The sequence below is a fragment of the Aethalodelphis obliquidens genome, unplaced genomic scaffold, assembly GCF_003676395.1.
Source record: "Aethalodelphis obliquidens isolate GAN/ISIS:26980383/991018 unplaced genomic scaffold, ASM367639v1 scaffold18, whole genome shotgun sequence".
NCBI lineage: Eukaryota > Metazoa > Chordata > Mammalia > Artiodactyla > Delphinidae > Aethalodelphis > Aethalodelphis obliquidens.
Genome location: NW_020837962.1, coordinates 23,853,335 through 23,917,206, shown reverse-complemented (window position 1 = coordinate 23,917,206; position 63,872 = coordinate 23,853,335). Strand labels below are relative to the sequence as shown.

Here is a 63,872-nt window from a genome sequence, read left to right as displayed (position 1 = left end):
GGAAGGAAAAGGGCCGTGGGGCGAGGAGAGAGTGACTGGCCGTTTCCTCTGAGAGGCGAAGTCTTTGGAAGGAGGGTAAAGGAAAGCAGTGGACTTCCTTGGGTGGAGGGAGTGACACTGACTAGTGGACAAGCGGGGGGTTGGGGACATGGCTGTCTTAGACCTCCCCGGCCCACCTCCTACTCTCTGTAAGGAGCCTTTGTCGGCTTGCCAAGCCTTTAGCTCGAGTCCCATGAATGGCCTTCTCAGGGCTGTTTCTCAAGGGCTCTTCAGTTTCTGGACCTCCAAACAGGGCCCAGAGTACAGGCCAGACCGAGCAGCCATTCAGGGGTTGAGGCGGGAAACCAGGCCATCCTTGACTCCTTTTTGTGAAGTATTGCCCTCAGGCCTTGGAGCAGCTGAAAAGATGTGTGGACTCTGTCCTTCACCAGAAAGAATCAAGTCCGGCTCGGCTCGTGGCAGCCTCAGAGGATGGTGTCGAGTTTTCCTTCACACATCCCTCCCTTTGCTGTCCTTCCTTCCTCAGTGGTGTTGTCATCCCACTGCCGCTCACTGGCTTCCAGCTCTCACCCTTGAACCTGGGCAATCCAGCCCGTTCCTGCCCCACCCCCATCAGCAAAGGTGTGGAGGTGAGGGAGTTTTCTCTTGCAGAACAGCGTTGGCCTCTCACAACACAAGAGCACTTCACGGTGGGTGGGAGAACAGGGAGGAGCAGAGCCGTGGAAGAGGCCGCAGCCTCCCTGTCATAGTGATGAGGGCAGGTGGGAACAGAGGCCACTGTATTCGGACCCCTGATCCCCCACCGGCCCATGGACAAGGAAAGGCAGGACACATGGCTTCTTACAGCCTAAATAAATAAAAGGAGCTAGTTCTCGGCTTTGCCACGTGCCTGCCATTTACATAGTAGCTATGCGGTCTTCCCAAACTCCAGATAAGATGCCCTGGTTAGAAAAACGAATTACCAAGTGCAACCAGAAAGCAGTCTTTCATAGGTCATTATCAGGGCCTAGTCAGTACCACGCCTGATTGGTAGCAGCTCTCAGAATCATTTAGTTTCTCTTGTGGGGGAAGCTTTTTCTACTGCTTCCTGCTGCCCTGTCATTTTGAGCTAACCCCCAAAGGGAGTGTTAAATTGATGTCATCTTTCCAATTTCTTCCCAGAGGCATTTTCCTTTCTGGTTAACAATGGAGACATTTGCACAATAATGGGGGTGGGGAGAAGAGTGTCCAAACAAGAGTTCTGTGAAAACCCCTAACTGGGATGAAGTCATTTATTTATGTGCTGGCCTCAGTCCTCAACCTTCTGATGGCACAAAGAAGATGAATCACACAGGTGACATGACAAATAAAGAAAAATAAAGTCAAAGCAATCCCAAACCAAGAAGAAACCCATTGCCTTCAGTCAACAAGAAAATTCAGTTTGAAAATTGTGGAACTGTAGAATTACCGCCAAACAAAAAATTGAAGAGAATTTTGATAATCTTTGAACTGGGACACATGCATTTCATTGTACAATCTGTATTTGTGAATGTTTGAAAATGTCCATAATAAAAATTACTTTAAATTGCGGTAGGAATTGGATCAAAGAGCTCATACATGACATGGTAATACCTAGGCACAGACCATTTTACCCCTAAATTTAATTAGCAAGTCCGGCAAGGCCCACTCCAATAACTTACAGCTGAAAGCATGTTTGAAAGTCAATCTGGCTTTTTTAGTCACACGTGGACAAAGGGGTCTCTGTGATCAGCCCACCTCTGGCATCATGTAACTCAGACAAAGTTTTTCCTAAATGCGGGGACTTTTGAATTTTAAAACAAATTACGCATCCACTTAAATGCAGGGATTGACATTTACGCTTAGTTGCTTAAGTGAAGACTCCTACTTCATAAAATACTTAATTAAATGGGAAAAGCATTCTACATTCTTGATCTTTGTTAATCATATCTGGGAGAAGCCTGGACGTTTAGATCACGATTTCATTAGGGCATTCTTACAGTTCCCCTGGTGGCAGCATAATCTAATTTTAACAAAATTTAATTACAAGTGCAGTGAGGGTTTATGTGGACTGGAGTTGAGTCTGAGATATCCTGGCTGCTGGAAGTAGCCCCACCAGCCCCTCCACCTCAGACCCTCCATTTAGCCATGCCCAACCCGAAGAGTTATACGGCCCAGGGCAATTGTACAAATGGCTACCTGCATATTATGTGTCTAAATATTAACAGTTATAAATCTAGTAACGGCTAAGTAAAATATGTTCTAGCATTCTACCTTGACACATACGACTTTGTAGCAATCTGTAAGGCCAGGTTCAAATTTCGAATCCTTAACCCCTCAGAGTTCTGCACCAGGGAATGTGCTGGTGGAGGAGAGGCGGTCCCCGGCTCCTGGGCTCCTGCCCACAGCCCACACCTTTTCTCCTAGAACCCTGTCTTTATCTTGTAGCACAAGGAGTCTCCTTGTTCATGTGTCGTCTCCTTAGCCCACACACTCAACTCTGTCCATCCCAGTCCAACACCAAAAAGCTACCCTTTGGCCAACCCTGGGGCCTAGAGGTGCACAACTCCTGGCCTGGGCTGTCCTCATGAGGAACTTGAGGCCATGAAGACAGAGAATTCCAGAAAACCAGATACTACATGATACAGAGATTGAAGCAAGCGTTCTAGGTAGCCATGTCCCCTTGATTGATTTGCAAGCGTTAAGGGGCCTGGGGAAGAGCTTTGCCTTGCTTTGTCCTGCTGGCAAGTGTAGGAATGGGGAGATGGATGGCACAGACACAGCCTTGAGACCAGGAGCTGAGCCCACATTGACTCTGCATCACCATCTCATATCTAGTTCTGAATTGTGGGAGTAGAGGTCCAGGTGGAGGCAACTGTAAAATCATCAGACAGGGAGGGATACACATGAAAGGAAGGTGTGTGTCTTGGGGGAGGAGCTCTCATTTAAAATAAGTCTATAAACTAAAATTCCATACACATGAAATAATCTAATGCTAGGAAAGGCAATAAAATAAAAAATCAGAATGTAAATTCACTCTATGAAGATCTGTGTATCAGTTAGCTATTGCTGTGTAATAAATCATCCCCAAATTCAGTTGCTTTGAACAATTTTATAAGCTATTCCAACAAAGACTTTCGATATTATTAAGATCTATCTATCAAATAGATATACCTATTTGCACTAGAAAGGGAATAAGAATTTATGGATTACAATCAAGGTTCAGACATGTAGAGACACAGCAGATAGACTTGAAGGATGAAACAGTTGAAGCCAGATTGCAGGAAGTGGCACTGGGGTCAAGAGGGGAAAAGAAAATTTCCATTATTAAGGAAAGTTATTGGTCATTCTCAGTGTTTGGGCTGGGAGAGGGGAGCAGAAATGTTAGGTTTAGGGTGAAAACTACAACTGGTGGGGTTCCTCTGCATCATAGTAAGGAGGGAGGTGTAGACTAAAACGGGGAAATACGTTTCACTAAGGGACCATGTACTTCTGCACACAAGCACACACAGACGCGCACACGCACGCACGCATGCACTCACATGAAACGAAAGAGGGTTCCTTCCATTCAGCCAGAGAGGTGAGCCCCAGAGCTCAGGGAGTGGCTGGTGGCTCTGAGAACACGACCCACCGAAAGCCTCTTCAATATCAGGGCATCTGGGGATGGAGATTCAGGTAGCAGGGGCAGCAGCAGCAGTAGCATCAGAGAGAACAGGTGCCCAAGACACATCCGTGCAGAAACAGCCACATGGACCAGTGGGGAATGAGAGATAACTGCAATTGCAGAAGCAGAGGTTAGAAAGAATTAAACATGAAACAAATAAGACTACCCACTGCCAATGCCGGTGACCACTAGAGAAATACAAGAAAAGGTATGGACTGAGATCTTGCCATTTGGCTGTGTAGCCAATGAGTCTACAGACTTTAGGACAAACTGTTGAAGCCTCATTCCCTGGGGCCTGCAGCTGGTAAGGTGAGAGAACATTCAAGTAATACAAGAGACTGATCTGGAAGGACGCACACAGTTCTTTGAGCACTGACTTGTAGATCTAAATCTGCAAAATCAATGTGTCAATCAGCCTTCCAGATGTCCTTGTATTCAAATCGCTGTGAGATTCCACACACATTGAATGGGCTGATCTGTGAAACCAATAGAATATTGCACAAATAATGGCGTGTGATTTTAACAGCTAGGTCATACAAGACACCATAACTTCTGAGCTGCTTTTTTGGATCATTCACTCTTGGGAGGCCAGTGGCCATGTTGTGAGGACACTCAAGCTGTTCTATGGAGAGATGCAAGTGGTGCAGAAATGAGGTGTCTTGATACCTGTCTTGCCAGTTAGCCATCTCCGAAGCAGGTTCTCCAGCCCTAGTCAAGCCTTCAGCTGCCTGCACCCATCTTGACTTCAACCTAATTAGAGACCTCAAACCATACCCACCCCTTTAAGCTGCACCCAGATTTCTGACCCACAGCAACTGCATGGGATAATAAATGTTTATTGTTTTTTAATTACCTACACTATAGGGTCATTTGTTATGTCCCAAGCAATAACTAATACAGGTTTTAGTGGCAGAGGCGAGGTCAGACAAAAGATCCTTTAAAGATTTTAAGACTGTATCTTCTCACAGATTCTCTGGATGCAATATTCTCATGGGTTCAAATCTGAGATGACTTTGTGGGCTTCATGTGACTCCAGCAGGCGAGCCTGGGCTTGTAAACATGAGGGTGACAGGGATCCGAGAGAGAGAGAAAACACACAAGCACTTTTCAAAGCCTCTGTGTGTGTCAGGTTTGCTACTGCCCCACTGGCCAAAGAGCATCACATGTCTAAGCACAGAGTCTCAGGAGGGTAATACTTAAGGGCCTGGATATAGGCAACTGTGATGAATTGGGGCTATCGATATGGTTAATGTACCGCAACAATCTACTGAGGTCGCTTTAAATATGTCAAGTTATAGGAAGATTTTCAAGATGACAAACTCCTTATTCACACGTCCCTGTTTTCCACAGCTGTTTAATCTAATCCAATTTTCCTTAAGTTTTAATGAGTCCGTAAGTGTCCACAGGATTTTAATGTTAAATCCACTCCAATCTGTTTGGCCAGTTTTCACACCAAAATTCCTCGGAATTACCTTCTTTCATTGGTTGCCAGAGGCTTTCGCTAAGCTATGGTATGCTGTCTAGTAATAAAAGCCTAACTGCTTACAAATACTCTTTTTAAAATGCCTTTAAATTGTTTTCTTAGGACTGCAGCTCACTTCTCCCAGTACACACAGGCCTTAGCTCTTTTTCTTCCAAAAGCAGAAGGGAGATTCAAAAGAGAAAATGCAGTGCATGGGATGTGGACGTGCAGAAACCCCATGATTATCTCTTCCCCCAGCTGGAAAGAAATAGTATTCCTCTTCCCTTAATGGTAGCTAGCTCTTTGCCCTTTGAAGTCCGACTGCCATTGCTGATTTTGTCCTGGGTGATTCTTCTGCAACATTTATACCTGTCAGGTTAGCATGCTTATATTGCATATGCTTTCTTTTCCTTTTTTTTTTTAATGTTAAGCATGATTTTAACCTTTTTCCAGTTGCATTTCAAAAAAGCCTGGAATAGAACATTTAAAAAGCAAATTTCAGCAAAATCTGATGGTGTTTTAACTTAACTCCAAAATGAGTTGTTACAAGGCGGTTTCATGACACTGATACGTATTGCGAGAGGAATCCCTGACTGCACAAAGCTCCTGAAGAAAATGATGCGTGAGTTCTGGGCCTTGAAAGTCTGCATTGGACACTCGTGGGAAAATGTGCCCTACTTAGTGCGGACAGCTCTCTCTCTCTTTTTTTTTTTTTGGCGGTACGTGGGCCTCTCACTGTTGTGGCCTCTCCCGTTGCGGAGCACAGGCTCCGGACGCGCAGGCTCAGCGGCCATGGCTCACGGGCCCAGCTGCTCTGCGGCACGTGGGATTCTCCCAGACCGGGGCATGAACCTGTGTCCCCTGCATCGGCAGGCGGACTCTCAACCACTGCGCCACCAGGGAAGCCCAGCTCTCTTTTTTGAAGGCTTTCTGAGCTTAAAAGACATGGAATTTGTTCTCTTAATATTTTTTTATATGGCATGTGAGAAACCATTAGTACTTAAAACACTGACATTGGTGGATTTGACGTGTTCGTTTCAAGAATTTTCAAGCAACCGGCAATTTCAGGGCTGTTAGTAACTTGTAATTTTGTTGAGGCAGGACATTTAATCTGCATATGCTGCGAGGCTGGCTTTTGGGTAAGAGTCACTCAACCCGGGGTGGGGGGTCACCTCATCATCCTCATCTCGTTCCATCCTCACCCACCTGGGAACTCTTTCGAAGCCATGGTGGTAGCTAGGTTGTTGCCACAGCCTAGCCATCCCCACTCCCCAGCTGTCTCCTATCCCCCTCCTAATAATCTGTGATGTTCTTTCTGGTTTCCACTTCTACTTCCCCGTCGCAGCTCAAGGACGGCCTTGATTGGATTAGATTCAACCACAGTGATTGGTGTTGGGGCCACCAAGTGACTTAAAACAATGCAATCAAGGCAACCTTAGAGGATCTGTGTATCATTTAGCTACTGCTATGAAATGAACTGCCCCCAAACTCAGTTGCTTTAAACGATGAGCGTTTGTTATAACTCTGCAAGTCAGCCGTGTGGTTCTTCTGCCCTCGGCCGGGCTTACCTATGTGTCTGTGGTCAGCTGTGGATCAGGAAGTGGTTCTGCTACTCCTGGCCGGACTCTCATATGTGTGGGAGTTGGTTGGTTGTAGCTTGGTTGAGGTTGGTCTCCACGGAGACGGCTTATCTCTGCTCCACATGGTCTCTCATTGCTAGTCAGGGTAACCACAGCTTGTTCTTATGGTGGAGACAGGATTCCAAGTGAGAGTGAAAATGTTTGATTCTCATGACGCTCATGCTCCGAACTAGCCCCTTGTTACTTCTACCGTATTGTCTAAAGCAAACTAGCCCCTTGTTACTTCTACCGTATTTGTCTAAAGCAAATCATGAGGGCGGCCCAAATTCTAGGAGTGGAGAAACAGACTCCACTTCATCGTGGGAGGAGCTACAAGCTCCCATTGCAAAGGGCATGGTTTCAGGGAGACACGGAGAATCGGGCCCTTTTTACAATCAGTCTACTGGAGTCAGAGTGAAATGTCAAGATCAGGATTGACTGTCTCTCTCTCTCTGTGTCACTTCTGGTTGTCAACAAGGAAGTAGATGGAAGCCCTCAGAGCTGCTTGAAGGCTTCTTGCTGTCGAGAGAGAAGCCAGCCTGAGGACAAGGACAGAACCACTAGAATTGCAGAAGGAGAGTGCCATAGCCCTCATGATGGTGTGGACACATCTGAATGAAGCCAACTCTCCCCTGGACTTTACAGATACTTACGCCAGTGAATTCTATCATTCCAGCCTGTGGGATTGGAGTTTTCTCTTTGGAACAAAAAGACACCTAAATGATACTGCAATTCAACCAAATAATAGCTTTTCTTCTCCCTTAAAATTTCCCTTCTCCCAAGAAATTCAACTGCTGGTGCATGTATGGAAATGAAGAGAATGCAAAGAAAGATATGTGGGAGACTGTTCTTAGTTGGAATGTCAAAGTCTCCTATAAATTAAAGAGTGAAATATCTTACTCGACAGAAGTTCACATCTGTGACTTTAATCCTATATTTATGGAATATTCAAGAGTCTGCACGGGTCACTTAAAATTTTCAGTTACAATTTACTGTCTCATAGGGAAAAAATTGCATGTTTCAGTAGACAGTTACTCAAGCTGGTTTTTTCTTCTTTTTTAATTATGTCCTTTGAAAGGCACTCCCAGTTTCTTTTCTCTCTATTCCCACCCGTCAAGATTTTGTTGACCTTTGCATTCTATGGCTTATAATAAAAACACTATTGATATGTTGACTATTCTTTTCTTAAACTATACACAATTCTTCATGATTCCAACAAAAATGTCTAGGGGGCATTGGTCTCACACCTTCCTCACCTAGTTTGAGAATTATAGCTTTAATAGTATTTGAACATTTGTGGATTCACAAAGGACCTTGGGACATATGTTTCCCAAGTGTCAAGTGTCTACTCTATTTACCATCCATTTAAACAACACATGGATATACAAAGCTTAGTGTAGTCATCATTGCCTAAATAATGTATTAATAGTTTCAAGTACCAGTGGAAAGAACCCTGGGAGGAAGCCTAGGCATAAAGTTTCTAAACCCAGTTGTGCTGCTGTAGGGCTGTGAAGACTTAGGCGAGTCATATCAGGACTCCCTGGGACAGTTCCCTTATTGATTAAATCATATCAGGACTCCCTGGGACAGTTCCCTTATTGATTAAATCATATCAGGACTCCCTGGGACAGTTCCCTTGTTTATGGAATCATCCCTCACCTTCGTTTACTTGCAGACTTCAGCAGTTCAAGTGAAGAACAGGAAGAAGCACTTTTGATTGACTTGAACTCAAGAGGCAAGACATTTAGAATATAGCACTCACATCAGCGGTAGCAGTGATACAGCTGGGAAGACACAGGGTGTCATTTTCACTCCACTGTGATGGGGAGTCAACCATGGAATGGAAACACTCTAAAAGAGCCTGGGAAATCATATATAATCTCAGATCTGCCTGAATTCTCAGGAAGAAAAATTGTTTGGTAGAAAAACCATTCCAAATTTTGCATCAGGTTTGTATTAGGCCTCATCTAGAGAAAGTTGTTAGTGTTCCAAAGGAACTCGGAGAACTTCCACATTAGCTTAATAATTTACAAGTTTCCACTTAAGCAGGGCAGCCATGTACAGCTGTGCAGTTTGTATACTGCACAACATCAGAGAGCAATGTTTACATAGTCCATGATGTGAGTGGCTCCCTCAAGCACACTATACACACCTATATATGGCATCCCTGCACTCAAGTCCCTTGTGTCATTTGTTGGTTGGGTTGGCACAGTCCTGTCCAATGTCAGAAGCTATGTATCTACTTGCCTTGGCTGTTCAGTCTTCCAGCATAAGCTTTTCCCTATTAAGGAAAAAAAATGGGCCTGGGATATCATTACCCCTTAGTTGCCCCAAGCCTGAGGACCCAAGCCCTGAGATCTGTTGTCCTCAAGCCTCTCCCAGGGGACATGACCAGAGAGGTCTGGAAAAGGCGAGGGGCAGCTTTCATCTCACATCCACTAGTCAGCTTTCTTTCATGGCTATTATCCACTAAATGCATGCAATTCCTCTCCTTCCTGAGAGAGGTGCTTCTTCACCCCAGTAAACTGTTTGCTTAAATATTCATCAAACCCTTTCCTACTATCAATAAATCAGCTCCACTAATTCCTGTCACTGCTAATGGATCTCTTTGCCCCACTCTCTTTTCATTCCTTCCACTCTTCCACTTACCTTGTCCTCCCAGATAATAACTATAAGGGTAAAGGCTGTGATTGACTACGTGCCCAGTGCTGTGCTTTCCCTGTCTCTCTTTTTTTTTTTTTTTTTGCAGTACGCGGGCCTCTCACTGACGTGGTCTCTCCCGTTGCGGAGCACAGGCTCCGGACGCGCAGGCTCAGCGGCCATGGCTCACGGGCCCAGCCGCTCCGCGGCATGTGGGATCTTCCCGGACCGGGGCATGAACCCATGTCCCCTGCATCGGCAGGCGGACTCTCAACCACTGCGCCACCAGGGAAGACCCCCTGTCTCCTTTTAAAGATGAACTTGAAGACACTAAGTCGGTTAGGTCAGAACTGGCACAGGATCCAGGGTATGTCCTCCCCAGACCTGTGCTCTGTGTCACTGGTTATTTCATGACGGTCTTGGCCAGGGGCAGAGAGGAGAAGCAGTTCTGGACCAATACACGTGGGCACCGGGGTGCACTCACAGTGTCTTTCCTTCAATGCAGTATTCTTTAAATATGGGGTCAACGCTGATTTAAAAGAGAGTCTGCTGGGGGTTGGAGTGGGAGGCTGCTGATGACGATTCTCAGCCTCCCCTCAGTTGTCTCAAGTTCTTCACTGTAACCACTCCCACTCCCGCCTCCTAACTCAACAAAGCCCCACAGCTAACAGGTCCTATTGCCTTAGAGGGCAGGTCAGTGGCGATGGCTGGGTTACTCTGAGTGCCCACACTGGCTCTGAACTTGGCCATGTGATCTGCTTTCGCTGGTAGGACAGTAGCAAATGGGACACAGCAGGGACTTGAACAGCGCATGGACGTTTCCACTCCTCTCTGAAACACCCACTGCTGCTGAGAGAACAAGCCCAGCTACCCTGCAGAGGTATCGAAGACACACATGGAGCAATGGCAAGTCATCCCAGCCAAAGCCATTCTTTAGCAGCTAACCCCCAGCTGACCAGTTAGTGGAAAGTGGATACACAAACAAGCCTTGTTGAGATTTTAGCCCAGCCCAACCCACGTCAACAGAACCACCCAGAAACCCATGAAAATGAACAAATAGCTATTTTAATCCATAGGTTTTTCAGGTTGGTTATGAAGCAACAGAAAACTGATACAATGTCCATGGGTTGTTACTGGACTTTAGGCATTTAAGTATCTTCCCCAAGTGTCCCTTGGATGTATGGATGTTTTCAAAGAACAAACTGTATATAATCTTCAGCATTCACCTGAGCCCACCCCATGCAGACCTTGCCTTTAATGAGGCTGCTTCTTGCTGAGGCCAGGATAGTATTTGCTTCTCAGGCCCTGACTTCAGCTGATGCTTGCTGTCTACCTGGCATACGGTAAGGTTGTGCCTTGGAGCAATCGGTCAGCACCTTCGCTGAGGCACTCAATTTTGCTCACAGCCTTGCTTCCACGAATAAATCTACTCACCCATGGACAAAGCCTCCATCCGGGTGAAGGCCCTGTGAGATTAGCACCTGAGGCTTAAAGTTACCTGCCTGGATCATAGCACTGAGGCCCCAACTGCAGAATGATACAACCAAGCCTCAGGGTCAACACAGGCATCTGTCATTTACTGTGTCCACCAGCCCCCATCCTAAGCTTCTCCATTTGCTACTGTGACCCACCAACTACATCCCTTGATGTTCCTCCAGGTTCCTGGACCAATTCTCCACTTGCTGTAAGTTTTCAGGGGGGTACCACTAAGGATTATCCCTCCTCCCCACCCAAGTTTTGAACTAGCTGAGAAGTAAGATTTTGAAAATGGCAGATGGGCTTCCCTGGTGGCGCAGTGGTTGAGAGTCCGCCTGCCGATGCAGGGGACACGGGTTCGTGCCCCGGTCCGGGAAGATCCCACATGCCGCGGAGCGGCTGGGTCCGTGAGCCATGGCCGCTGGGCCTGCATGTCCAGAGCCTGTGCTCCGCAACGGGAGATGCCACAACAGTGAGAGGCCCGTGTACCGCAAAAAAAAAAAAAAAAGGCAGATGGAGGTGGATTTTTAAAATAAAGCTGGTATTGGAGAATGTGGCTTATATCTGTGGGAAAGTGGGTTTCTGTAAACTGAGCCTCAACCTTCGACAGGCTTAATCACCTAGATGTGATTGGATGTGCTGGGTAGGTGCCCTGCTCAAGGGACTGAACAAATGCTTGCTTCTTGCAGGCAGCGTTTCCTGTGTCTGGAAAGCATTTCCTCCATATCGTTATATGGATGGCTTTCTTTTTTTAAATTAATTTTCATTTATTTATTTATTTGATATGGGCTGAGCAGCTGCCCTTACCCCAAAAGCCAGGCACTAGAGACATAGAGGTAGAGAAGACCCAGACTGCCCTCCAGGGCAGTCCTCAAGGAGGGACATGAAGGGTGGAGAAGCATCTTTAGCAGAACACATCCTCAAAGGCAAGGGCAGTGACCTCCATCCATGCTGCGTCCATTCCTCCACATACCACCTTATCCCCAGACCCCACTCAGAGCTGGCACATGACAGGTGCCAGTAATTGTGTGTTGACTCTTGAGTGGAGGAAACAGAGTGTTCTGAGCTGAGCAGATAGCAAAGGCTCATATCAGCGGAGAAAGCTAAGTACCTACGTGAAAGGGAACTCTTGATCAATGTCTAAGTAACATCTGGTTCTCAACTGGTCTTGCTCTGCCATCATAAAGAGTCATTACTGAAGCCAATGTAAAATACGAAGGACCCCGGGACAAACACACCGCTGTTTTTTCAAAGCAAGCCCATTAAAACAACCCGAAAAAATAATGGCATCTGCCTCAGGTTTCTGCTTGGAGATGGTTTCATGCAACCTCAGCATTTTATCCCAGGCAGCTCTGCGGAGAAGAGGCACTGGGGAAACAATTTGTATCTCTTTTAACTAAAACGAGAAGCCTTGAAGTCTATGGGTTGTCCATTTCCGTAAGACTCCAATCCAATCGCGGGGAAGGGTGTCAGATCTGAAGATTCTGCATGCTGTTAACTGCATGTGGTTTGTTCCTCCTGGTATTTATATCTAAGGCAATGCAAAGCCTCCGATTTTATAGCCAAGTTAGGATGCTGAGAATATTCCTGAGTAGAATGTGCCTGAAATTAATTAAGATACGGAGAAAAATTGGGCATAGCACCAGGAATAGAGGAGATATTGAGTTATGATTTGTTGAATGAGTGAATGAGAATAATTTATAAGATCACTCTATACTTTCCGTGGTTTCATATATTTCAAATGTAGTCTCATCCAGTCGGGCTGTACCAAGATGATTTCACAGAGGGACAAAGGGAGTTTAAAAAAAACAACGTGAGAGCAGTCACGCAGTCCAACAGGGGTGCAACAGTTACTGATTTACTGAGTCCTTACACACGATGCTTTTTTGCCACTTTGGTGGCTACAGAACCTTTCTGGACCTTTCTGGCCCCCAAAGTATCGCCGTCAGAGAAGTCCAGGATGGGGCACAGCCAGAGCAAAGATAGAAGTAGCTGAATCAGTGGGTAGGGTCACCTGGGGAAAGTGTGAATATCGAAATAGTCAGTGATCTCTGAACATCGCCAGCATTTCAACACTACTCTCTCATTTAACCCTCAGCAGCTCACCTGACGGTTCTTGTGTTTCATCTTACTTCCCATCCAGGAAGCAGTATAATGTATTGGGGAAAACACAATTGAAGTCAAAGTTCTGTTTCCCAGACTCCGTTAAGCCTCGAGTCCCTCATTTATAAATTAGGGACTATGACACCTCTCTTGTAGAATGAGTATATTGATCACATATTCTAATTTCTGTGAAGTAAAACGTATCCACGGGCTGCCACATAAGAAGGCAAACAAACATTAGTAGCCTGTGCTTATGTTTAAGCCAGTGTGTACGATCCTTGAAGGCAGAAACCAGCCTGATGGATTTTGACCAACTAAACACACTCAGTGCAACCAGCTCCCAGAGTGAGAACCCGAACGTCCTCAGTATCCCAGAAGGCTTCCTCATGCTCCCTTTCCACGAGCTCTTCTAATATTTCACAATAAGCTACAAGTCTGAAATTTAAAGTAATTTCCCTCAGATTCTTAATGTATTGAGTGGTGACCATGTAAGACACAGACCATAGGCTGGACCTGGTTTAAGGCACCCACACTGCCCACCGTCCCTCCACTCAGGGTGGGTGTCTGTTAGCCCCTGTGCCTAAGAAACCACCCCAAAATGCAGTGGCTTAATACAGCAAACATGTGTTGTTCCTCCTAAGTCTGGCTAGGCTCACAGAAGCACCTGTAGGCATCTGGAAGGTCATCTGGGGGCTAACTAGTCAGGGCAACCTCGGCTGGGACGTCTGATCTCCGATCCATGCAGTTTCTCATCCTCCAGCATCCCAGCCCAAGCTTGCTCACCTGGTTGCCAGGCAATGTGTGGAGGGAGAAAGTGGAAACCTGGACTTGGAGGCAGGAGGGTCAGAGTCAGAGAAGGAGGTGTGATGATAGAACAGAGGTTGGACTCATATGGCCAGGAGCCAAGGAATGTGGGGCAGCCTCTAGAAGCTGCAAAAGGCAAGGAGTGGGTTCTTCCCTCAAGCCTCCAGGAGGGACACAGCCTTTGACGTTAAAACCATCAGACGTTGGGCTCCCCTGGTGGCGCAGTGGTTGAGAGTCCGCCTGCCAATGCAGGGGACATGGGTTCGTGCCCCGGTCTGGGAATATCCCACATGCCGCGGAGCAGCTGGGCCCGTGAGCCATGGCTGCTGAGCCTGCACGTCCGGAGCCTGTGCTCCGCAACGGGAGAGGCCACAACAGTGAGAGGCCCGCATACAGCAAAAAAAAAAAAAAAAAAAAAAAAAACCATCAGACGCATTTCAGACTTGGGACCTCCAGCACTGTGACATACATTGGTGTTGCTTTGCTGCTAAGCTGGTGGTAGTTTGTTACAGCAGCAATAGTCAACTGATACAGTGTGTTCTTGCCGTGTTGCAGACTCTGCCTTTCATAAGTTTTGGAATGACTGCGGACATTCTTATATGGCCGAGAACATACCACCCAAGGGCCAAGCAACCAGGCCCTGATTTGGACGTTGCACCTCACAGACAGTCCCTCTCTGGCGCCCCCTCCAACCATGACCCTCCCCGTGGAGTCAGGGGTCTTCCAGGCCCACGCTCCTCCCATTGGGTCTGCACAACAGCATCACCTACTTGTTTGTTAGGTACCAATTCCTGAGTCCCACCCAAGACCTACTGAATCAGGACCACTGTGTGTGGGGTGGTGCGGTTCAGGAGTGTGTATTTTAATCTGACAGTTCTTGGGATCCCCCTCCAAGGATTTTGAAGAAGACAAGATTCAGAACCATTGCTACCCAGGGTCTGTGGGGGTCTTTCCCCATGGTTTGTCCTTCTAAGGGTGAGTCATGCTAGAATGTATGCAGCCTGGGGCCCAGGAGATGGCTGTTTGGAAGAGGGTTGGGAGAGGATCAAGCTTAGTCATATGGACTGATGTGTCTGCATCATCACATAGGAGGTCCTGGCTGTGCTGGGAGGAGCCAGGGGAGGGAAGAGAATAGAAGATGGACTGGGGTTTTCATTTAATCTCTTGTTCCCAGGAACATCTGATCTTAACAAGGGACTGACATAGGGGAAAAGGAAAGTGCTTTGGAAAGTGCTGAATGCTGTCCACTTGGAGAAATTATGATCGTCACCTTATTTAGGAATCAAAATTACTTTTTATGGCATGACTGAAATAATAAAAAGTTTTCATAGTAATAATAGTAATTGTAATAGTTACCATCCTAGGTCTGGTCTCCTGGAAGCAGAGCCTGAGATAAGGATTCATGTGCCCATGATTTATTGAGGAAGCACTCCCCGGGGGAACCTGGGAGCAGAGGAAGCTGGACAGAAAAGGGGAAGAAGCAAGGCAGTGATTACAGGCAAAGCCCCCGCCTCAGCTTGATCCTGAGGGCAGCTCTGGAGTGTGAATTACACTCATTGTCAAAGGAGCTGGGCTTTGTGACTGCTGCCCCATCAGTAACTATCTGCTTGGGGTGACACCTGGCACCCAGGCTGCCTGCCTGAGCAGGTAGAGTGGCTCCGGGAGCTTAGGGGCACACCTCTCAAGAAGGTTTCATGTGCCAGCTGTTAGGAGGAAAGCACACAGAGCTGGAGGGTGGGTGCCCAGAACCAGCGCCCTGGGTCCCAGAGGACCTGGCTGGGGCACTGACATGTCCATTCTGGCAACCCTCAGCTCTTGCTCTGTGCCAGGAACTATTCTCAGGGCTTCTCTTGTATTCATCCATCAAACCCTTACCAGGTAACAACAGTTGCCGTCCTCACTTTATGAATGTGGTATCTGGGGCACAGGAAGACTAAGTAATTAGACCAAGGATCCACCAGAGGTAGGAGGTGGCTGAACTGGGATTCAAAGCCAGGCAAAGCAGTCCCCAACCATCGTGTTAATGGCCCCCACGTGCCTCCACTGTCTCAGGGGCCCCATCTGCCCTCCCTGCCTTGGACTTCTTGCAGGGACAATACTTCTTCGAGGGACAGCAGGAAGGTGGTTCTCTGAGTCTCCTTTATCCAGGAAATTGGAATGAGGTTTGTGAAGAAAAGGGAATTTTTTATCAACCGAGAGAGAAAATCTCAATCTATATGCTTAATTAGGTCAGGTATCCGTTTTCCTCTGAGTCTTTTCTAGTTCTTTGAAGTCAGAGGAAGCCCTGGGCATTGGAGAGGGGAAAAAAGTGGAGAGAGAATTGGGAGGAAACCTCCTATGTACACACACACACACACACACACACACAATCAATCGTCAATCCTCTTTAAGGATTGAATGCAGATAAAGTCAACTATCAACCTCATCAACATGGAAAAAAAAATGCTTAAAATAAAAACTAGGACAGTCCCCCGAAGGAGGGAAATCTCACAGTCTATCTGAAGAATGTCCTACCTTGAGAGACTTATTCCCCCACTGTCTTACCAAAATACTGAACTTGCGTGCAGTCAATCCAAAGCCTCCTTGACGAGTTAGATATTTTAGGTAAAGCAGAAGCCTCAAAATATAGATGTGAAAATATCAGGGATATATGAACCTGCTCACGGTGGAGCAGGCTGCTGTGGGAGAGCCAGTGGGGATGGGGGGTGGGGGAGGGCTGGTCAGGAGGTCTGGCTGTCCTTGTAGGATCCACTGTGATGCCCACTCCCTTGATGGTTCCAGGCCAGCATCATCCAGTGCAGTGTCCTGTCGTCATGGAAACGTTCTGTACCTGTGCTGTCTATTCAGTGACCACTAGCCACAAGTGACTGTTAAATACCTGAAATATGTATAGTGTGACTAAGGCAGTCAATTTTTACTTTTGTTTAATTTCAATTACTTAAGTTTAAATTTACATTGGTGCATGTGGCTAGAGGCTACCATATTGGATAGCTCAGCTCTGGGTCTTAACCTATTATAGACTTGGTCTTTCAAAAAGCACCTAAAAAATGAGATATTTATGTCCTACCCCTTTTTGTGCAGGTGAAGAAACCAAGTCTGTCAGTTAAATCTTGCTGCATAACAAACCGCCCCAAGACAGTGGCTTGAAATAACCATCATGATACTGTGGGTCACACATTCGGGATGGGCATAGTTTTCATTGTCTGCTTGGGCTAAATTTATGCATTTGTGGGCAGCTCCCACTCAGCTGGGAACTGGCTGGTCTAGGAAGAGCTCTGCTGCGATGGCTTATCTGGGCTCCATTCGGCCTTTTATCCTCTCAAAGGCTAGCCTGACCTTTTGCATGTAATGGCAGCGCAGGGTTCCAAGAAAGGGGGCCATAGTGTGCAAGGGCTCTGAGGCTTAGTCTCAGACCTGGCACTGCCATCCTGCTGCATTCTATCGGCCAAAGCAAATCACAAGACCAGCCCAGATTAAGGGGCCAGGAAATAGACTCCTTTTCTTGATGGAAGATGCAGGAGAGTCACATGCAAAGAGCATGGATACAGGAAGCACAAACATTTGTGGCTATTTTTATGATTAACCACACTGAGGCCCCAAGGGTGCAATGCCTGGCCTGATGTCACAAAGGAAACTTTTAGTAGAGCTGGGTCTGGGACCTGGGACTCTTGACTCTCAGACCAGGGCTGGCCCTCGGTTCATTTCTTGGATTCTCTGTATATCCCTTGCCTTTGTGCACCTCAGTTTCTGTATCTACAGAAAGATGGAGAGACACAATTATTTCTCTGACTTCTCCAGTTCTCAATTAGTGTAAGCGTTGGACTTGGTGGTTGCCCTTGGGTGAAGTGTGGGGGAGGGGCAGAAACATAGGTGTGGGCAGATCTGGGGGAGCCCAGGCGGAATCCCTGAAAGATGCCTCTTTTGCAAAGGGCTGTTTGGAAGCCAGAAAGTAAGGCACACTCGACCAACATAAGGTATTTACCGTCGAGCTCAACCCTTTGGAAAGAAGTTCATAAAAGACTGAGTTTGGAAAGGATAGAGTTTTTCCTTCCAGCTTTTTCTAATTTACAGTCCACATACTTCCTTTTCCTTTCATAAATATGATGTACGTGAGGGGAGTGATCTAAATATCTTCCTAGTTCCCGAAGCTTGACAGTATTTTCACATGGATCTCCCGTTCGATAAATCAAGCCTTGCGGATCTGCGAACTGCAATGCCAATAAAATTCCTCTGTGGAGAAGGGCTGCTGCTTCTGTGTTTCCAGTTTTGTGTCTGTGAGTCTCCAAGATGGCATTCCCGCTGACGGAAATGCCTTGGAGCAGATACCTCGCAACTGTCGGTCCAGATTTGTGCGTTGAGCCAAATCACTAGCTCACAGGTCTTTACTTGTGACAATAAACAGAAATTAGTAGAAAGAAAAGTCTTCTGGGGGAAGGGAACTTGGAGAAGATGGTGATGATCATGAAGAAGGTGAGGAAGATGAGGATGATAAAGATGATGAGCTGGAGAGAGAAGAGGGAGGGCGAAGGGAGGAGGTGGGATGGGAGGAGGGAGGGCAGGGATGGGGATGAGAGGAGGGGGAGAAGGAAGGGAGAAGGGGGTGGGGAAAGAGGATCACAGGGGCTGAGCCAGTTCTGAAGCCCGTTTCTCAGGATGCAGGCAACTTCCCTTCCCTCTCTCTGGGTTGTGGACTCTCAGGGGAATCCAGTGGGAGTCCCCAGGTTAGTGACAGTGTGATAACCCCGAGTGTGGAGCCCCGAGTCTGCTCTGTCCTCAGGGTCTGTGTGACATCCAAGGAGTTGCTTTGTCTCTTTGTGTATTTGTCCTTTCAGCAACATAAACGGGCTCTATGAGGTGGTTTTTATTTTAAACTCTTATTGGCTAGGAAACTTCTCTTCATGTGAACTTTTATGAAGAAATTATATATACATCCCACAGATGAACAGGGCTGCTCTGTGCTCCATGTAAGACGTTTGGGTTAGACCGTCTCTGTGGAAACAGCCCCTGAGATGAGGGTACATGAGCTGTTGGTCTCTTAAGGAAGTGCTTCCAGGAGGAAGTTAGGAAAGCAGGAAGGGGCTGGGAAGAAGTAGAGAAAAGGTGCAGTTTCCAGCAAATTCCCAGCCTTAGCCTGGTCCTGTGGGGTGTTCTGGAGCATTAATGATGCCTCAGAGTTTATCTCCATTGAAGTAAGGGAGCTGGGTTTTCATGCTCTTGGGTAGAGGTCGGCCAGGAGGATGCAACTCAGTAATTTCCTGGCAGTCCAGTGGTTAGGACTCAGCACTTCCATTGCCGGGGCCTGGGTTTGATCCCTGGTCAGGGAACTGACCCTGCAAGCTGTGCGTTGTGGCCAAAAAAACGGAGGACATAACTCTCACAACTGCCAGCTCCAGTAGCCCAAGGGCAACCCTCTGAGAAGGATCACAGGGGCCGCTCCTTAGCAACAAAGCACTGCTCACCTGGGGGATGGGCACAAGGAACTCACCCAAGGAATCCTAGGGAATTGGGGCAGGGCGCCAACAATGGCTGTCATACTGTCTCTCCCCAGAAGCTAGGTAGGCTCTGTAGGCAGGCTTGGTGAACAGAAAATGAGCCCATCTGAGACCAGTAAGTCTGTAGGCAACCCACCGGCTGACCACATGATAGAGTCACATAATGGAGCCCAGCCCAGATCAGCAGAACCATGGGAGTTGTTAGCTAGTGGTTAGTTCTTGTTTTAAGCCATTTAGTGTTGGCATGCTTTGTATGCAGCATTAACTACCTGATACACAGGGAAGGAAATTATCAGAACGCTGAGTCTCATTTTCATCCCAACAAAGACTTATCTGTAGCTAGAATTTGAATATGGGTTCAGTATTGGAGTCAGAATTGGACTCTATCCAAGTTTTGCTTTACTTTCCCCTGCAGTGACGTTGAACTTCATCAGACACTGGATAGTTCTTCCCGGAAGGAGGCAATAAGGATAATGCCTCTCCAGTTATTACTGAATTAATATTAGACAATTGACCCTTTCTTTCAAATTATCGCTGGCATTTCAAGATACTCCTGGGTTTTAATCTACTGCCTTATCATCCTCGAGGTCACTGCTACAATGGAATTTGTTCTTGAAAGATAACTTAGCTTTTTTAAAAAGAAGGAAGCAAATATTATAAAGAGGGAAAGAATAAAATAAGATTACATGGCTAAGCAAAATAATGAGGGAGGATCAAAGAAGAAAGGAGAAATTAATTGAACTGTGCTTTGAATGATTGTTTTGGTGAACAGCCTTTTATACAGTTAAGGTTACAGTGGGGAGGTTAGGTCAATATCTCCTTTACATATATATTGTATATATATTTTATATATATATATATATATATATATATATATATATATATATATATGTATATATGTATCTCAGACATTCCCATGACTTTACTTAAAGTTATTTTAAAGCTTCAGAGGGGTCCAAATACAAAAGCTTAGTTCCACACGACCTTTCTGGAGATTTTGGAGATTGCATGTATCCTATTCTGGCTCCAGTGAGGTACCTATCACTCTGCTTGACATCATTCCTCCCCAGAATCATATTTGCATAAAAAATTAATATGAAAAGTGTGGCGAGCCATGAGGCAGATGGAAACCTTTGACTAATTAGTTGAGCACGGTGACAACTTTGGAGACATGCTTCAGAACAGATTTTGCCCTAACAGTGCTCTGCAAATAACACAGTGTCACTTTCCTGAGAGTTGGGAGGAGAGGGGTACCAGGCCCAGAGAGTCGGTATCTCAGCTTTGGAGGGGGAGTCACCGAGAGGCTGTGCAAGGCCCCAGGGGCCTCACAGGTGACAGTCCTGTTTGCTGAGCTCCCAGAATGCCTTTTGAGGCTTGTCCTCTCTTTTCTGCTCCTTGACCTTGAGGACTGGAGACCTTCCTCCTGATTAGCCCCAGATCTTGCCCTTGACTCCTTGCAAATACCCTGCACATCTGGTACTTATGCACCTGGGCCACTGGTATCTTGGTACACAAAACAGTCACCTGAAGGTCTTGTTAAACCCAGAAACCTGGATCACACTCTGAGATTTGGATCCAGAACATCTGGGATAGGGCCCAATACCTTGCTGTTCTAACCAGTTACCAGGTGATGTTGATGTCACTGGTGTAGGAACCACACCTGGGGTACCTCTGCTTTAAGGAATTGATGCATTGATCTCAGCACAGGGTTTCAAACTGGCCTTCTGCAGACCAATTCCAGCCCACAGATCCATTTTTTCCCTCGTAATATTTTAAGGAGAAATTACCCACAGATATCTAGATGTTTCACCTTCTTTTGTAAAATAGAACATCTCTTATTGCAATGGCAACGATTGCTTTGATGTTACTACCAACATCTTCATTTAGAATGGACACACATGCCTCAATTTGCCACAGTCCCCATCATCCCCTCTTGTACTACACTGGGCCACTTCCATCATTTCCTTTGTGTGTCTGGTCTCTGCTGACCCCTAAGTTTGTGTCCCTTAATTAAATTTGCATAATACAAATGAATTAATGTTAACCTTCACAGGTCACACAGTTGCATTTTTACAAGAGCTTTCTGGCGATAATGCCTTAACTCAGAGCTGTGATACTGATGGTGGAAATCTCAGGCTGCAGCAGTCAGCTTCTGTAGAGAACTGTGGGGCTTTTTCAAGGACCTCGCAGGACAGATACCTGCCATGTCTCCATGAGGAGGTTAAGCTGGTTTCCCAAAAGGTGACATGTAATAATGTGGAGATAGATGAGAAGACTACGTATGCCCCCTTGGGAATGAAGAGCCTTTATAAAACCAGGTGTTTTCACTACTATGAAGCTGGTGTAATGGAGACCTAAGTCAAATTCAGAGATGCAAAACATTTATGAGGGCACTGCTTATGAAAAACTCCATTTTCTCTTTCCATTTCTCCTTTTTTGATTCCCTGAAAGACGCCACATATAGTTGACAGCAGTTCCTGGAGCAGTGCCTGGGTTCGAATTCTGGCCTGGCAACTTACTTTCTACATCACCTTGGTTACATTACTGAGTGTTGGAGTGCTTTGGCTTCCCCGTGCATAAATCACACCAACCTCACAGGTTTATGTGTGATGGTTAAACAAGATACGGCGTGTAAAGGTCTTAGCCCGATGCCAAGTGAAGTCTTGATAAATGCCATTACCATCTGCCTCCTGTTGTAGAAAACACATTAGCAGAGGAATCAAGCCAATCTAAGCTCAAATTCCCATCCCACTGGGTACTGGTCATGTGACCTTGAGAAATGCTACCCTTTCTTTTATTCATTCCTTCAGCAGATATTTATTGAGCCTTTATTTCCTCACTGATAAAATGGAAATAGTAGTATATACTTCACAGAGTCATCGTAAAGATTAAATGAGATAATCCATGTAAAATGTTTCTCATAGTACCTGACATGTGTGAAGTATTTAATAATATTAGGTTGGTCCACATGAAATTGCTGTTTTTTCAAGTCAAATATGGCAGAAAACTGACAGTTTTCTACAGTTCAAATTGTACAAGTAGTATTATTGCTTTTAATATGGTTATTGTTGCTATTTTATCCCTACCAACACTAAAGGGGGTATATCAGTTAGCTATTGCTGTGGGAAAAAAACACCTCAAAATTTGGAGGGATAAAACAATGAACCTATCATTTTTCATGAGTCTATTGAGCAGCTGGGTCGTTCTGCTTTTCTAGACCAGACCTGATTGATCTTGACTGGATTTGCTCGTGAGTCTGTAATCATTTGATAAAAGAGATAGGGGCAGGCTGGTCTTGGACAGCCTCACTCACTTGTGTGGGGCAAGGGGGCCATGTATCTCGTCTTCCAGCAGGCTAGCCTGGTCTTATTCATGAGGTGATGGCAAAGTTCCAATAAGAGTGCAAGATCTCTTGGGCCCAGGCTTGGTACTGTCATAACATCGCTTCTGCTGCATCCTTTTGTCCAAAACAAGTCACATGGCTAAGCCCAGAATCAAGAGTTGAGGAAATAGACTCCATCCTCTGATGGGAGGGGCTGAAAAGTCACATTGCCAAGGTCGAAGATACAGGGAACGGAGGCGAATTCAGGCCTTTTATTTTTTCCTTCAATCAATCTTGATGAGGTATAAATAATATTTGTGTTCCTTTATCTCATCATTTATGTTATTTCTTTAACTTAAAGAATGATTTTTGAAACCAGTGAAAAGTTCTCCAGCCTCTAATGATTAGGTATCATTATCTTCCCCTCTTTTGGCTCTCCTGGAGTTTTAGGAAGCTTCTGGCTGGGACATGCATGAGTGGTCTCCTTTAGCACCTTGAAGACTCCACCTTTCTACTTTAAACTACAAGAAGCAGAATCACCTCTGCAGGAAAACAAAGTAACTACATAACAACTTAGTTGGTCTAACTCAGACCTCTTGCTAATGAAATACGATTGCTCTTGATATTCTTTTTATCCATCACAAGCAAGGACTTTAAAGAAGACAAAGCTAACTGCCCTGTAGTCATATCATAAGGAGGGGGAAAAATCTGGCCTCTCCAATTTTTAAGACCTTAGCTACAAAGGACTTTACAAAGAGTTTGTAACGGCTTTATGGATGAAATAATAAGAGCTAAAATTTCCGTGTCATTATATACACGCATAAAACTGTTTTCTCCTCTCAACATTCTGATGAAGGTACTAGTACTATTCCCATGTTACAGGCTTGAGAAAATGGAGGCACAGAGAAGTTAGAAGCTTGCCCAAAGTCACACAGCTACAAAGTTGGAGAGTCAAGATTTGAACTGAGGGATACTAGGTTGGGAGCTATACACCTAACCATTATCAAATTTGCAGTAACGTAAACGACTGTCCTCTCTTTATTCAAATGATATTAAGTCCTTTCCAATTCTACTGAAGACCCAGTAGATCCAGCACCAGCGAATTGACAGCGGAAGATTGCTGCTCTGTATAAAAACAAAAACATATTCTAACTTTTAGGAGTTGCCCAACAATTAAATATGGTTCCCAGATACAATTGAGCATCACTGACACAAGAACTCAGGTCTCAGAGACTGGGTTCAAATCCTGGCTCTTCAATTTCTTACTGTGTGAAAGTGTCTAAGGCACCTAAAGTTATCTTTAGCCTCAGTTTCATCATCTTAAAAAACAAAGAAAACAAAATAACAAAAAAAGGAAACAACAATAGCTCCATAAATTATCGTGAGGATAAGGTAACATATGTAAAGCCCATGATTCATTATAGATCACCAAGGATTCATTTCCTTTTTTCCACCATCATAGGACTCGCCCAATAGAGTTTGCAAGAGATCTTACAGGAATAGGAGGGGTGGGACTAGGGATTCTTGTATCAGGAAAGGAATTCGCTTAGCTACTTGGTACTGAAAGCATCACCTGGGACCCTGTTAGACATGCAAATTCATGGACTCTACCCTTGACCTACTGAATCCAGTCATCTTGGGGTGGAGCCCAGCAGTCTGCTCTCCTGGTGATTCTCATGTTCCATAAACTTTGTGATGCACTGGCCTAGGTGACCTTCCAGCTGGGGACACTTCCAGCTCTAATTCTGTAATTCCGGTTTATCCCTCCCTCACCACCACCCATCTAGTAATTGCTACTATTTGTTGAATACTCCTGTGCTCAAACACGTGAGTAAACATTTTCCACGCATTCAATGAATCCTTGCACCAGTGGGATTGGTACTATCATTGTCTACACTGTACAGATGAGGAAACTGAGAAGCAAAGGAACTGGTGAACTAGGATCCCATTCTGAGTCTGTTTGGAGCTCTAGCTCCTAAGCACTGCTAAATTAATCACCATTCAGGGTCTCTCATAATTCTAAGGAGGACCCTGTGGGGAGCTATTTATATATGTCTTCAAATCTATTCATCTGATAATGCACTGGGAAAAAGGAATTAATCTAAGGATCACAGACAAGTCATAGAGAGAGCCCATATGGAAGGTCGCTGGCTGATAACCTGAGTCCTCTCGAGACTAGAAAAAGGCTGTGAGGCCCCAGGGCAGTGGAGAAGGGGGCCTGGCGGCTCCTCTCAGGGGAAGGCTCTGCGAGGAGCAACCTGGTGGGTGGAAAAGTTGCCTGAAGTGCCCTGCAACTGAGAAGCGCAGCTGTAGGTAATTATTGGTTCCCAGCTATAAATAAAATAATCCTAAGGAGAACAAGGGAGAAAGAGCAGTTGGGGAGCTTCATGTGCACTTCCTCTATCAGCTGCTCTTGATGATAAAGCAATGAGTTGGATTTAACCACTTCCCGCCACCTACTGCCTTTTTGCTGGTGATGTCTCTGCAGGGAATGGGTCTTAAAACAGAATTTATGGTCCAGCTGAGCCTGCAGAAGAGGTTTCCGTGCCTATCTTCCTGCCCCGTGGTCCTGAGGCAGGAGAAACCAGCAGCACAGATCCAGATTGTTTATCGGATGGATGGGACTGTGTCCCATCACCCTGGGGCCCTTACCTCTCCTTTGTGTCTGCTTCAGCCACACTGATGGAGTGTCTGGCACCAGCCTCATGCACAGGCACTGCTCGGTGCAAGTGGGGCCTCTTGATAGAGACAGTGTTCAGGACTTCAGATGATTTGAGGAAGATGTCTGAAGATGCGCCCAACTCCAACCACCCCCAGCACTAGAATTCCTCAAGAACACCATCCCTCCTTTGGCAAAGTATTCTTAGTCTGAGACTGAATGAGGCCAAGTAGCAGCCAGGTGGGGGAAGGGAGGAGGGCCAAAGTGAGACAGTTTAGCCTGGTGAGCAAAGCACACACATTCCGGAAATGCAGGCAAAGGCCTTAAGATATACACAGAGCAGAAAGCAGCTGAAAGAACAAGGCCTAGTCTCTGACCACAAGTCAACTTTCAGATCAAGGGCAACTTCTGCTGGTGGCCCCTTGGGGACCAAACCCTGGACCTCCGGCACACAGTAATGAAGGTAAGGATGGTCCTGCCTGGCTGACATCTGCTAGGCAATCTCCCACAGCAGAATGCTGCTTCACAGAAAGCTTCACACCGCAACTCTCTGACAAACTGTCGGCCATCCTGGCACCTACTCAGAACACAGTCTGGTTTGCAGCCCCTTTTGAACGTTGCTCATGAGGGGCTTGCCCTAGGTAGAGTCCACCTGTGAGCATTCCGGAGCCTTGCCTTGACGCCCGAGGGTCCAGGGGTCTTCAGGTTCTTGGGTCTGAAGGTGGATCAGTGTTCTGTTCCACATGGAGGAGATGGAGGAGGACAGGTCTGGAAGACCCTGAACTGGAGCCTGAGGCCCCTCCGGCAGTTTCTTCTGATTCATTCAGCCAAGCCTGCCACAAACCCCTGAGAAGGGACTCATATCTGCGGGCCTCTCGTTGTGATGAATTGGAGTTAAATTTCAAATTGTTACATACCTCTTCCCAAAACATTGCTGTCAATCAGTATTTTAGTAATTTCAGTGAAATCTCATAGAATTATACACTCAGGGGGTCCTTGTCATGTCCATGGACCTTCAGCTGACTTAGATTCTCTGGACTCAGCTTCATCGTGGGCGACTTTTGCAGCTCTGATCTGCAACGTGCCGGAATGGGAACTCCAGTCTGAGGGAATCCACAGTGCATTTACACGTATACGTATAGAGGGAGGTTACTTTCTAATTCAAATCACTCTCAGGAGGACTTGGGGCTCCTGGTTAGGATATATCATCTTCCGTGAAATGGAGCACCGCTGTAGGATAATTAACACAAACGGAAATGTCAAATCCTTACACAGAGGTACACAGAGACGGCTCTGGTACTGACAGCACCTTGTTCATCTGCACCATTCTATCCAAGATACAAATCTTCACCACCTTTGATATGGTCCGCATGTATTTCATTCTGTTAAAACTCTTGAAGATTATCTTCTCAGACCCACACAGTGAGTGAGAACTGGGGACCCTCATTTGGGAGGGGATAGCAATTTATGAAAATGAAAATAGATAAGCTTTAAACTAAATAAAAGAGACATGAACTGTTTGCTGAAATGAAATGAGAGAGTTCAAATGGGGGAGTTAACCAGTGCACAATCTCTTCAGGTCTAGATTTTCAGGGAGAGGCCACTTCTCTTGTTTACGAGCAAGTCTCCTCTTGCACAAGGTTAAATTGGAGATGCTAATGTGTGTGGGCGGTGTTTCACCCACAATAAACCCCAAGGTCGTATCTGAATCATGAATGTTTGGTGGCCTGTGGGAGGGTGACTGTCTGTCCCAAATCCTGGATTTCTTTCTCTCAATGCCTGTTCTTCCCATTACCACGGAATCAGATTCACCCCAGTGTTCACATTCCTTCAGTCACTCATTTACGCAGGTGCTATTCTAGAGAGAGGGCAGATCATGCTCTCGCTGGGTTTACATTCTAATGAAGGAGATAACTTAAATATATTCAATAAATACACACCTAAAGCCATGAAAATAAAAAAGGGCACTAAGATAGAGCACCCTGCCCTAGGGTAGGTGGCCTGCCTATTAGCCATGACAGTCAGGGAGGGTTTGGTTCAGACAAAGCAAGAGCAAAGATCCTGGACCAGAAATGAGCTTGCACGTATATTTTTCTTTTTAACAAACTTTTTATAGCTCTTAGCATGTACCAGGAACTGTTCTAAGCACTTTGCAAACAATACACCATTTAATCCTCATGCAAACACTGTGGGGGGTAAATAGTAGCACTGTTCATAAAATACTACATCTTATAAATGAGAAAGCTGAGGCACAGAAAGTTTAAGTAGTTTGCCCAAGGGCACACAGCTGGTGTGGAGTGAGGATTCAAACCCAGATCTGTCCCCGCCGACTGTGCTCATAAACACTTTGCTAGTGGTTCCCAAACTGCTGCACAGTGGAACACTTTGGGGATCTTTAAAAACTCCTGATGCCTGGTTCCCTCTCCCAGCCGTTTGGATGTGACTGGAATGGGCTGAGAGTTGGGCACCGGGATTTTTCAAAAGCTCCCAGATGGTTGGGATGTGCAACAGATTTGGAGCCGAAGGGCACAGTACCGTCCATTTAGCATTTGAGCATTCGAGCACCTGAAAGAAGACCCACGTGTCTAGGCTTGACGAACAAGCGAAGGAGTGGCGTTTCCTCCCCTTCCTACTGTGTTGGCTGATGTTTGCCTGTTTACGCCTTTGCTAAAATCAGAAGCATCCATGTAAAGAAGACACCGTCTACTTTGAATCAAGAGGACGCTGGTTCTATCAGTGATATCATCCACATCAGCAGTGCGTGCTTGGCTCTTCCTCTAAGAGGGGCACACAGCCCCCTTGTTGCCTGACCTGGGGAGAGCACCCCACAAAGGCCATCTGAGGCCAGCTCTGCTGGGCAGCGGCAGGGGTGGGTGGAGCTAGTCCCTGCACCCTGGGACATCAGCTCATCACTTCTGAGTGAGCCCATTTTATATTTTCTGCAGAAGTCAGTGCTCCAAGTGGACCCTGGTTCTCCTCACTTTACCAATGGGCTGTTTTGTGCTCATGCTACAGATTGCTCTTTTATTCACCAGAAAGTTGGGTGAAAACAGCTAGTAGTTGACTTCAGGAAGTGGGGGAAAGTCTATGCTGCATCTGCATTGGGATCACAGTTAGTATGGAAACTTAGGGAGACACCAGGGAATTCATTGTGCCTATAGGCACTGGGAACTGGGTAGGGACAAAAATTATCTCATTGATTCCAATATTTGGCCCAGACACATCCCTCCTATCTGTCTAAGGCGGGAACTAGGGCTATTTTTATGGTGCCAAGGTTCTGCTTGGTAGTATTCAGAGCAGGATGAGTGGTTGCTATGGGCCGTTGAGTCAAGTTTGAGCATGTGTAACAGGGCTTCCTGGGTGTCTCATACCTGAATGATGGAAATGATTGCTCCGGAGTCTGAGGAAATGCCGATTAAATAAGAGCACAAGGGGTTTCCCTGGTGGTGCAGTGGTTGAGAGTCCGCCTGCCGATGCAGGGGACACGAGTTCGTGCCCCGGTCCGGCAAGAGCCCACATGCTGCGGAGCGGCTGGGCCCGTGAGCCATGGCCGCTGAGCCTGCGCGTCCGGAGCCTGTGCTCCGCAACGGGAGAGGCCACAACAGTGAGAGGCCTGAGTACCGCCAAAAAAAAAAAAAAAAAGAGCACAGGGAAGTCAAGAGACCTTCCTGACACCAGCTTCAGTGAGTTGTTGAACTGGAATTGGAAATGAGCGTGTCTTTTCCGGGTGTGGCTCATTCAGCTCCACACCCCTATTCATGTGGAAAGAAGCCTTCTGAGGACTCGTAAATGGGCAGTGAAGCAATGAAAAGAGCTGATTAAGGCACAGATGCCAGGAGCAGGCTCCATATTACTTACAATCCTACAGCATAACATTTTATGTGATTATAATATTCCACGAGGGTAGCGAAGGCTGCGCTGTAAAATGCCCCATCAGTGTCCCAGTTGGTAAACCGGAGATTATGAAACAAAGCTGCAGGTTAGGAAGCCAGTGTCATCCACATGCTCCATTGATGTTGTGTACAGTTAGCATCCACAAGGGGTGGCTCAGAGTTGACTCCCAGTGTGAAGATTTATGGGGCTTTCCATGGAGCAAAAAAGGCATATACACGTCAAAGACACTTGTTTAGATTCTATCCCTCCAAAAATCCTAAAATTATGACATACTTAAGGACCAAGATGAGTCTTATCTGCTCATAACTTCAAACACTGGAGATTCCATGAAAAGTAATGTGTTAAGGTGAAGTTTTAAGATGTTGGTAATATGTGATAAGTATTCACTAGGTTAATTAAGTGACAGGAATCTTTGGGTTCACCCTGTGGGCTGTGGACGAGGGATTGTGGTGAAGGGGTCATGGAGAGATTCATAGTTTGGGCAGGGTTGGCATTTATTACAGGGAATCCGAATCTATGTGCGTGTGTGTGTGTGTGTGTGTGTGTGTGTGTGTATGTGTGTGTGCATGCGTAAAGATTTGTGTATAGAATATATAGTTATGTATATGCATTTTTTAATTGACTGCAGATTCTAGTCAGTTGAATAAAAAACTTACTGATTTCACATTAGCTCTTTGCCATTTTCTTAATCAGCAAGCACTAGAAATTTGATAACTATCCTGCTCCTTTTCCTTGAAATAAAAGAAATTAATTCCTTGGGTTAATGATGTGGCGGTAAGTAACAAAACCACGCAGAGACAATGTGGGAGAATGCACACCTGACCTCGCTTCCTCCTGGTTGGGAGAGTTCTCGGTAGAAGAGTTCTAGATCTGCCTCCAGATCCTGGATCTAATCAGGCCACGGGGCAGAGCAATGGTCCTGCTGAAATGATCAGCACTGGAGAGAGAGGAAAGCAATTGTCTCACGACTTTCGCAGAAGAAATCCAGGGAGGGAAAAGTTTGGGAATGAAGGATCTGGAAGTGCAATGGGTCTGGTTTGATGGAAAGTCAGGAGAGTTTTAAGAGAGGGAGGAGAGAGAAGACATTGGGGAAGCTACTATAGATGTGAAATATTGAAAAGGACAAATACCAGGAAACAGGACCACACGTTGTCTTTAAAGTTAAAATGGACAAATGGAATCCTTTTTCAAGAGATTTCAGGAAAGATTCAACTTGCATTGTAGATACACTTTGGCTGATGGATTATTATTTCCTTGAATATGACACCATACAGGAATGAACTGTAGGGGAAAGCTGTGGAAGGCCTTATCTTATATAAGTTACAATGGCTCTGCAGTCTCTAAGCCTTTTCTTCTTCTGGTAGTAGATCAGCAAAAGAGGTCACGAGAGGGAAGAAATCAGGGTGCTACATTTGCTGTTATTTTGAGAGAAGGGGAAGTGCTGACTAGAATTTGGGAGGGAACAGATTGCCTCTACAGATAGCCAGTGCCATTATCAAGGGGAGCCAACGGGCAAGAATGGCACAAGGCCGTCCAATATCGGTTTGGAGCTATTGAAGCCCAGGACTCGCCTGCCAACCATAATCTCCGTGCCATGTGCATCTTCTTGCCAAAGGTCAGTGTGGCCATGCCATGCCAGGTGCACACTGGTGGCCATGCTCAAGGGGAAGGTAAAGGGTCATGGGGAAACCCCCTTCTTCACTATGGAGAAGGCTGAGTTTATATAAAACCAGAGGAAATCATGCGAAGTGAAAATTCCAAGGGCCCAGGAGCCTTGGTTAGATTTTTCTCCATTAGTTGCTCTCAAAGCCTTCTGTAATTTTTGTTCCTAGCGCTTCTTAAAATTACAACTAATTACTGAATAATTATTTGTTAATGTCTCTCTCTTTGGACTCTTAAGTTCCATGTGAGCAGGGATAATTTTGTTCGCCCTAGTGCCCAGCATGGTGTCTAGCTTCTGGTAGGCGTTAGGTGATTATTGATTCATTGTATGAGTAAAATAAGTGTGACCAGAGGTGGGACAGGAATGAACAAGGCATGTCTAGGGGAGGGATGGTGAAGGAATGTGACCCAGAGGAGAGGTAAGAAACTCTGCACAAAGTTCTAGAGAAAGCAGTAAGTTGCTTCCATTGAGGGTGAGACTGGGTCTTCTAGAATAGTAGTCCCCAACCTTTATGGAACCAGGGACCGATTTCATGGAAGACAGTTTTTCCACAGACCGGGGCGGGGGATGTTTTCAGGATGATTCAAGTGCATTACATTTATTGTGCACTTTATTTCCATTATTATTACATCGTAATATATAATGAAATAATTATACAACTCATCATAATGCAGAATCGGTGGGAGCCCTGAGCTTGTTTTCACTTGCCACTCACTGATAGGGTTTTAATACGAGTCTGCAAGCAATTGATTTATTATGGTCTCTGTACAAACCTCTCTGCTAGTGATAATCTGTATTTGCAGTCACTCCCCATTGCTAGCGTCACTGCCTCAGCTCCACCTCAGATCATCAGGTATTAGATTCTCATAAGGGCGTGCAACCTAGATCCCTTGCGTACCCAGTTCACAGTACGATTTGCACTCCTATGAGAATTTGATGCCACCGCTGATCTGACAGGAGGTGGAGCTCAGGCAGTAATGTGAGTGATGGGCAGCGGCTGTAAATACAGATGAAGCTTCGCTCGCTCACCCGCCACTCACTTCCTGCTGTGCAGCCCAGTTCCTAACAGGCCACAGAGCACTACCAGTTCCGGGTAGTGGGACCAGTGTTCTAGAACATCGCTAGATAAAGTGTGGTCCATAGACCAGAGCATCCACATCACCATCACCTGGGAGCTTCATGGGAATGGAGGGTCTCGGCCCTACCCACTGAAAGAGAATCTTCATTTAAGCAGATGTCCAGGTGATTTGTGTGCACATTGAAGTCTGAGAAGCACTGCTCTATGGCCTGAGCAAATGTCCTGCTTACTAACGTGGCTAAGGAGAGTGGAGGAAAGGCAGGAATCTGCCCCATTGAAATTATTGCATAATGGGTGTGATGTTCAGTCTTTAGATAGGGAAGTCTCCTGAATGTACACTTATGGCCAGTCCCAAAGTTGGACTGTGAGAAGTGACTGAAATCATGCCAAGCAAATCATGCCAAGTTGACTCACATGGGGAAAAATCACAGTATCCAAACAGGGAAACGGAAAGGCTAAAGTGTAGGAACTGTTTGTCTACAGTATACTTATACCATTGGCTGAATTTCAGGGAAAGGAGAGAGAAAATGAGGATGAATGAGCAAGTCCTGGGAGGTAAACAGTTGGTTGGGGGTTCTTGAGGGATCCTTCAGGAAATGACATGGAGGTAGGGGAGATGAGAGGGAGATGGAACAAGAGGCCATATTTAGCCAAAAGTGCTGTTTTATATATTTGGGTTTTACCAAGTACTGGAGTGGTATAAAGGGAACATGGAATGGCTTGCATGCCATGTCAGAAATGTGACTGAAAGAGGGAACAGTTTTAATCTAAACAATTATAAAAGTTCATGAAGTGTTTTCAGACCCTCCTTTTAGGAAATGAGAGAGAATACAGAAACTGAGGACATTTATTTTTGCAGGTACCTATTATTTAATACAAATACAAAGCACCCAAGGCATCATCACAACTTTATCCCAGATCTCTTTTCAACTGAGCCTGGAGTTCATCTTAACATACAACTCTAGCAGGCACTAGCAAATATTTAGAAATGGCTCTGGAGGTGAAATTCATTTACCACTTTGGGTTCCAGGAAATAGAAAGACATGTGAATAATTTCTCTAGTTATCTATATTTTAGTAATATAAAGATGATTTTGTATGGGGACAAGAAGTGAGCATTTGTCAATTTTCCTAACTACTCAGTACCATTGAACACCCTTCCTATTCCTGGGGTACTTTCAATTTTATGATAACACCTTCCCAAGAAGGTGGCCCACAACTCATTTTTCCCCATCTTCCCTTGCCAATAGACTCCACCAATCATGTGTACCTGTGCAAGATTTCTGATTGGAAGAGAGCAGCAAGATGAAGCTGGTACTTCACAGATTCCATTTTTGGTGAAGGGAGTCGTGAAGGCATCCAGGTTTCTAGTATATTAATGGTAGAGGTTCTGGCATCTGGCTACCAACTTGAGTGGTGCAAGCTGAGGTATCTTTACCTAGCTACAGCAGGAATGGGGTCCTGGCTGGACCAGAGGTACCCTGTGCTTTGGCCATTGTTGTTGACTTTGTAGCCTCTAGACCTGATGCTCTGGCCCTTCTGGAGTTTCTTCAATACTCTTTCATATATTTCTTTTCTGCTTAAACTAGCTAGAGTGGATATTGTTTGCAATTAAGATTCCTGAACCTGTGGTTTTAAAGAAAGCTTCAATTCTTCATCTTTCTTTATGAGAATTGATAAATTACCCCATACTTTTGTGATTTACAGCAATAATAAAACTATTATCTCTCATGTTTCTGTGAGTCAGGAATATTTAGGAGTAGCTTAGCCTAGGATCTCATTTGCACTTAAGATGTGTGCTGGGGCTGGAGGATCCACTTCCAACATGGTGGCAAGTTGGTGCTGGTTGTTGGTATTTGGCCTCAGTTCCTCTCCAGGTAGACTCCACTACAGGTCTTCTCGACTGTCCTTGTGACAAGTGGCTGGTTTCTCCAGAGGAAGAAATCCACAAATGAGAGAGAGAGAGCCAGGCGGAAGCTATCCTTTTTATGACCTAGCCTGAGCACCGTCGCTTCTACAACATTCTATTCATTAGAAGTGAGTCACTAAGACCAACCCACATTCAAGAGGAGGGAAAACAGTCCCTGCCTTTTATTTATTTATTTTTAATAAATTTATTTATTTATTTATATTTGGCTGCATTGAGTCTTTGTTTCTGTGTTCAGGCTTTCTCTAGTTGCAGAGAGCAGGGGCCACTCTTCGTTTCTGTGCACGGGCTTCTCATTGTGGTGGCTTCTCTTGTTGTGGAGCGCAGCTCTAGACACGTGGGCTTCAATAGTTGTGGCACGTGGACTCAGTAGTTGTGGCACGTAGGCTTAGTTGCTCCTCAGCATGTGGGATCTTCCCGGACAAGGGCTCAAACCCGTGTTCCCTGCATTGGCAGGCAATTCTTAACCACTGCGCCACCAGGGGAATCCCAGTCCTCACCTTTTAAATGGGGTACTGTCAAAGACTTTGTGGACACATTTTAAAACCACCAACCAGGCTTTTTTCCATGTAACTCTGCAGTGCCTTCTCACAGTGGATGACCTGAGCCATTTGACTTAATTTGGCCAACAGGATCTTTGGAGACAGGATGCATTTGAAAAGTGCTTGCATGCCTTCTTTCACTTGCTCTCTTGCATCTCTACTGTCATCATGAGAATGTTCCCAGGGTAGCCTATTACATGATGAGAACTACGTGGTACAGAGTCAAGTATGTTAGTGATCCATGACTGCATAGCAAATTATCCCAAAAGTTAGCATCATAAAACAATAAGCATTTATTATCTTTCAGAGTTTCTGTGGTTTAGGAATTCAAGAGTGGCTTAGCTGGTTGGTTCTGCTCAGGGTTCCAGCTCAGGGGTTATGTTCATCTGCAGGCTTGTCTGGGGCTAGACAGTCCACTTCCAAGATGGTGCTTGCATGTGTCTGGCAAGTTGGTACTGAATGTTGAGGCTTTGGCTCCTCACCATGTGAATCTCTCCATTGGGCTGATTATGAATCTTCATCACATGGTATCTGGCTTCCACTTAGCTGAGTGACCCAAATGAGCAAGGCAGAAGCTACAGTGTCTTTTGGGACCAAGCCTTGGAAGAACTGTGTTGGCTTTGGAATATCCTATTAGTTACACAGGACAACTCTACGTCATGTGGGAGGGGACTGCACAAGGGCGTGGACATCAGTAGGCGAGCATCACTGGGGACCATCTTGGAGAATCACAACCACATCACGTTGCCCCAGTCATTCCAGTTGAGGCCAACTTATATCGGACAGTAGCTAGACTGACCCCAGGCACAGGAGCCAGCCCTGGACAGGCAGCAGAGCTGATCCGGAGCAATAAACAAGGTTTTGTGCTTGTTCGTTTGGCAGTGTTACTGTGGCCCAGTCACGATAATGTGCTGATACAGGTGCATTAGCAACCCTGGGAGAAATTTAGATGATTATGAATTAGAATTGCAACAAGAATCCCTAGCCTCAGTTTTTCAGTTGCCTAATGCTAAGATTCATGTATAAACAGAATCACTGCCTTTGAGGACTTTATTCTAATAATTTATACACATTTAAGCATTTGAGCCATTGATTTATTTGTTTCTCCTGCAAAATAAAGCTCAGGAATAAATGCATGAAGTTGCTTTTCTTTTTCCTTGTCTCAATAGTATATTATTTATCTAAAGAATTATAGAAAATTATTATTTCATTAATTTATAGTAATACAGCTTTAGAGTATAACTTAAGACTTGAATGTATAGTATATTTGTTGTATAACTTTGCTACAAAAAGGCAAGTATATTAAAAAATATATATGGTTGCATGTTTTCTTTTGCTATTTGCAAGGGTACAGAATTGTTTTATTTATATTTTTAATTTAATTTTATTTATTTTTTTATACAGCAGGTTCTTATTAGTCATCCATTTTTATACACATCAGTGTACACATGTCAGTCCCAATTGCCCAATTCATCACACCCCCACCCCCATCCCCCACCGCTTTCCCCCGTTGGTGTCCATACATTTGTTCTCTACATCTGTGTCTCAATTTCTGCCCTGTAAACCAGTTCATCTGTACCATTTTTCTAGGTTCCACATATATGTGTTAATATACAACATTTGTTTTTCTCTTTCTGACTTACTTCACTCTGTATGACAGTCTCTAGTTGCATCCACATCTCTACAAATGACCCAATTTCATTCCTTTTTATGGCTGAGTAATATTCCATTGTATACATGTACCACATCCTCTTTATCCATTCATCTGTTGATGGGCATTTAGGTTGCTTCCATGACCTGGCTATCATAAATAGTGCTGCAAGGAACATTGGGGTGCATGTGTCTTTTTGAACTATGGTTTTCTCTGGGTATATGCTCAGTAGTGGGATTGCTGGGTCATATGGTAATTCTATTTTTAGTTTCTTAAGGAACCTCCATACTGTTCTCCATAGTGGCTGTATCAATTTACGTTCCCACCAACAGTGCAAGAGAGTTCCCTTTTCTCCACACCTTCTCCAGCATTTGTTGTTTGTAGATTTTCTGATGATGCCCATTCTAACTGGTGTGAGGTGACACCTCATTGTAGTTTTGATTTGCATTTCTCTAATTTTGTTCTGAATTGTTCTCAAGCTCTTTTGATGTTTAGAAAGTAGAATTACTTTTCATAAACTTTAAATTTTTTTTTTAAAAATCAGTTTTACTAAATCTAGTTTCCATATAATAAATTCATCAATCTTAACTGTGCAGTTTGGTTAGTTTAATGAATGTGTATAGTCTTGTAATCACCACCACAGTTGAAATATAGCACATTTCCATCATCCCCCAACATTTGCTCATATCATATGCACTTTTAAGTAAACTTTTTTTAAGTAAAATATACATGCAGAAAAACGCACCAGCCATACTTGTGTAGCTTGATGAATTTTTACAAAGTGTATCTGTCATTCAAATCAAAAACTAGAATGTAACAAACACTCCAGGGGTGCCCACATGTCCCCTTTCCTCAGTGGTAACCACTAATCTGGCATTCATCACCGTAAATTAGTTGTCTGTTTTTGAACTATTATAATAACTATTCCATTCCATCTGGTTTCCTTTGTTAAACATTATCCTTGTGAGATTTTCTCATATTGTTGCCTGTAGTTGTAATTCGTTTATTCTCATTGCTATCGTTGTATGGATATGTCGCGATTTATTTATCCATTCTATTCCTGATGAACCTTTGGGTTGTTTCCAGTTTTTGGCTGTTAGGAGTAGACCTGCTGTGAACATTCTGATACTTGTTTGCTTGCACTATTTGATGGCTTTGCTTTTTTTAGGGGATAGAAGGAATATAATGGAATCAAACACTGCTTGTTCATTTTGATCCAATTTACTGTTGGGGGCTCTGGCCAAAAAAAATAGACTTTTCAGAGGAGATTTTACCTGATAGAAGATTAGGCCTCAGGTTTGTATTTGCTATATTTTATGAGAAATAAAAGAGTGGATTTTGAAACTTGAGAGTCAGGTTACTGAGATGGCAAAATGTTCTTCACATTCTGGGCTCTGTACCAGCCTTTGATCCCTCTCTCCCTCCCCTTTTCCCCCTTTCCTTCCTTCCTTCCAATCATTTTTAAATGGATGTGAATTTCAAAGACTGAGTTGAATTGTCCTCAGATGGGGATTTTTTTTCCATGAAAGTGAAGATGAAGTCAAGTGTTTTTCAATTTGTTCTAAATGACTTCTTTTCCTGGGAAATAGGTTAGGCTTTCATAAACATTGAGACATTTTTGTTGTCTCAAATTTTGTTCTGCTTATTACATCCTTCCAGACAGGTCTCTATAAGCCATAAGGAAGGCCACGACAACCATCATAACACACATCCGTTCCGTCACCGAGGCGCTGGTAGCCCTGCCATTAGAGAAACCTAACGTTTCATCTGCCAGTGGTGATGGGCTGGCCAGACCTCAAAATGATCTACAAATGGCAGTTTGCAGGCTGTTATTTTATAGACTATAGACTAGTTGGAAAGTCCTATTTTTTTCTAGGGAAGGTCATCTGTTCAATATTGAAATTACTTTTAAACAAGGGCTACTGAAGGGCAATCCCACGTCCCACATGCTACACGTATTTTAAGGAAAAAGAATTGCAAATTCTAGCTGCTTCTAGTTCTTTTCTTGGACAAACTACCAGTTAACCTATTTTTGAAAGGTCCTTCCAAGCCATGTAGACATGTAGTGAGCAGGTGGGGTCAGCTCTCCAGTCACCACTCCCTATCAATCCTTTCTCAAGGACCCTTAATGACCCAATTCGGTTCATCCTTACCCACAACTTCACAGTTGGCCCCGATGGGTTAAGTCAGCTGCTCTTTAGCCTCTGATATGATAATCATTGGCTACACGTTGTAAGTCAGGCTAATCAGGTCAGCACAAATCGTTGCTGGACCTATGGTTTGAACTACTGGGACAGCTTACTGTTTCCATTTTGTAGGATTTGGAACTGGGAGCTGGGAATCTTGAGGTTGCTGACAACTATCTTTGATGCAAGGCTACCTGCTGTTGTGTAAGGAAGGAACAACAAAGAAGCAGTGTTTGTAGTATTCAGGCTCTGTCAATTTCTGCACTCTCCTGAGTGAAGCTGGTAAAAAAGAATTTCTTCTTTGTTTCTCCCAGTTGTGTCCATTTCAGTAAACAGACCCATTTTTGACAACTGCCCTAAGGACCTGTGAATGACCATAGAAGCTAACTTCGCCTTCATTTACGAAAACATCAATTTGCATTCACAGGAGAAAAATTCAAGGAGCATCAAGGGTTGGGGTTTGTGTTTCTCCCCCTTAATGCACATGGGACTCTGAAGCACACAGATTTTGGTGTTACAGTCTCATTCTCTTTGAGGCAGAAAACTCACTCAATGGAAGTCATTTGCATTTCTGTTTGAGCAGCCTGGAGACAAATATAGTGAAATGAATAGCCTTTTAATTTAAGTGGCTTCCCAGTATGAATCCAAAAATAGAAGGCACAATTGTCTTGAAGTTACTGGAGAAATCACTAAGATCCAAGCCCAGCACATCAGCACAAAACTACCCCTCAACCCCCCACCAGGGTGTAAGCATCTTTCTCACTGATGCCAGGCCTTCCACAGAAACCGGGGTAAGTGGGAGTTTCCGGCAGGGGGATGTCTAGTCCCAAATGGACACACCTGTGTCTCTTTATTGGTGATTGGTTTGATTGTCTTAAAATATGACATATTTGTTATACATATGTGTGTGTTATTACATATTTGTGTACTTCTCAAAATCAAAATAGAGCCAATGACGAGAAAAAAATCTAATACATTTTGACTTTTAAAAATGAAAATAGGGACTTCCCTGGTGGTTCAGTGGTAAAGAATGTACCTTACAATGCAGGGGACTCGGGTTCCATCCCTGGTCAGGGAACTAAGATCCCACATGCTGTGGGGCAATTAAGCCTGCACGAGCTACAAGTAATGAGCTCGGGGGCCTCAGCTAGAGCCCGAGTGCCGCAAACTACAGAGCTCCCGTGCTCTGGAACCCGTGTGCCACAACTACAGAGGCCACAGGCCCTGGAGCCTGGGCACCACAACTAGAGAGAAGCCCATGCGCCACAATGACAGATCCCGCATGCCTCAGCAAAGATCCTTAGTGCCGTGACTAAGACCCGACGCAGCCAAAAATAAATTAAATAAATAAATAAGAAAATAGAAGAGGGTATCATAGCACGGTTAGAAGTGAAAGCCTGGTTCAAGGGTTGCCAGAAAGTCCTGACACTGCAGTCTTCTGCCTCTGAGAGCTAATATCCTGTTGGAAATTCCTGGGGTTAATCTTGCCTTTGGGTTGGAAGGGAAGAAAAAGGGAGAGGTGTATGCGGTCTGAGTTTAAGCCAACATTCTGAATTCCTTATACAGTTGAAACATCTCTAAGCAGAACACTAGCATCTTGTGGTCACCCCTTGTTGGGCTACACCCTGAAGGCCCGCAAGCCTTGTAGTTGCCCAGCCTCGAGACCCAAGAAAGAGCCCGGAGACAGCAACAGAAACATCCAAGGTTTATTGGACAGGGGGATCGTACACAAAGGGTCCTGGAGCAACACCCCACCACATGTGGCAGACGGTGGGCAGGACGTGGCAGCAGTCTTTGCTGTTTGAGGGAGAAGGAGGCTACCATGTATAGGGGAAAGTGACGTCAGGTGGGCTCATCAGTTACCAGGGACAAATTAAGCCCTATAGTTAAGAGGCTGGATAGTCATGTGAGCGAAGCAGGGACTGGTCGAGCAGGGGATGTACAGAGAACAAGAGAACAGCCACCTGAGTGTCCTGACCATACAGCCCTAGGGCAGGATTTGGGTGGGAAGACGTGCGAGATGGTGATGGATGTTGCAGGAGAGAGGGGCTGATGGAGAAGAATGTTAGGCACCGAGGAGAGCAGGCGTTTTCTCTGAAGGAACTTTCATTTCCCTCTGATGAGAAGAGGCGCTCATGTCTAGCTTCTCTGAAATTCTTTTCTCCACTCTGGAATGGAAACAAAATGCCTTAGGTTGAAGGATATAATTCCTCCCTAGAATTTTAGTGGAATGCAAATTCTGAGGGAAAAACTGGATAGAAACACCATTAAAATAAGTTCATTTGATTAAAACAAGAGAATAAATTGCATGATCTGGCAGAATCAGAGGGTCCCTGAGAAGAGAAAGATCAGGGTCCCCTGCATAGAGTCCCCACTTGGTTCAATTCCAGCTCTGCTTCCAGTTGGAATACATAGCAGAGCTGAGCTCCACCTCACACACCTTTCTGGACCCGTCCTCCCCATGTGCAAGAGCAATTCCCTTGATAGAAGTTTCATCTTTTAACCCAAAGTCTGTATTTCCCTTTTTATTTACTCCCCCAAGACCATGGTCCTCGGCAAAATTATTACAGGAGGTGTCGTGAACTTTGGTTTAATCATCTGCCTTCTGCCCTCTCCAAGTCCTTGGGTGTGTCTCTTCCCTCCCAGTCTGTCCTCTATTTCCCAGCCATCCTCAACTACCCTCTACCTGTGTTCAGATCTTCACTGCATCTACTCATTTCATTCTCAGGACAACATGATGGGGCATGTCCTATCATTGGCCCATTTTACAGATGAAGAGAGTGAACCTCAGAGAAGGAACCATCCGAGGTTCCCACAGCACTCACGTTCTAGTGGAGATTTCTGAAGACAGAGCAACATCTAGGCTCCTAAGGAATATATTCCCATAAGAGAATTCCAGGTGCTAGGAGGGACTGAGGACCTCAGGACTCTTTAGGAAAACCGCAGTTAGATTGACTGCAACCGTGCAGGCCGGTTCTTTGCTCACAGTCTCCAGGGGAGGAGGGAGTGGTTCTGTTTGGACTGGAGAAGCAGCCATGAGCTTTGGAACAATGAAAGTGGGGACTGATTCTTAGGCTTTGCAAACAATGAGTCCCTCTGTTTTGGAAAACACTTCTCTTCCTCCCTTGATGTCAAGTGTGGCATTGAAAGACGTAGAATAGAATAAAGAATTAGGACCGGCAGTAAAAAGAAACATGTCTTGCTGCTAGCTCTTTCCATGACTCTCTTGAAATACAAGGGAGGCCCTTCTTTGGGCTTCAGATTTTTTCCGTCTGTGACACGAGAGCTTTTCATTAGGTCATTGCTCAGGCCCCCATGTTAGCTAAATTTCTTCTTGCTGCTTGAGAAAAGGAATTAAATCCCCATTTAATATGCGTAGTCTAAATTGGAAACCTTCCAGTACAAAGGTTTCCAATCAACTATTTTTTTCCCCACTAGTGCCTTTATCTCTCTCACCTTTGGGATCAATCCTGACTTCCTTCTTGGGCTGTTAATAATTAATAGCACAGCCGTTTATAAGTCAGTGGTAATATGTTTTGATTTTATCATTTCTTTTCATGAATTATGGATATCATTAAAAAGCAATTTTTAAAAAGTCCAAGAAGGGACCAGAAGTTGATGGGAGGTCAGAGGAGATGAGAGGGCACACGATCTCGCTTTGCCATCTCTGTCAGGTTCAATAAACAGCTTTCAGCTTGAAGGAATTTAAAACTGCTGGTAGCTCCAGCGCTTCTCAATTCTCTGCTTATCCTTGCCTGTGATCTCCCACACGAGTGATGTAACACATGCCTTTGGTGGTGAAAGTATCAAATGATAATCCTTTTCTAGAGGACAATGTTGGCAGGATGCTTATCAGTTTTGGTTTAGTGGTTGCATTTCTAGAAATGCACTTAAAGAGAATAGATGAGAGTCTGTGTAGTATTTGGCTCTGAGACTGCAGTGAAGCTCTGTCTTTAATGTCAGAGAAGTGGAAGCAACCTAGGTATCAACAATAGGGTATGTGGAAATGATAGCACACTCCTATAATGGGATACATTGTCATCATTAAAAAGAGTGTTAAAGACTAACATATTTTGATAAAAGAAGATGTTTATTGTGAGGTGCAAAGGCAGGCCGTAAAGCATAAATAGAGTATGGTCTTCTTTATTTCAGTTTTGTAGTAGGTAAAGGAAATTTCTGCTTGAACCTTGCCCGTACACGGAAAGGCTTGACCCCTGCATAACCAATGCCTGCTTAAGTCTTCAACAATTCATGCTGGACCCCGTTGAGACCCACACTCCTGTAGGAAACTGGAAATGCAAATGGCATCACACAGTGGTAATCACCAATCTCAATAGCGACTTTTCAATCCCCTTCTGCCAGCAGTCTCAAGGAGCCTTTTGATCCTCCCTTATTTGGAAGGGACTTCTCTTCATTGTGGTCTATCTGGCTCTCACACCCCCCACCAGGAGAGCCCGGCTGAACTCTCTCCCGACGCAGCTTTCTTTGTCCATCAGCCTAAACAGAGACCATTTTGGGGCTTTAGTTAATTGGTGACATACTTGAATGTAGTTTGTTTTTTTTTTTTTTTTTTTGAGGTACGCGGGCCTCTCACTGTTGTGGCCTCTCCCGTTGCGGAGCACAGGCTCCAGACGCGCAGGCTCAGCGGCTATGGCTCACGGGCCCAACCGCTCCGCGGCATGTGGGATCCTCCCGGACCGGGGCACGAACCCGCGTCCCCTGCATCAGCAGGCGGATTCTCAACCACTGCACCACCAGGGAAGCCCTGAATGTAGTTTTTTACTAGTTGTAGTCAAACAATTATTATCTACAAGTCTTCTGCGACTACCTTTTGCATGCCGTGCACCTGTAAACATATACCTTTGAGTTACTGACCCAAGGGGACAGAGAACCTTGAGGAAGAGATTTGAATCAGAAGTGGAAATTCTTCTCCCTCCTCCCTTCTCTCCCCCTTCTGGAAGGCAAAGTATGTGGGAAGTGAAAATAAGAAATTTACCCACAGGATTTGGACCACTTCTTCCTTACAGAACAAATTCATTTTCCACCCTGGTTGGGACATGCTCTCAAATGAACAGATAGAATCTACACCCTTGTAGGAATTTTGCCAGTTTGGATGGAGATGGATTTGTGGCCTGGTACACAGTCTTCCAGTTCCTCTAATATAATAAACAGAAACAGACTCACAGACATGGAAAACAAATTTATGGTTGCCAAAGGGGAAAGTCGGAATAAATTAGGGACTCGGGATTAACAGATACACATTACTATATATAAAATAGATAAACAGCCAGGATCTACTGCGTAGCACAAGGAACTATAGTATCTTGTAATAACCTATAATGGAAAATAATCTAAAAGGAATATATATGTACATATATATGTATAACTGAATGGCTTTGCTGTATACCTGAAACATTGTAAATCAACTATACTTCAATTTAAAAAAAATGAAAATAGAACTATAGGCTGGAACCTGTTTCTGTCTGGAGTGAGTACCAGGTGGGACTTGGCTCTGCATCTTACGTAGACCAGAGGTTTCACACTTCATTTTATTTAAACCCTTTCCCTCCCTTCTTTCCAATATAAGCTCACATCACAATATTTTGTCTGCTTTTCTAATTAAAAAAAATGGGGCTTCACTGTTTGGTAAGACTGACAGATTTTCCTCATCGTTTGTTTGATTAAAGACTCGGGAAACTTTGAGGGGTCCTGCTGATGGTTTCTTCCCACATTTGAATGAAATGCAAAACAAAAAGCTTCAAGTGCCAAGGAGTAGGCAGGTGTATTTATATCGATGCTATCTATAGCTGCTGTTTCTTTGGCTGTTAGGGAATGAGTTGCTCCCTGCTGCAAACTTTGAGTTTGTGGAACTTTTGGATAAAGTTAGGTCCAAATGCTCTTTTACTGTCTTCTCCTCTTTCCAACTTTGCCCACTTTGGTCCTTGAGCCAGTCGTGTCCCTGGAGTCGTAGTGAGCCTGTATTAGAGCTCCCATCAGTGGGCAAGCAGGAGACCCCATCTATCCTGGAGACCTTGTGGTTTGCAGGTAGAGGAAGGGAGGCCTCCAGGCCAGGGATTGCCAAGCTTTTTCATGAAGGGCCAGAGAGAAAATATTTTCAGCTTTGTTGGTCTCTTTCACAATTACTAACTCTGCCATGGTAGTGGGAAAGCAGCCATAGAAAAATGAGAGTGGCTGTGTCCCAATAAAACTTTACTTACAAAACCAGGTGGCTGGGCTGGGCCATAGCTCATTGACCTCTGGTCCGGGACATTTGGAATGTTCACGGTTAATGTACAGAGGGGCGGCATAGTAAGTGTGCTCACTAGACAGGTCTGAGTTTGAATTCTAGATTGTCCACTAACCAGGAATGTGTCCTTCGACTAGTTACTGACTTCAGTAATGAAATGGTAATAAAAATCCCCACCTTGCAGGTAAACTGCAAAGAGGGCTGGTTCAAGTCCTGGATTGATATTCAACCACTTGTAGAAACGTGGCCAGGGTATTTATATCACTGTTTCTAGAGACTAAACTAGAAATTAGACTTCAGATGCTGGGGCCTGTGGGCCATACTCAGCTAACTGGTGTTTTATTATTTGGCTTTTGTAGTGTTTTAAAGACATGGGTAGCACTGAGCATGAATGCTTTTAGATATATTGTATGTTTTGATTTATCTGTCACTACTACTCTGTTGTCTTATGACTGAATAGTTTCACGTTTTAAAATTTCCTGCCTGGTGTCTATAGGCGTTTAAATTTATGACCCCTTAATGGAAGGAGTCTAAAGTCTTGTCAAACTTGGGAAAGAATGTGACTCTCCCACTCTCAGAGGATGATGCCAAATATAGTTTCAGTATATGTTTCTGTGGAACTAGTCACACAAGACATAGTGGTTTAAAAAAAGAATCACATGTTACTTCTGAGTCTAGGAGTTAGCCAGGCTGTTCTGCTGATGTGGGATGGGTTCAGCTGATCCCGCTGGGCTCTCTCATGCCAGCTGGGGTTCGGCTGGAGGAGGGCTGCGGTAGGTCTGCCTTAGTTAACATAACTCCACTGTCCTGCATGTGTCTCATAGACCTCCAACAGGACAGCTAAGGCAAGTACTCAGAGAAGCAAGAGGGGAGGTACATACCATGCTTTTACAAGCATCTGCTTGCATCGAGTTTACTGCTCTCCTATTGGCCAAGACAAGTCACGTGGCCAAGTCCAGAGTCAGTGTGTGAGGTCACTACCAAAGGCACAGCGGGCAGGGGAAAACTGGGGCTATTAATGCAATAAATCCATCACAAACATTAAGACAGTGGTTTGTATGCGGGTAGTGGAGACAGCGTTATTCCCTTTGTCATTGCTGAAAAATGTGGTAACTTCCCCCAGACAAAGACAAGAGTGAGTGTAAGTGTGTTTGAGTATGTGTGTGTGTGAGTGTGTGTGTATGTGTGTGTGTGTGTAAGAGATGATGTTTCATTCTTTTCTCTTTTTCCCCCAAACCAAGAGCAAAGGAAGTTTTGGAGACTTTTGAAAAACTTTTCTCTCAGTTCTTTTGGGAACTGTTAAGAGGATGATTTTAAGGACACTCAACTGGGAGATCTTTTTCCAAACAAACACAGCCCTCCTTTTTGACATCTTGATTTTGACATCAAGAGCTGCGTGCATTTTTAGTTTGGAATTCATTTTTGGAAAGTTGGTCATTTTTTTTTCTGGCACAGGCCAAGAAAAACTATTTATTTTAAAGGTGACAGTGAGTTAAAAAAGAAACATGGATTGGTTATGTTTGCAAAGTAAAAATCGTGAGTTTTCCATAGATCTGTGTTCAAGTGATGACAGCAAAATATAGGGACCAATACTGACTTTGTAAATCTTTTCCTTCGGTACGAGTGTTCTAGATAAATTCCCATAGGTAAGCACTGAGATAAAACTCAGAAGGCTGAAATGTTGAGACTATATATCACTGATATTTATTCTTTAGAAGATAATTTAGGGTACAATGAGGAAAAAAACCCCATGTTTCCAAAGCATCGTTTCTGACTTTTGGGGTTTTTTTGGCCGCGTGGCACGTGGAATCTTAGTTTCCCGACCAGGGATTGAACCCACGCCCCTTGCCCTGGAAGTGCAGAGTCTTAACCCCTGGACTGCCAGGGAAGTCGCAGTTTCTGAAATTTTAATGGAGGTAAACAACGCCAGAACACAGAACTCTCAGTCCATTGTTCAGCCACTAGGTTGCCTAAGTGCTTAGTATCACAAGAGAATGAGAGGAATGCCGCAGCTGAGAAAACTGAATCCACTCCATGTCAGAGCTGAGAAAGCTGAGTCCACTGAGGTGAGGATGAGCTCCTTGACGCCCAAAGTGTGGTCCGTGGACAGACAACATCACATCATCCAGAGCTTGTCTCTACCCAACCTTGGCTCCACCCAGACCTGCTGAGTCAGTCTGCATTTTACCAAGCCTTCAAGGATTTCTGTGCACACGAGCATTTGAGAAGCACTGGTTTATAATGAATTATAATATAAATTAGAGGCTACATCTGGCTTTAATAGAAACATTGATGTTACAAAACATTTATTCATAGATCAGTTTAATAACGGCCCTGGATCTTTAATCATTGGGTCTCAGTATTTACATCCATCTGAAACGGAGCAGGACGCTATGGTCCTTCCCCCCATGTCCTCTGCCTGCCTTTTGACTGTGGAAAAACTTTAGCCAAAGAACAAGTTTAATCAGAGAAGTGAGAAAATGCAGAAACAAAGGAAAGCAATCCAACAGGACAAAACGATAACAGTTTAGTCACTGAGCAAAGTCAAGGAGCTTTAGTTCCTCTTCAAGGGCTCTAGATAATATTCTGAGCCATGTCCTGTGAGCTGTCTTGTACATACTGAAACCCCCGCCAGGTGGAAGAAGTTGACTACATGAAGACCAGACAGTAGCCATGACAGAAGCCGCCAGAATTCCAAGAATTGGCCTCAAGGAAATGGAAACAAACCGACCCTGAAACTGAAGATTAACTGTACTGAAAACAATCAAGATGACGCTGATCAGACCGCGGCATGACCAATTTCAAGATGACTGTCAGAGCTGACTGTGCTGTTTCTGCATGTAGCCCCCTCCCTCTGTCTATAAAAGCTCTTGCCCACTGACTGTCAGCTGGGGGGAGTCAGCCTTCTGACAGGCATCCGCCCTCCCCTCCCGCGGTTGCCGGTATCAAAAATAAAGCAAACTTTCCTTTCCACCAACCTTGCCTCTTTATTGGCTTTTGAGCGGCGAGCATCCAGACCCCACTCTCGGTTCCATGTCCAACAGGGACCCATAACTCTCCTGAATGCTTTCCAAAGCGGTTGAGGCCATCAAGCAGTCGCTATAATAAAGTGCTCTGAAGCAAATGAAGAGGTATAAATATTGGGTCTTATTAAAGAAGTACTTGGATCTAAATATCTCAGTGCAAGTCCCAAACACTGACGAAGCTAATGAGGTTCAAGAAATGCTGCTGTACCTTCATGATGCCATGAACTGCCCACCCTAGTAGCTGACCTTCTAGCCACTGTGGTGTCTGTGAACCTGCTACATCTGTCAGTGATGACGCATCACTTCAAAGGAGAGTCTGCACGCCTGTCACTTGATTCCCTCTGAGATTTTGCGGCTGAGAATGTCCTCTGACCAGCTGCATCACCTGGGGGCTTGTTGGAAATGCAGAGCTTCCAGCTGGATGCCCATCTACTGAACCAGAACCTGCAATTTGATGAGATCGTCCCTAACCCTTGGGTAAATTAATGTTCGAGAAACACTGATCTAAGTGACTATGTTCAGCCTTGCCTGCACATTAGAATTCATCGGGGGCCTTTAAATACCAATGTGTAGGCCCCACCCACTCTAAGGCCAATTAAATTAGAATATTTGGGAGTGACCCCTGTCATCTGTATGTTTTTAAAGCTTCTAGATGTTACTCTGAGATACTATTTGGGGGTGCAAAGTGAAATGGAGATAAAGGCCAGGAACAGTCCAACGACACAAGTCTTAGAAATATTTGGCATTTGAAGTGAATTGGAGCTTGGATGTGAGAGGAGTAAGAAAAAAGAGTGATGGCAAAAAAAGAAAGTGGAGCCGAGTAGAATCCCAGTTGTGGAAATGGCAGAGGACCTTTTGGGAAAAGCTAGACGTCACACTGAATGTTAAGTTATATGTGCTGCTGTGATACAAAGACTTATTTTTTTAAAATTAATTAATTAATTAATTTTATTTTTGGCTGCATTGGGTCTTCGTTGCTGCATGCAGGCTTTCTCTAGTTGAGGCGAGCGGGGGCTACTCTTCGTTGAGGTGTGCGGGCTTCTCATTGTGGTGGCTTCTCTTGTTGCGGAGCATGGGCTCTAGGTGTGCGGGCTTCAGTAGTTGTGGCACGCAGGCTCAGTAGTTGTGGCTCGCGGGCTTAGTTGCTCTGAGGCACGTGGGATCTTCCCGAACCAGGGCTCCAACCTCTGTCCCCTGCATTGCCAGGTGGATTCTTAACCACTGCATCACCAGGGAACTCCAAAGACTTCTATCTTCCTGGAACTTTTAGTAAAGGTACAGGTGGTTGGCTTGTTTTATGGAAAATAAGGAATAAGGGCTGAACCCAGTGCCTGAGTTTATGTAGAAAATACGCATTAAGGGTGGGGCGATGATGCAGGTCACAAATACAGGACACCTGATTACATTTTTAATTTCAGATAAAGAATGAAAACCTTTTTAGTATGAGTGTGCACTATGCAATATTTGAAATATCTGAAATTTACATTTATCTGAGAACCCTGTATTTTTATTTGCTCAATCCAGCAACCTTATCGTGAACTCGAAACTGGTTCGTGAGAAGCAGGAGCTGAGGGCCAGAGGCCATCATAAGAATGTTAGTACTGAGCTGGCAGAAATCTTGGCAAAGACATTGGACTTAAGATGACCTGAGACATCTTACCTACATTTGGTTTGAATCAGAACCAAATGTATTCAAATCTTTATTCTCCATTTTCCGATTTTCTTGCATCTCCCCACTTTCCCCTCTCCCATTCACCCTTGCCTTCCTTTTGTTTATTTGTAAAGTGAGCTTTTTCTTGACTTGGTGTTTGTTCTTTTCCCAGTGTCCTCCAGTTCTAGCTAAAGTACAGCTCTGATTCTTCAAGTCAATACAAATCCCTTGGTATTTTCGAACCGGCTCTTATTTATTTACCTGTCTTCTCCACCACAGCATTGGAGACGGTCCATAAATTTACATTTCTAAAGTGCTTCCATTCTACTCTATTTGGTGATAGACGATTTCCTGAGGGCAAGAAAGAGAGTCAGCTCAGGGTGGTGAGAAACATCTGTGGGTGGAGATGAAAACAGCAGCAAAATGAAAACAAAGAATGTTTTCGGCAACCAGCCCCCACTAACAGCCCTCTCTCCCTGTGCCGGCGACAAAGAGCTTTTTCAGATGGGGTGGCAAGCAGGCAGGGGACCTCTCTCAAAACCACCAAGTCTGTTTATGTAGATATTATTTTCTTTTGAAAACTGCCTGAAGAAGAGCCTTGTGAAGCGTCTTTCAAGAAAACCATGGGCAACCTTGGGTGGTAATGGAGATGCAGAAAGAACAAAGGGGCAAGCACCCCGGGGTGTTCTTTTTTTTGCTTACACCACAACGAGGAAAGAAAAAGAGAAAGAAATGGGATAGATCAGTGCTTCTGAAAGTGTAGTCTTTAGAGCAGCAGTATCAGCAGCACCTGGGAATTACTAGCAATACAGAATCTCTGGCCTGCTAACTCAGAAACTCTGAGGGGGTCCAGCAATCTGTGTTTTTAACAAGCCCACCAGGTGATTCCAACGAACGCTAAAGATTGAGAACCACTAGGACGGACAGTTTTACCTCTTCACCCTCAATAAGAAAATCTCATCTCTGCTACCGAGCGCCACCATCTTGGTTGACGTGGATCGCCCGGATGTGCAGGGCTGGGCTGTGAAGACGAGGAAGGAGGAGGCTTCCTTTTGCCTAGGGAATCTTTTTCTTTAGTTGAATGATAAAAAGGTGTCCAGGATAGGTAAGGACAGAAGAAATAGCACAGACTGAAATGAGACTTACTCTTTCTGTCAGTTTCCGAGATCCAACAAGAGTCACACAGAAGGGAAAGTTCCCGTTAGATACTGGACTTTCTATCTAAGATCAAAAGTTAGTTGAAAGAGAAATTTACATTTTTATTTAAATATTACATGTATCCATAATAATAATGGCTACTTTGAACAGACGACCTGCACTGCTGAACATGAGCAGCCTTAAGTCATTTGCTGAGCAGAAAACGACTCAGAGAGTCTGCAGAGATACACACATAACCAATGGAGTAAAGCCCTTGCCCATGGGGCCACTGTCCTGGAACCAGGCTTTGAACCCACTGCTGGGCAGAGGCCAACTCTCATCCCAGTGGTTCTTGGCCTTGGCTGCATTCTGGACTTGCCCCAGGAGCTTTAAGAAATATGGATATTTGAGCCAGGCCCCAGAAATCCTGATACATGAGGTCTGGGGCATCACCAGAGCCGTGGGAGTTTATAAGCTCCCCTGGGATTCTAATGAAACCAGGGCGGAGGCCACTGTCTTATCAAGTCTGTAGCTAAGTGGTTCTCAGCCCTGGATGCAAATTTAGAATCACCTGTTTCCTCTTTAAAACAAGCCAGCAGTCAATCAGGCCCCATCTCCTGGGATTGGGATTTAATTGATGTGGGATGGGGCCCAAATATCACATTGTTCTAGAGTGTAGCCAGGGTGGGAATCACTGTCCCGAGAGCACAGGGGGGCAACGAACAAACGAGCTGGCCTTGTAATATGGCCCCGACCCTACAGTTAACACTGCAGATAAAGTCCTCACCCAGAATGGGTTGTCCCCGAACAGCAGGAATCAGACAGTTTAGTTCAGGATTATTGACAATTCAAATAAGTCTGGTGTGTTGCAAAACGACCTCCTGTTTTCTGGATAAAGTCAATTGGCTAACTCTTAGATGGTCACCCCAACTCCCAAGTAAAGTTAGGATGAACTGTGTGTCACCAATAATGCTGTCAAATCTGCCACCCCAAGAAGTAGTTGTTGTTTATCTTGAAAACGTGTGTGTCATCAGTTGTATCTCTGGGCTGGATGAAAGGCGAAGCATGACTGCTTTCAGTCTCTGCATCTCTTACCTAGCAGATGGCCTGTGACGTGCATCACACTCTGGTTTAATGCTTACCTGGTAATAAATGACTTTGTGGAGAGGATTTCTGGATTGGGAGGAGACTTTTTAAAAATTACATTTCCCTGGCAGTGCTTGTGTCTGTGTGTGCATGTGTCTGCACACATGTACGTGTGTTGAAGGTGAGGGACTGAGCATGTTAAGATCCCGCCCCCTTCCCCACCTCTGTGCCCCATTTCCACAGCTTTTATCACTTTTTCATTTTGGTTTTCCTTGCAAGGCTTACATGAGAAGAAGCTTTGCTCTACTTAAAAAAAAGGTTGAACACCAGCGAGTGTAGTTTTTCTTGGTCCCTGTGGCCCTGACATTCCAGGAATCTAGGGCTCCGGCTAGGACCCCAGCCTCCACCCTCCCGGACTTCCTGATGCATCCAGGCCACCACGTCTGTGCAAAGGGAGCTGGGAAGAGGCCCTGTACCACCCTCAGAGGAAGGAGGGGTGCTGCTGGAATCGCTCCTAGTGGTGGTGGTGCTGTACCTTTAGGGTTGGGACAGACATAAAGCAGAGGAGGGGAGGGGTGCAGAGAGGCAGGGATAAAAGTGGAGAATTGGAGAATGACCTTCCCTTTGGGAACAAGCCTGTGTCTTCTGGAGCCCAAGACACATGGTTCTAGCCTCATTTATGATAGTGTTTTCAACAGTCCAAGACTAGAACAATATCTGTGCTGGTGAGAACAGATGTGGTTGAGTTTGCCTTCTACTAAGGACAGTTTGGTCTGGATAGTGGCCTCCAGAGCTGCTTCTGATATACCTAGTTCTAGAGTTACAAGAATATTATTAGACTTGATGGGTGCTCTATTTTCTCTTTTCTTTTCTACTTTCACTATTGCTTCCACAGTTTTAGTGACTATTTAGGGGTCTGTGGTAGACAGACAGAACACCAGACCTCCCAGACTCTCTCTCCCTTCCACCCATCACTCCACAAAAAGCCTCATTGTGTTCACTGACCTCTGGGGCCATGAATGGAGCCTTTATTCCAGTCCTATTTCTGAGCGTGCTGCAAGTTTCCTTAAGTCCAATGGTTTTGACGTCACTTACACAATTAGAAAGCAGAAGAGCTAGAAGGAATTTCTGAAGTGGTCTGATCCAACTTCATTCTTTTCCTCTCTTTTTCTTTTAGAGGACAGGACCAGAAAAGTCAAGAGACTTGCCCAAGATAAAGCAGTTGGTTGGCTATGGAGCTGATCTGCTGCCTCTGAATCTAGAAACACTTGGCCAAAACTCTGCAGATTATTTTTTTCAATTTTGTCGTGTTAACATTCCCATGGGAAAGCTAATGGACATACAATCCCATTACATGATAAATGGTTTTCTTCCATTTACATGTCAGGGAAAATTTTAAAGCTGGAACTCAGAACTCTTCTCTGGTCACCCGTCTTACTTCTTCAAACCCTCAGTCCAGGGTGAGGTTTGCTGTAGAATTTGTTTGTTCAACCGATGGATTTCCAGCTTGAAACGTTTCTGCCCCTTTGTCACTGTCCAAGCAAATGGAGGGATGTCTGTGGGAATGAAGTTGGAGTCCTAGCTGGTTAGAAGCATGCATTCTTTTTGCTTGAGTCTTCAAGTTGCAGACTTAGGTTTGCCTTGGTCTCTAGACTAAAGTATAGGACACTTTGCTGTTCAGTAGCTTCTCTTTTTAGGGAGGAAGCTCTTTGTTTTAATGTCTCCTCATCCTGGGACATTGATTCCTCTACCTTAGGTAAGGTAGGTTCTTTCCTTACCTTAGTAGTCAGTGTTCAGCTTCTTTGTTGATCTGAGTCAAATTTTTCTTTCTCTGAGAAGACTTCTGTGACCTGTTGGCAATGTTTGTGGGTGTCCACATTGCTTCCTGGACACACCTTAGAACAACCTTGTCACAGTGCCCTGTAACTGGACTGTGAAAAAGTGAAATGGAAAATTTCACTATTAACATGCATATTCTAAGTGAAGGACATCAGACAAAAAGGAAGGATACTGTATGATTCCATTTATATGACATTCTGGAAAAGGCAGAACCACAGGGACAGAAACCAGATCAATGGCTGCTTGGGAGTAGGTGGAGGGCTTGATCACAATGGGACATGAGGACAATTTTCCTTGTGATGGAGCTGTTCTATATCTTGACTGTGGTGGTCATTACAGGATTGTATGTATTTGTCAATACAGGACTATACGCCGAAAAGGGTGAATTTTATTGTATGTAATTTATACCTTAATAAATATGACTGCAGAGAAATAAACAAGGACACAAAGAGACCAGGTCTTCAAACCAAAAAAGTTCCAAACCAACCAAAATTGCCAACTCTCATAACCAAACTAAAACAAACATATTCTTCTTTGTTCTGGGATCCCTGTTTTTATGTTTAGAAATAAACTTCACTTAGTCTCAAAAACTGCCTGAGTTATTTTGAAAGTTAGCATGAGGTTTCCCCCAAGATAAGCACGAGGATTGTCTCCCTGGAGCCAACTCTATCACCTGGCTAAGAAGGGCCCTGCAAGCGGCTGCCTCTCTCCTTCTAGAAGGGTGACCCAAGGTCCAGTTTACCCTGTGGCAATGGGGATACCGAACACACGTTGGGTGGCCTTAGAACCCAAGGAGTTTGGGTCGGGCAAGTGGGCCGTGCTGCTGCAATTCGCCAGGTGTTGTGTCTGTACGATTGGATGGAGGACGCTGTGGAAGCCGAGAATGAGGCATCATCACGGCCACTGCTGCTCAGTGCTCCAGACCCACCAGGGATGCAGAGACACAGTGAAAGCCAAGGGAATTAGGGAGCACTTTAGTCGCCCAATCAGAGTAAGCACGGCAGGGATCAGGAGGAGGCTGCAGAGCCTGTGATTTGACGAGTCAAAGGATGTGATTTTCTGCCTGCGTTGGTCAGGATGGACTCAAGAATGAGGCCAGATGCATCCAAGGGCTGAGGAACTCGTGACAGAAGCTAGGAGAGACACGCCCACTCAGGTGCCTGCCGACCTACCTCGGGAACAGGATTTCCTATGATGCTGATTGAGGTGGCGAGGTTGTGATGAGACTGGGGTTTTCAGAAATCTAACAGAAATTTAGTACTCAAAGTGGACCCTGTAATTATAGTTGTGTAGCTGAACAAGCTGAACTTATGTTAATAAACCCAGATACACCAAGAAACTACACTTTGTTCTACTAACTGTATCCTAACTTTATTACTTATATTTACCCTGATTGAATGCCAACTGTTTTCAAGCTTCAAATCCACTAGAGCCACATTGTCTAATAGGATAGCCACTAGCTACACGAGGGTGTGGAAATTTAACTTTATATTAATTAAATGAAGAAAAATCTACATTCGGTACCTGAGTTGAATTAGTCCTATTTCAGCCGCTCAGCAGCTCGATGAAGTGGCTGCTATATGGAGCATTTGGAGCGGTGCGTACGGATAGGACATTTCTATCATTGCAGAAAGAAATTGGTCAGTGTTGCACTAGAGACTATTTCCTCAAAAACCCCCTAACCTAAGATGCCTAATTGTCAACTGAATAAAAACATTTAATCCTAAAAAATAAAGTTCGCCTCATGCACCCTAGCACCCAGCCCACCTCTCTCAGCTTCCAGGTGGTCCTGTCATCCCTGAGATGGTAGAGATTTTGCACTTTTCGAGTCTGGGGCTGGATTATTTCTGGTTCATGGACAATCTGGTTTATTTGCCTTAACAGTCATCTAGTTGTCTTTCTCTCCTAGTGGCCAGTGCTGAGGCGCTACGGCAGCCTGTTCTGGGTTGTATGTCTGTTGAAATCTGGGAAAGCTCCCCTTCAAAGGGATCCAACCACAAGGACTGCAGGCCAGTCTGGCCGGCTTGGTTGAGAAGGTTGCTCCGTGTGATGTCCTACACCACTGGCCTTGTCGTCATCCTCAAGTTGTCTTGGCTGCATCTGTCCGCTCTGCAGGGTTTTTTTCACAGCTGTGTCTGTGCCTGTGTTTGCTTTGGGCCTGTGGTTAAAATTATGCTGCTTGCAATTATCTGGGAGAAGAACCTTTTCCCCAGTGCCGTGCTGGTCAATGTTTAACAACTGGCTCTCTGGGGAAAATGGCCTGGATTTGTAGCATCTGCTGAATATCATGGTATAAATAATCCCACCGTGACTGATTTCTAGTTACCAGCCTGATGTCAAGGAGCCGAGAGCTAAGTTTTCCCACCACACAGATCCGATCGCTGCCAATAACCTCAAGAACGTAGTGATATGAAAACATTGTTAAAGAATTAGATGTTTGGGAGATTGGGATTGACATATATACATGAATATGTATAAAATAGGTAACTAAGAAAAAGAAAAGACCTAAAAAAGAAAAAAAGAAACTGCTGTATAAAAATAAAACAAAATTCAAAAAAAGAAGAATTAGAGGGATGAGTTTTGAATGTTTATTACTTCTGTTTCTATTAGTATGTATGTGTTTATATAATTAAATTTTAAATAACGGCTGCGTTTAACAACCAGCTCCCAGAGTTCCTGAAAATTTAACAATTTGCTCTCGTGTGAGCTAGTATGAGCCAGCTCTGCCACACCGCTGCCCCCTCTTTGTACTGAGGAAACATAATTAGCATCTACAATGGGTGGTCAGTTGCTAAGTGTCATTAGTACTCTTGGAGATCCACAGATTGTGGGGATCCGTCATCTGTAAGCGCTACAGGACTGGCTAGTTCAGTCAGACCGATCAAAAGGAGTAAACAGATAGAAGATTTAGAGAATTAAAAATGACCAAGAGTGGAAATCTCTGCCTTCTAAGGGAGCTTTGCCTGCATGACGTTGCACAAATGATCCAGAGTGTGCGTTGCTTGGGAAAGTAGGTGGCGTGGGAGTGACTCCTTCTGGCTTGTCCAGAGCTGGTTGACCTCCTGTTAACATGACTTGAGAAATCTGAAGGGCTTGGAGTCTATGCCATTTTCTGTTTTTCTTTGGGAAGCCCAGTTATTCCAAAGGCTGGACTCTTGCATCATATGTTATTGCACTTACAAACACCACTCAGTGCTTCAAAGTTGTCTAGGACTTTTTTCTTTGATAAGGGGGAACTCCTGAAAGGTGAGGACAAGTGTCTGTTTGGTATAGTCATTTCTCCAGTTCCTGGTCCGATGTCCCAGGTGGAGAAGGTACGTGATAAATGTGGGCTGAGTAAATGCGGAGATGCTGGGGTTGGGAAGGGGAAACTGGCTTCATGCTGTTGGCTTACTTTCCTGTTAAGTATAGGCATAGTATTAAAACTGTTGAGTACCAAGCACATCCTGAGTGCTTTTCTGCTGTTTTTCCCAGGTCCTCACACCCTCATGGAACAAGATGGGAGGACGGCAGAGTAAATACTATTAGAGTTCGGAAGCTGAGAGCTTTGCAGACAGATCCTAGACCTGTTTCCTTACTGTGCCACCCTGGGCATATCATGCCTCCTGGCCTCAGTTTCTATATCTATAAGGTCACAGGATCTCTCCTGCTCCACAGACTTGTTAAAATTGCATGAGATGATGCCTGCAAAGTGGCTGGCACATGGCAGGCACTCAGAAGATGAGCGTTGTTAACATAACGAATTTCCATATTCTTTTTTTTTTTTTTTTTTTTTTTTTTGTGTGGGCGCCTCTCTTTTTTTTTGCCCCTTCCGTTGCGGAGCACAGGCTCCGGACGCGCAGGCTCAATGGCCATGGCTCACGGGCCCAGCCACTCCGCGGCATGTGGGATCTTCCCAGACCGGGGCACGAACCCGTGTCCCCTGCATCGGCAGGCGGACTCTCAACCACTGCGCCACCAGGGAAGCCCCGAATTTCCATATTCTTATTCCCGGGTAAGATGGAAGTAGCCGGCTTCCCAGTTGCATTAGCAGAGATACCAACACGGGGATACTATCTTGACCCAGTGGAAGCCCAGCAAGAAGGGTTAATTCACCCCTTCTGTGGTTGCAGGTGCTATAGACTGAGGACAGAGCGATAGGCAGCTACACCTCCCACCTTCAGGGAATTCAGAGATCAGTGGGTAAGTGAAATATATACCCAAATTATTATGATACAGTATAAACTAGGAAATGTAGCTACTAGAACAGAATTTGAAAGAAAAATTGACAAAGAGAAACGTTCTGATTTTTAAATTTGAACAAATGGGGCCAACTATCTCCTAGGCCTCTGTCCCATGACCTCTTTTGGGAGCTCTTGGCTGTCAAAATCAAATCCAGGTGCATCCCCAAGGGACGTGGGAAGCTCCATGGCTTTTCTCTGGGTCATTTGAAAGTAAATGATGCAGCGGATATTACAGAGCTTTGTATCTTAAGACTTGCTATCTCTGCCAGCTAAAGGATCAAGCCAACGTCTGACCCCTCAGGGTTGTTACAATTTTGATTATTTTCCATTGGAGGCAGCACTATTGTTACCCCCCTGTTTCTCAGTTACGCCACATATCTCAACTGTTTGACACCCTTCACAGAAAAATGAGATCTCCTGCTGAGGTTTTCACAGATCTTTGTAGAGTCTCTTTGGATTTGGGCATTTTGAGGGCAATGCATTGAATGTTCTTTCCTATATTTGTACCTTCCTATTTTCCTCTCCAACCCTTACCCCCGTCTCTACCCCCAAATAGTTTCTTTTCTACTTTTATGAAACATGCATGATCAATTCTGTAGCTGACAGCACCTAAGAGCACTCTTCCAAGAAGATCCAACTTTAAGAAAAAATTATTTTGCCCTCTCCACCCACCCTTGCCGGTCTCCAGTATGCTGGGCCCTCCTGAAACAAACAAGACTCAGTTTGAATTGCGTATCGGGTGCGCGGTTACCTTCACAGAGCGGTTTGGGTGGCGCAGAGCAGGTAGAATCTCCAAGTGTGCCGGTTTCCCTAGGGTCTTTTGTATTCGTTTTGAGTTTTTTGGAATTTAAGTGTATCCTTTTAAAATGAAGTCACTCTGAAGAATGGAGCTACCTTCAGCAATTCTGACTTCAGCCAGGAATTGTTAAGGGCTAGGAAACATTAGAAAGATTTCAGGGCTTGGAGATGGGCGAGAGCAGGACCATAAAAGAACAGAAAGGGCCTTGAAAGACAAACCACAGCTGTTCATACTCCACTCCAGCCTGGCCAGCTGCACATCCTTAAAGCCAGTGGTCCTTACAGGATGGTCAGTCTAGTGGCAGCATCAGCACCACTTAGGGCTTTCATAGAAGTGCAGAACCTCAGGCAGCTCCAGATCTGCTGAATCAGAATCTCTGGGGATGGGGCCCAGAGATCTATGTGTCAACAAGCCCCCCAGGGGACCCTGATACACACGCAAGTTTGAGAAGCACTGCTCTAAACTACCGATTCAGACCTACTTTTTTTCAACTTTTCTACATAGGTAGCAGGAATTTGGTTTTTACAAAATACTAGACCTTCTGTGGCATAAGGAGAATTTAATGAGTGTGTATCCATTCCTCAGTATCCTTAGAGTGTTTGTGCTGAAAACTTACATTGTGAATTAAGGCCAGCTCTCTCTCTCACTCTGCTGCAGTGTTCCCCTTCCTCGTGGTTCTTACAAAAGAGCAAGTTTTGAGACAAATCTTGTTAATGATAATTGAGACTGATGCAGGAGATAATTTTCCACAATCCTCTGATCCAGAAGAAGTCAGCCACAATTCAAAAAGAATCAGGCAGGCTCTCAAACCCTTCACTAGGTACACAGAACTGATCACCTGTCTGAGTACGAATACAGAATATGAAGAAAAAAATATACGGTGGGCTAAAAAGAGGAACAGCTATTGAATATCTGAGATTCCACTTGCTTTTTTGCTGCTAAGATAACAGGAGAAGAGATTTTTTTCCTCCCATTATAATACAGCTGTGGATAAGTAGCTTTATGAATTCCAAATATCAAATAAGCAACAATTTATTGAAGAATCGAATCATTAAACTCAAGTTAGTAGAAACATGTTACTAAATGCACAAGGCCTTTCTCTTTGTAAACTAGAAACAGAAATGATATATTCTTCCGTATTTTGATGCAGCAACTAATAGTATTGATCATGTACTTAGCCATGTAGAAAATCTTAATAAAATATCCCAGAGATATTTTATAGACCACATACTCTGATTAGACTCAATTAAGCTAGAAATCAACTAAAATTACACACTTTTTAAAGTATTTGGAAGAAAGCGGGAAAAAAAAACACTTTGTACAAAAAACTATGGGATGTAGTTAAGGCTATATTATGCAAAAATATGTCTTTATTGCTTTTATTATTTATAAAGAACTATAAAAGTGAACTTCATTTTCAAACTAAGAAATTGGGACAAATAAGGTAAACCAAAAGAAATGAGAAGGAAATATGCAATTGTAAGTTCTCAAAAAAAAAAAAAAATAGGAACACAACAATAGAAAGGAAACATCAAACAAAAGCAATTTCACTGAAGAGATGAGTAAGATTAAGTGACAATCATGATCGGTGAAAAAAAGGCAAAAATGTTCAATGTGTGACATGAGGAAGAAAAACCACAGATCTGTGAGAGGTTTAAAAATTTACTGGAGAATAGTATATATAAATATATTGTAAAAATTTTATTAGTTGGAAAGGTATAATCAAGTAAAATGGGCTTAAGAAGAATTAAAATATCTTGTTAGGCCAATAACTGGTAAGTTGATGGTAAAATAATTAAATATCTACCATTTTAAAAAAGCACCAGGCCCAGATAGTTTTATAGTCAAAACTTGACCTAACTTTTAAAAATATAAAAATTTCTCTGCAAGTGAAGTGGTCGGAGACTGCAAGAAAATGACAGAAAGCTAAACAATTTGTTTTATTAAAATTGTATAAACTCAGTACTCTGATACCTAACTCTGATAAGGTTTATATAAAAAATAAAGCTCAGAGTTAGTTTGTTACAGATGCAGATTTTCTAAAGTGTCAGCAAAAAGATTTCAGCCAAATAGTAGAATAAGAATGCCACACCCCAATGGTACTTATTCAAAGAGTTCAAGGACATTTCAAATTCTGAAATATATCAAAAGTTCCTTACCTCAATGAATTAAAGAGAGGAAAAGCCATATGATTATACCATCAGAAACTGAAGAAGTACTTTATGAAATCCAGTGTCCATTCTCCTTACAAATTCTAAGTAAAATTTGAATAGAAGGAAGGAAGTAGGCAGGATAAAGACATACTTAACAGAAAACATGAAAATAAATGGTAAAACCCTGAAATGAATCCCATTAAAATATGGAAAAATTAGGGGTAACTTCTATTACTATAACAACAGAACAATATTTAACAAGTGCTAATTGATGCAATAAAACCAGTAAATAAAATAATCAACACGAATACAGCAAAGAAAGAGACTCAATTACTGTACCCTTACAAAATTCAAGAGACTCCACTAAAACGACTATTAAAATCATTAAGAGAACATGAAAATTGGGGTTGAGAGGGATTGGATAAATATACAAAATCAGTAGTCTTTCTCCATACTGAAATATTAAGTTAGAAAAGAGAAAATTATTATTCATGATAATGAAAAAGATATTTAGGAATAAATGAGAAAATATAGGTCAGAAATGGAGAAAACTACAAAATCTTTCAAAAATAAATGAGAAAACTATCATACTCCTGGTTAGGAGGATGTATACCATGAAAATACTGATTCATCCTAATTTAATGAAATTTGAATCTGAATTGAATCTGGTCCAAATAATTAAAATTCCATTGGAAGACCAAATGATTAAGAAAAGCCAAGAAATTTTTGAAAAAGAGTAATGATTAGGGACTTGACATAGCATTTAAAAATGCAAAAATTTACTGTATTAGTTTCTTACTTGTACCATAACACATTACTATAAACTTGGTAGCTTAAAATGACAGAAATTTACTCTTTCACAACTCTGGAGGCCAGAAGTCTGAAATCAGACTTAATATCAGACAACCAGGCCATCCCCTGTTGTTTGTAATTAGAATGCCAGTACAGACTTCTCCCTTTCTGGTCTACTGCAGGAATGGTTTATATTTTATAGAGGTCAGTGGGGAATCTTCTTTCTACTTTTCCTGAATCACAGAGAGCTTTAATCGAGATCCATAGAGCTAGGCTTGGGTCTATCCAAAATCATGTTTGTTCCTATCTAAGCTTGGGTTCCCCAAAAGCAGATACTTGAGACTAGGACTGGGGTGTAAGTCACGTGGGTTGTGGATTACCAGGAAGTTGTACAACCTCCTGGTTGAAAGTATCAGGAGGTACTTACAGGGGAGTGAAGAGTTGAGAAAGGGAAGGAAAAGAAACCCAGTATGTGTTAATGTCCTGCGTTAATGACAGGTTACTCCAAGGGTAATCATATCTTAATACCACTGGGAAGCTCTAGGGGCAGTGTAGAACAGACTCCAAGAGCTGTCCCAACTAAGTGCTGAGAAGCTAGGGTAGTTTTACCCACCAGTTCCCACCCCTCATTGCTTGAGGCCAGTTTCTGGGGGATTAGCCCCCCAGCACCTGTGACCACCTCCGTGTTGGGGAGAGCAGAGAGCAAGCCCACAGACAGGGAGCTGGCAGCTGCTTGCAGCAGTCCACCTTTACTTGAGCACCAACACCGTCTGCTACAATGACCTAGAAAGATAGTTCACATCTTAATTGCCAACAACTTTATTTCATAAATAGGTTAGGGCTTCTAACTTGACCTTATAAAGATAATTTAGCCTATGTTCTTAAGCAAAGTGCAAACACTAAATTCATTCATGGATGAGTATTCTGTTTTTTTGCTCTGATAGGGAAAATTATATTTTAAATTAAGATTCTAAATCTTTTTTGCGATTACCTGAAAATATTGGGAGTGTCTGGGTCCTGACCGAGAAGTTAAAGATCCATGCAGTTCACTCCAATTGCGACATTTAAGCCCATCCGATCTCATTAACAGGCGGTGAGGCTCCCACAAACACTCCCTTTTTAAACTGATGAGCAATTAGAGCTGACAGAGACATATAAATGAAAATATTCACTGTATTTGTATGGGGACTGAAAATCACCATAGTTATCCTGCTCACAAAATCTGGCCCATGGGGCAGACATGGTCCCTTGGGTATGTGCTTCTTTGTTCCTCTCTCTGTGCTTCTTGCCTTTCCAGGGGCTAGACCCAAAAATGGAGGCATTAAAACCGATCTTGTTTTGCTTTGTGTCTGAATATTCTTTGGCAATGACATGCTTCTCTTTTTTTTAATTTGATAATTTTCTTCAAATCTAGACTTGCTCTTACATTATTAAGGCTGGCACATGCTTGCTGCAATGCCATCTGAGGCTTGTCTCATTGCCAGCAGGTCTCAAATCCTAGTCTTCTGTCTAAGATGTGAGGGTGGAAATGTTATTTATGGGTAATTACAAAATCACCTTGCTCCATTTGATTTATTGGAGAAATTTCAATCAAGGTTTAGTGCTCATCTCAAGCAGACGACTATGCTGATAGTATTTAATGGTTTATTGAATGCTATCAACTCCAGCTCTTTCTCGCTTTCAGTTTTTAGGTGGTGGATTCGGGGAGTGTTTCAGATGCACTCCACACTATGGAGATATGTGGTAGGCCTGGAAACACAGCCTGGACCTTCCGCCCTTCGTCTTGCTGGTAGTTGATTTGATTGGCTGTGTTTTCTGCCTGTATGCATAGCTAGGAGGGGCCTGAGGTATCACCTAAGGTGCTCTGGCTCCTCCTGATTGTAGAATCTACTGCCAAGGTGTTGGGATGTGAGTTTAACTGGCGGTGACAGGGACAATCAGAGGCACTGAGTTAGTGATGAATTTATTGTTTAACAAAGTAAAACTTATTTACATTGAGTGTAGATTCCATGTTTGTCATGGAATATATTTTCCAGATACGCCAATATTATATTTTTAATTAAATCTTTTTGATATTTGAGGTATAGTTTACCTAGAGTGAAATGCATGGCTATTAAGTGCATGGATCAATGAGTGTATGTATTCATGTAACATACACCCCAGTCACCATACCAAACATTTTCATCACCCCAGAAACTCCCTTATAACTGATTCCAATCAGTTCCCCCACTTTCAATCACACCTCAAGCTTTCTATCAGTACAGAACAGTTTTGCTTGTTCTTGAATTTCATGTAACTAGAATCATATAGGATGTACTTTTTTGTATCTAGCTTCTTTCACTCAGTATTATGTTTGGTTTTTAAAATTCATCTTCGTAGTTGTGTAAATCAAGTTTGTTTCTTTTCATTGCTGAATAGCGTTCTATTGTATGAATATACAATAAGGTCTTTCTCAGATCTCTTGTTGATGGATATTTGGATTATTTCCAATTTTTGGCTAGTATGAATAAAGCTGCTATAAATATTCTTGTACAAGACTATTGTGGGCATATGTTTTCCTTTCTATTGAATAAAACCTGGGAGTGAAATTGCCGGATCATAGAAAAGGTCTATGTATAAATTCACATCACTTTTATGGTTTAGAAATGTTTCCTTAAGGTTACGTGATGAAATGTAATAGATTTCCAAAGCAACTCCTAAAATTTAGAGTGAATTTTTACCTATATATAGTATCCCAGCTA

At 44.1% G+C, this 63,872-nt stretch overlaps 1 long non-coding RNA gene across 1 annotated transcript; it reads right to left on the bottom strand.

The window, feature by feature from the left end:
- Positions 1–12,687: 12,687 nt before the first annotated feature.
- LOC113626493 (uncharacterized) lies at positions 12,688–28,764 on the bottom strand. Its single transcript, XR_003435174.1, has 3 exons — positions 28,610–28,764; positions 15,122–15,224; positions 12,688–12,872 (listed from the first exon to the last, which is right to left on the bottom strand). It is a non-coding gene; the product is annotated as an uncharacterized LOC113626493 (long non-coding RNA).
- Between the last annotated feature and the right edge of the window lie 35,108 nt (positions 28,765–63,872).